Source organism: Sus scrofa, chromosome 7 (assembly GCF_000003025.6).
Source record: "Sus scrofa isolate TJ Tabasco breed Duroc chromosome 7, Sscrofa11.1, whole genome shotgun sequence".
Lineage (NCBI taxonomy): Eukaryota > Metazoa > Chordata > Mammalia > Artiodactyla > Suidae > Sus > Sus scrofa.
The window spans coordinates 39,104,889-39,169,476 of NC_010449.5; the positions used below are offsets into that span (position 1 = coordinate 39,104,889).

The 64,588-nt window shown below is 53.7% G+C and overlaps 3 protein-coding genes across 10 annotated transcripts in view; 2 read left to right on the forward strand and 1 right to left on the reverse strand.

The window, feature by feature from the left end:
• MRPL14 (mitochondrial ribosomal protein L14) lies at positions 20,161-33,448 on the reverse strand. 3 transcript variants are annotated; one of them, XM_001929564.5, is made up of 3 exons: positions 28,339-31,969; positions 22,862-22,953; positions 20,161-20,649 (listed from the first exon to the last, which is right to left on the reverse strand). In XM_001929564.5, exons 1-3 carry the CDS (start codon positions 28,405-28,407, stop codon positions 20,283-20,285), a joined length of 528 nt encoding a protein of 175 aa, XP_001929599.2. In that variant the 5' UTR covers positions 28,408-31,969; the 3' UTR covers positions 20,161-20,282. The 3 variants fall into 3 exon arrangements, with proteins under 3 accessions (XP_001929599.2, XP_001929596.1, XP_020954447.1); XM_001929561.5 differs by lacking the exon at positions 28,339-31,969 and adding an exon at positions 33,326-33,448 and having other exon boundaries at positions 20,167-20,649; XM_021098788.1 differs by lacking the exon at positions 28,339-31,969 and adding an exon at positions 33,229-33,365 and having other exon boundaries at positions 20,167-20,649.
• TMEM63B (transmembrane protein 63B) lies at positions 32,796-60,205 on the forward strand. Of its 6 annotated transcripts, none has more exons than XM_005666056.3 (24): positions 32,796-33,070; positions 39,646-39,828; positions 40,107-40,186; positions 40,452-40,490; positions 41,363-41,453; positions 43,119-43,156; positions 44,099-44,241; positions 44,335-44,386; positions 45,132-45,240; positions 46,240-46,310; positions 50,581-50,661; positions 51,126-51,249; positions 52,378-52,511; positions 52,590-52,727; positions 52,847-53,000; positions 54,626-54,732; positions 54,934-55,020; positions 55,222-55,287; positions 56,453-56,615; positions 57,269-57,374; positions 58,329-58,496; positions 58,728-58,843; positions 59,011-59,091; positions 59,416-60,205. In XM_005666056.3, the coding sequence occupies exons 2-24, from the start codon at positions 39,670-39,672 to the stop codon at positions 59,599-59,601; spliced, it is 2,493 nt and encodes an 830-aa protein (XP_005666113.1). In that variant the 5' UTR covers positions 32,796-33,070; positions 39,646-39,669; the 3' UTR covers positions 59,602-60,205. The 6 variants fall into 6 exon arrangements, with proteins under 6 accessions (XP_005666113.1, XP_020954445.1, XP_001929588.3 ...); XM_001929553.6 differs by lacking the exon at positions 32,796-33,070 and adding an exon at positions 33,532-33,668; XM_013977979.2 differs by lacking the exon at positions 32,796-33,070 and adding an exon at positions 33,541-33,668 and having other exon boundaries at positions 39,492-39,828.
• Positions 64,103-64,588, forward strand: part of CAPN11 (calpain 11) — a 22,944-nt gene continuing 22,458 nt past the window's right edge. Inside the window, exon 1 of the mRNA XM_021100038.1 lies at positions 64,103-64,118. Coding sequence (XP_020955697.1) covers positions 64,103-64,118 — 16 coding nt within the window. The remainder of the gene's footprint in view (positions 64,119-64,588) is intronic.

Sequence of the window (64,588 nt, forward strand, 5' to 3'; positions counted from 1 at the left end):
TCGCCATTCCTCACCCCAGCCCTGCAGTCAACCATGTGTGTTCTTGCAAAAGCTTGATCATGTACTTTCTAGTTTCCTACTTAGTAAACTGTATATATTCTCACTTTGTTCACTCAGCACCATGGTTTTGTTTCAGTTTGGGTTTTGTTTTGTTTTGCTTTTGGGGGCCAGCATGTGGAAGTTCCTGGGCCAGAGACCGAACCCGTGTCATGGCAGCAACCAGAGCCACTGCAGTGACAACATCAGATCCTTAACTTGCTGCACCAAAAGGGAACTCCAGCACCCTGTTTTTTGGTCTTTGTTTTGTTTTGTTTTGTTGCTTTTTATGGTTGCATCCGAGGCATATGGAGATTCCCAGGCTAGGGGTCAAACAGAGCTGTAGCCGATGGCCACAGCCACAGCCACACAGGATCTGAACCAAGTCTGTGACCTACACCACAGTTCATGGCAATGCCAGATCCTTAACCCACTGAGCGAGGCCAGGGATCAAACCTGCGTCCTCATGGATGCCAATCAGATTCATTTCTGCTGAGCTACAACAGGAACTCCTCTGTGTATTTTAAAAACTCGCCCATGTTGCTACGGTGGGCAGCCTCCACACGTATGTACCCACTCTCAGGGTGACAGGTACCCACGTCCCCTCCAAAGCCCCTCAACACTCCCGCCTGAGCGACCTTGTGCATGACCCTGTGGCCCTGCCAGAGAACCTAGGGAAGGGAATTGCCTGGTCACAGGATACGTGTTGACTTAATTTAGTGCAGCACCACCAGCCAGCTCTCTACTCACCCAGTTCTTGGAAGGTTCCTGGGAGAGGGCTCTCAGCCTCCTGGTACCACACAGCCTGGCATCCTCCCTGTGGGCTGGCCCGAGTCCCTTCCGCTTGGGCCTTAGGGCAGTCGAAGGGCTGCTGGTGGGTGGCTTCTGTCAAGAGCAGCCTGTGATCATAAGACCTCAGGGCCCGCTGTCTTCCCTGGGCCTGCTCTGCCCACTCCTCCCCAGCACTCACCAAGGCCAGCTGGCATTTTTCGCGGCCCCCACGTCTGTCTTCAGGGGTTTTCCTGGTGCCAAAGCCCATTTTTCCCTCTTCCTCCTCCCACAGAACATCCCCAGTTTTCTGCATTTTCCTGAATTCTCTCCTCAGCCCATCCTTCTGTGCTTCTTAGCCCTGTGCCTGTGGGCAAATTATTTAGACTCTCCAAGTATCCTTGTCTGTAATACGGAGACAAGGTATATCATTACTGATAAGGGGCACACAGATAGGATCCCTCCCAGCCACTGCACACATCCCTCTCTCTGACTCACTGCTGCTCTGCTTCCCACATATGCAAGTAGCTATAACTCCTCCTCCTCCAGGAAGTCATCTCTGATTGAACCAGCTGTGGTTCTGAAGCCCTCAACCCAGCTGTTACCTAGTAAGAGGTCAAATATTGGGGCAGGGGGTGGGGGCTGAAATTTGAAATATGATGGTAGCTATGGTTCATCGAGCACCTACAATGTGCTAAGAATCCTTTTTTTTCCGTCTTTTTTTCTTGAGCCGCTCCCGCAGCATATGGAGGTTCCCAGGCTAGGGGTCTAATCAGAGCTGTATCCACCAGCCTACACCAGAACCACAGCAACGCAGGATCCAAGCCACGTCTGCAACCTACGCCACAGCTCATGGCAACGCCAGATCCTTAGCCCACTGAGCAAGGTCAGGGATCAAACCCGCAACCTCATGGTTCCTAGTCAGATTCGTTAGCCACTGCACCACAACGGGAACTCCATGTGCTAAGAATTCTTTATCCTACTTTATCCTCACGAGGGCCCTGGAAGGCCAACACCATCTCCTTCAGAATCCCTTCCTCCTGCCCCTCATTCACCATATTCCCAGTGTGTGTTATGTTTGAAAAATAGGTTTTGTTTTTTTTTTTTTTTTTTTTTTTGCTTTTTAGGGCCACATCTGCAGCATATGAAAGTTCCCAGGCTAGGGGTCAAATCAGACCTGCAGCTGCTGGCCTACACCACAGCCACAGCCACATGGGGTCCAAGCCGTGTCGTCAGCCTACACTGCAGCTCACAGCAACGCTAGATCTTAACCCACCGAGTGAGGCCAGGGATCGAACTCGCTTCCTCATGATTACTAGTTAGGTTCGTTACCACTGAGCCACAATGGGAACTCCTAAAAATTAGCTTTAAGTACACACATAATACAGGGATATATTCTCCTTATAAAAATATCAAAGCACTGGAGACAAGGCTGTGTCACCTGGGACCAGGACCTGCTACCCTCCCCCAAGAGCCCCCCCAATTGGCAGCATCCTGAATTTCATTCAAGTCCCTTTCCCATGGGTTTCCATGCATTTTTCTACATGTGGGAAATAGGTAATATAGTTGAGTGTTTTGGTTTGGTTTTACATTAACGATGTGTGTACATATAGATCACTCTTCCACGTGCTTTTTCCCACTCGACAGTATGTCTTGAGCTGCATCTGTTGAGAGCCGTTACATCCTTTCTTGGAACTGTTGTGCGCTGTTTGACGGCAGGGATGGGTTTGGCTTCTGAACCGCCCACCAGAGACGGGCAGTGGCCAGCCAGGTTGTCCACAGTTCTCACAATTCAAAATGAGGCTGCAGGAGTTCCCATCGTGGTGCGGTGGAAACGAATCCAGCTAGTAACCATGAGGGTGTGGGTTTGATCCCTGGCCTCGCTCAGTGGGTTGAGGATCTGGTGTTGCCATGAGCTGTGGTGTAGGTTGCAGACTCGGCTCAGATCTGGTGTTGCTGTGGCTGTGGTGTAGACCGGCAGCTGTATCTCTGATTCGACCGCTATCCTGGGAACCTCCAAATGCCTCGGGTGCAGCCCTAAAAAAAACAAAACAAAACAAAAATACAAATAAAAAATGAGGCTGTAATGCCCATCCATGTACAGGCATCCTTGTGCTCCGTGACGTGTCTGGTGCAGTCACCACCTCTCATCTGTCCCACGGCTAATGACACATGTCATGGGAGTTCTCAACCTGGGAGCCACTGGAGGCCTCAGTAGGGGGGCCTGAAATCCTGCCCAGAGTTATCTGCATGTGTGGATCATCCTGGGGACAGTCACCTCAACCCTCACCGGTTTTCAGGTGTCCAAAGAGCCTGGTAAAAGCTAAGAAGTGCGTCCCACGCTACTTTTGTGATTTTACAAAGCACATGTGCTGTGCTCACAAGGACGGGGCGGGGGAGGGGGCATGAAGCCTCTTCCCTCCTAATGGTCTTGCCAACAAGGATTTTCCACCTAGTGCTGAAAAGTCCTCTAGAGCCAGATCTAGGCCAAAATGCTGGCTCCACTCCTCACGGTGGGCAACTAACAAATACTCAGCCTGTTTCCACTTTATGAAGAGAGGTGAGTGATGCCTGCTTCGTGGGGTTGCTGTGAAGAGAGAATAAAATCACCTGTGCCAGGAGTTCCCATTGTAACACAGTAGAAACTAATCTGACTAGTATCCATGAGGATATGAGTTCGATCCCTGGCCTTGCTTAGGGGCTTAAGGATCTGGCATTGCCGTGAGCTGTGGTGTAGGTCGCAGACGTGGCTCAGGTCTCGAGTTGCTGTGGCTGGGGTGTAGGCTGGCAGCTGTAGCTCCAGTCCTACCCCCAGCCTGGGAACTTCCATATGCTGCAGGTGTGGCCCTAAAAAGAAAAAAAAATCACCTGTGCCAAACGTCCAGCCCATCCCCGCCCCGCACCTCTATCCATCAGTCCCCACTGCCTTCCCCCAGCAGCATAGCAGAGACTAAACACCCCAGTGCCACCAGTCCTGGCCCAGTCACCTAGGCAGGTACTCTTCCAATCCCAGCCTCAGCTCCTGCATCTGTAGCACAGGGTAAGACCCAGTGAGACAGGCGGAAGCCACCTCCTGAGATACTGGGAGGATGAGCTGTAGGCACACGAAGCAATGAGAAGCAGGGCAGGTAGTGGTCCTCCAGGGCTTGCTGTTGCTCTGGCAACACCCACAGCATCTGAAGGGCACAGAGGCACCTGAATGATCACTGAGTGACCAGGGATGCAGAGGCCAGTGGACAGCACCAAATGGGTGTTTGCTCTCCCCATCGGATGATCTTTCAAAATCAGATGAACCCCTAAATCTGTCCTTCCTGGGATCTGAGCCCAGCCCTTTGTCAGGCAGGTTGTTGTTGTTGTTGTTGTTGTTGTTTGCTTTTTAGGGCCACACCCACAGCATATGGAGGTTCCCAGGCTAGGGGTCTAATAGGAGCTGTAGCTGCCAGCCTACACCACAGCCACAACACCACCAGATCTGAGCCGCATCTACAACCTACACCACAGCTCACAGCAATGCCAGATCCTTAACCCACTGAGTGAGACCAGGGATCAAACCCGTGTCCTCATGGATACTAGTCGAATTTGTTAACCCCTGAGCCATGATGGGAACTCCCTGTCAGGCAGTTTTGCTCCCCTCTCCTGTGGGAGGCCAGCTTCTGCAGGTCCAGGCATCACTGGAGGCTCTGAATGAATCGAACCATGCTCGTGGGTCTCCTTGTGCTGCTGACATCTTCTTACCAAACCCCCCGCCACAGCAAGATGAGAACCCAGGCCTCCCCAAGGAGTTGCTCGGGTCCTTGTGTCACCCTCCAGCTACAGCCCACCTCTCCCCTTGAAGAAGTCCTCTGCACTCCAGGTGACCGTCACTTAGCCCCGTCCCCTCCTCACCCTCTCGCAGGCTGCCTCTGACCCAGTTCTCCCCCAGCGACAGCCGGGCAGTCACTTCCACATCCCTCTGCAGACCTCACCGCTAAGGGCCTGGCCACATCTGACCAGAGCCACCACTTACTCCTCCAACCTCGCCTCCCCTGTCCCCTTCCTCCCTCCCTGGCTATTTCTTCAGGTCTGCTGCCCAGCCCGCATCCTCCTTCAGCTGCTGCTTAAGCACCAGGGCCCTGTCCCCAGTTTTGCCCTTGGCTCACTGCTCCTCCCTCCCTCTCTCCTCCTGACCTCAGGGCTTGAAGTACCAAGTACCAAGTACCTGGCCTCAGGGGTTGGAGTACCCAGTACCAAGTACCTGACCTCAGGGCTTGAAATCTTGATGCCTCAGAAAGCTCCCAGTCTCTTCTCTCCCCTGACCTTGCATGTGGTGCAGGCCACTGACCCCCATACACTTGCAACTCAGCAACCAGAGGAGAAGTCTCCCTTCCCTGGTGTTTAGGGAGTTAGGATTTGGTGCTTTTGCCACTGCAGCCCCAGATTCAGTTTCTGGTCTGGAAACTACTGAGATCCCACATCAAGCTGCCGCGAGAGAAAGACGGGGGGGAGGGGAGAGGGCAAGAACTCCCTTGTTCCTCCCCTCTCCCAGGATCCTGGACTTCCTGAGGTGCCCCACGAGCACCCACGAGCTGGAAGATTAGAAGGCACCCTCACCTCCTCCCACCTCCAGAGTGAGCAGGATCATGAGATCCTGCCCCCTCCCCCCTGGGGCAACCTGACAATTAGGTGGTCCAGCAGCTGTAAGACTCAAGGCGCAGGATGCTCCAATGCATCTAATTCAAGGATGTGGCTCAGAGGAAGGGCAGCTCTGAGGGCAAGGACAGGGCCCAGGAGGGGCGCAGGGCAGTGGAGGGGTGGCCAGCACCATGGCTGGAGTCACATACAGCCTGACCAGGGTGCTCTGCCCCCACAGGACCAGGAACACCATGGGCATCTCTCCCCAGCCCAGCCCAGGCCACCCCCAGTCACTCCTGAGCTGGCCAAGCATCTTCCCCCGTGTTGCCCCTCCCCTCCCCACCGGCCCTCCTTCACACAGTTCCTCTGACTACAAACATCCCAAATACCCTGGTTGTGCCAACCTGAATATCTGGACCCCTGCCCTGTCTCCCAGAGTGACTCTTCCCTAGGCCACGCTCCCCGAAATAAACACCTACCTCCCCCCAGATAGTTCTTCGCTGCCATCCTCCATCCCTGCCCTAGCATTCGCATCAGCTCTTGAACTTACAGGTTTCCTGCCCTCTGGCCAGCCCCTCATGCCCTCCCTTAGAGCGGTCCCTGCCCAGCACTGGGCCATCCAAGTAATGCACATCTGAGATGAGGCGCCCCCGGCTGCGCAAAGCAGGGCAGTGGCAGATCCCAGTCCCAGCTCCTGGCCGGGCCTGCCTGCCTCCTCACCCACCGCCACCCTCTAGGGCCCCCAAAATGCTGGCAGGTCCCTGTACACCCCGCTGGGTGTCATACCTTGGGCTTGGGCTGGGATGAAAGCTGTTTGTGCTTTTTTTTTTTTTAATTTTTTCTTTTTATGGCGGCATATGGAAGTTCCCAGGCTAGGGGTTGAATCAGAGCTATAGCTGCTGGCCTACGCCATAGCCACAGCAATGCGGGATCCAAACTGCATCTGCACCCTACACTGCAGCTCACAGCAAAGCTGGATCTTTAACCCACTGAGCAAGGCCAAGGATCAAATCCACATCCTCATGGATACTAGTCGGGTTCTTAACCCACTGAGCCATAACTGGAACTCTGGCACTCACGCTTCTGTCACTTGCCTCTGACCAACCTTCCAGCGCCCAGAGATTTCCTTTGGAAGACTCTTTGAATCTCCCAGACCAATGGCTTCATGGCACATGGGCATCCTGGCACTTACCACCCAATGAACCCATCCCACCAGCTTCTCCAGGGCAGGGACCATCCTTCACCCATCTGGGCACCTACATAAACTTTTGTAGCAGGCAGGGTGGTCTGAGCAGATACAGGTGGGCATCCAAGCTAAGATCATCTGAGGAGGGCTTGACAAAGAAAGGGATGATTTACAAAGGTGAGAGCCAGGGCAGTGGGTACCACTGTGCCCCAGGTCTGACACACCCAGGAGGGAGCTGCTGTGAGAAGCCATGACACATGCTCGAGGGATGTGGTCAGCCCTGCAGGGAGAGAACGCAGGGGCAGTGCCAAAGACCCCAAAACCTCTCTTCCCTCTGGTCTTTTGAGCTCTTGCTGGTGATCCCAACGGCAAAGCCCGGGTAGAAATCAGAGGGCAGGGGGCGGGTGCAGGTGCAATCATACAAGTTAGCCTCGCAGGCACAGAGCAATGTGGAAAGGGGCAAGACGGACTTTGAGAAGCAAGTTAGGGACAATCAATGCCAGCAGAGCAGAATTTCACCGATGAGATGTCTGAACAGGGCTCCAAAGGATGCCTGGCCACCACTCCAGGAGTAAAGGACATTCCAGGTCAAAGCCATACCCAGGCTAAGCTGTGGGCCCAGCATGGCCTGTGCTGATGGAAAGGCAGCGGTCCAGCAGACGGGGCTGGGGAAGCAAAGTGAGGCGTGGCCTCCAGATGGGACACACCCCACCTCACCCTAAAAGGATGGGCAGGTAAAGCCTGGCCTCTGCTGGGCTGCCTTGGCCTGGGTTTTCAGGGGGAGGACCCACCCTCTCCATCTGGGAACCAATTGGGGACTGGGGGCCGAGGGCTGCACAGTGTGACAGGGACCACGGGGAACCCACAGTTGGCTGGGTGCACAGCATGGGAGGCAGAGGCCTTGCCCTTAGCCAGTGTAGCTGCCCAGGCTTCGAGGGACAGGAAACTGCTGATAACAGGGCCGGGAGCGGGCCTCCAGCGGGAAGGGCTGCCCTTGGCTGGAGGGAGCTGACCTCAGAGGCAACTGGAAGTGACTGTGAGCTTCCTCAGTGCCCGGCCAGCTGGAGCTTCCGGAAGGTGGATTTTAATAGCTGAGGGAGGGCAGGTTACCAAGAAATATTTCCACCACAGTCGGTGCGGCAAAAGGAGCAGGAGCTGTGAGGTCACGTGGACTGACTTCAAACCCCAGCCGCCCCGATCACCTGTCCCCTAACTCCTCTCAGCCAGTTTCTCAGCCATCACTTAGGCACCATGACTGCAGTGTCCCCATGGTCCCCAGAGTGTGTGTAAAGTGCCTGAACCAAAACTGGCACAAAGTAGGCCCCCAGTCCATTGCTTTCTCAGCACAGTGGTTTCTCTTCCCTGCCCCAAGACCCCAGGCCTCCGGATGGGATTTTACACCGAGGGCCGCCTCCTCTGGGGGCGGCTGGGTGATCACAGCGACGGGGCAGCTGAGCGCCCAGCCTGGGCTGGGGCCCTGGATAGAGCAGAAGGACTGTTGTGCTACGGGAGCATGGGCGGCACTTTGTGAAAACTGGAAACAGACAGGGAAGAGCAGGACAAACCCAGAAGTGAGTCCAAAGTTGTGAGATTTGTAAGGCAGGAAGGTTGCCTGTGCCACTGCTAGGACAGTCATGGAGAATGAGCAGGGACAGGAGTTCTGGTTGTGGCTCAGCAGGTTAAGAACCCTACACAGTGTCTGTGAGGATAAGGGTTCAATCCCTGTCCTTGCTCAGTGGGTTAAGGATCCGGCGTTGCTGTGGCTGTGGTGTAGGCTGGCAGCTGCAGCTCCAATTCGACCCCCAGCCTGGGAACCTCCATATGCTGTGGGTGCAGCCCTAAGAAGCAAAATAAATAAATAAATAAAATAGGGAGTTCACTTCGTGGCTCATGTGAAACAAATCTGACTAGGATCCATGAGAACGCAGGTTCAATCCCTGGCCTCACGCAGCGGGTTAAGGATCCAGTGTTGCCGTGAGCTGTGGTGTAGGGCACAGAGACAGCTCGGACCTGGTGTTGCTGTGGCTGTGGGGTAAGCCAGCAGCTACAGCTCCGATTGGACCCCTAGACTGGGAGCCTCCATATGCTACAGGGGAAGCCCTAAAAAGCAATAGATAAATAAATATCTGGGAAAATTGACTCACCAAGGAGGTTCAACCTGTGGGCAACTCCATGAGCAGCTGACCAGGACTCCCAGCCCAGAGCTGCTCGCATGGTCCGAGCCCCTCCATGTGCACCCTGGGCCAGATGCCTCACTGCTCTGATGGCCTTGACTCTGCTGGTCTTTCTCCACCTTCCATAAGCTGCAGCTTTCTAGACTCACCACCTGCTCCTCCTCTGCGGCTCAAGTCAGGGTAATGGGCAGATAAACCGTGGGTTTCATGCCTATAATCCTGCACTGTTATTTAGGAACCAGGGCTTGAGGTGACTCCCAAGGGTCCTCTGTCCCTTACACACAGCAGGTCCCACCTAGTCTTCACCCAGGGTTTCTCACCCTTGGCACCATCACTACTTGGGGCCAGGTTGTAGGCGCTATGCTGCACACTGTTACATGTCTACCAATGTCCCTGGTCTTGTGTCACTAGACGCCACCCCCAGTTGTGACAACCAACTAGCCTCCAGACACTGCCTAATGCCTCCCCCCACCACCCTGTTGAAAACCAGTGCCTTATCCCTTGGACAGCTTTCTTTTTTCCTAAACATGGTGAAGATTAAAAAATGAGTCCACGGAGTTCCCATCATGGCTCAGCAGTTAACAAACCCAATAGCATCCATGAGGATGGGCGTTCGATCCCTGGCCTCGTTCAGTGGGTTAAAGGATCCAGAGTTGCCCTGGGCTGTAGAGTAAGTCAAGACGTGGCTTGGATCCCCTGTGGCTGTGGCTGTGGCTGTGGCTGGCAGCTGCAGCTCCAATTCAACCCCTGGCCTGGGAACCTCCATGTGCCACTGGTGTGGCCCTCAAAAGACAAAAAAAAAAAAAAAAAAGAGTCCAGGGAGTTCCTGTCGTGGCTCAGAGGAAACGAATCTGACTAGTATCCATGAGGACACAGGTTCGATCCCTGGCCCTGCACAAAGGGTTAAGGATCCAGCACCATGAGCTGTGGGATAGGTTACAGACATGGCTTGGATCCTGCATTGCTGTGGCTGTGGCTGTGGCCAGCAGCTGCAGCTTGGATTCTACCCCTAGCCTGGAAACTTCCATATGCTGCACCTGTGGCCCTAAAAAAAATGAGTCCATAAGTAAATTTGTTTATTCTGCATCCCTCTGGGTGGGGAGAGCAGAGGAAAAAAGATGGAGTAAGGTGGAAAAGCTTTGCCAAAAAGAAGCAACCTGCAGCCTGGGCACTGGTGAACACTGAAGCCAGTTTATGGGGGCATGTCATCACTTTCCGTCGCATGCATCTTTTCTCCTCTTACTCCCTTTCTTCTGTCATCTGCCTAAGCCTGAGGCCTGCTGACACTCTTCCAAGGACATCATTTAAAGCCAATGATCTTGAGCCAAGGATTGAGCTGTTCGAGTCCATCTTCCGCCTTCCATCTAGCCCACAAATACTCACCCGCCTGAAGGGACTGCTGTCCTCTGAGCCCTACGGAAATTACTCTCTAAGGGCTCCTTCTTCATTCCTGGCTAGTCCAGGTAAGAGATACCCAAGGTATGACCGGAAGCCACACCTCATCGTGGGTTTTCTCCAAGAAAGCACACATTGCCTCTTTGGACAGGAACGTGAACTCCAGCTTAACGGGGTTATCAGGTCAGACCTGGCACAGGGAGACAGCCTCTTAGCAAGAAACTGGTATCCACCCCATGTGTGTGAAGTCTACTGGGTAAGAATCCACATAGAGATATTCAACCCTGACCAGCTCTGGTCCTTAGAAATATACCATAAATGTCTTAATACTTGCCAACTCTTCTGCTAGACAACTGTACAGGCTCCTAAATTAAGAATCCAAATTTTATTATTTATTTACGTGTTTGTTTATTTATTTATTTTTCTTTTTATGGCCACACTTGTTGTATATGGAAGTTCCCAAGCTAGCAGTCAAATTGCAGCTGCTGCTGCCAGCCTACACCACAGCCACAGCAATGCCAGATCCGAGTCACATTGTGACCTACACTACAGCTTTCAACAATGCCGTGTCCTTAACCCACTGAGGCAGGCCAGGGACTGAACCTAGTTCTCATGGACCCTAGTGGAGTCTGTTACTGCTGAGCCACAACAGGAACTCTGAGAATCCGCATTTTAACATTTGAGCTCTCAATATTTTTTTGTACATCTTCTGGGCATGGGGAGAGGACCATGAACCAGACGGACACTGTTCCTGAGCCCATGGGGATTACCAATTACAAAGAAGTGTGAAGAGGAGGTCCTGTTGTGGCTTAACAGGTAAAGAACCTGACACAGTATCCGTGAGGATGTGGGTTCAATCCCCGGCTTTGCTCAGTGGGTTAAGGATCTGGCATTGCCGAAAGCTGTGGCATAGCTGTGTTGCTGTGGTTGTGGCGCAGGCTTGCAGGCTGCAGCTCTGATTCAACTCCTAGCCTGGGAACTTCCATATGCCATGGGTGAGGCCCTAAAAAGAGAAAAACCAAACAAAAACAAGTGGAGTGAAGAGTGCTATGCTGGGGGGGTACCAGGCATAGCAGGGGCCCTGCAGAGTAAGAATGCTCCCTGCTCCATTGCACACTTACTCAGTTTTCTATCCATAAAGTAGGAACTTCAGCCCTATCTATCACCCATCATTGCCACCAAGGCTGCAGGAAGCCTTAGAGATGGCATGACATGAGATCACAAATGTGGGAGCACCTGTATAGCAAAAGGGCCCTGCAGAGGTAGAGGTCTGCCTGCAGCAGTGCTCAGAGATGACACGGACCCCAGTAAGGAAATACCTTGCTATCCAGGAGGAGGAGAGGGCAGCGAGGTGGGCTCTGAAGCCCCTGGACCACAGCATCACAAATCTGCTTCCTCCTGACCCTATCACCGCTGCACACACAACCTCAAGAACTATGATGGATTAGGGCTCCCCTCCCAGCTCCTCAAAAGCAATGCTGCTTCCTACCTCCTGCCTCCTACCGCTACGGGCCGGGGGGGGTAGGGGGGAGCAGCCCCACTCCAATGTACCTTTCAGAAGGTTCATCATGTTTTTGTCTTTTTTGGCCATGCCCACAGCATGCAGAAATTCCCGGGCCAGGGATCTAACTGGCATCACAGCAGCGACCTGAGCCATAGCAGTGACAATGCCGGGTCCTTAACCCTTCGCAAAGAGGGAACGCCTGAAAGTTCATCATGTTTTTAAACTCAGTGGTGAAAGAAAGTGCTTGGTGATGCTGTGAGGTGAAAAGAACTGGACTGGGAAGCAGAAAACCCAAGATCTGATTGAATCTGCGACTTTCCTCTGTGAAATGTGGGGGCTCCGCGGCCCCCAAGTCTACACAGTCATAGTGAAAGAGTCAAACCACATGGGTGGGAGTTCACTCCAGTTTGATTTTGAAATGAACTCGAGCTCCGGGTGCATTAGTTGTGATGTGCCCTTGGGGACAGAGGGCCCCTCCACATTCCCGAAACAAAGCACAGAAAACAGGGTTACTCAGGAAGGACAAAGTCCTCCTCTCCTTTGAAAACTCACCACAAACTTGACTAGAAGTAACCTACTAGTTTGATATTGTCCATACACCTACTATGTGCCAAGTGTTGGGAACAGAGTTAAAAGAAACACTATAGCCACATTCCCATGGGATACAACCCTAGCCCCGGCCCAGGAGCCGGGAGGACAATGATAACAGACTCCTGAACTGTCCCGTACTGTCCTGTCCTGTCCCCTTTCCTGTCCCCTCCAGCCATGTGGTACCACAGGTCAGGGGGCCAGGGCCCTGGCCAGGGCCAACACGTTTCAAACACAGCTTTGGTTTTGTAACCAGAATTTTTTTTTTCTTTTTTAGGGCTGCACCTGAGGCATATGGAAGTTGCCAGGCTAGGGTTTGAATCAGAGCTGCAGCTGCTGGCCTACACCACAGCCACAGCAATGCCAGATCCAAGCCACATCTGAGACCTATGCCGCAACCTGTGGCAACCCCAGATCCTTAACCCACTGAGTAAGGCCAGGGATTAAAACTGCATCTTCATGGATACTAGTCAGGTTCTTAAGCCACTAAGCCATGACGGGAACTCCATCACCAGAATTTTTATTTATTTAATCTTTTTTTGTTTTTTGTCTTTTTGTCTTTTCTAGGGCCGTACCCATGGCATATGGAGGTTCCCAGGCTAGGGGTCTCATCGGAGCTGGCCTACACCACAGCCACAGCAAAGCAGGATCCAAGCCGCGTCTGCGAACTACACCACAGCTCGCGGCAACACTGGATCCTTGACCCACTGAGTGAGGCCAGGGATTGAACCCGAAACCCCATGGTTTCTAGTCAACTTGTTAACCACTGAGCCACGATGGGAACTCCCCTAGAATTTTTTTTTAAAGCAGTCATTCCTTTTACTTTTATCCCCAAAATTTTGAAAATGTCAAATCCTTAAAAGGTTGAAAAATTAGTATAATTGCCACAAACTCATTTAGATGCATTAATTGGTCATTTCTTGCAGATATCATGACACTTCATTCCCTAAGTACATCAACATCATACTTTTTAAAAATATAAAAATATAAATAAAGAGAATGGGTAAGACTAAAATTTTTATATATTACAAAAGGAAAAATACATATACATGGACTGTCTCTCTGCAAGTAGTTACCTACCAAAAAGCAATTTAATTAATTACCAAGGGGAGGCTATGAGACAGCAGATCTGCAGCAAACACAGTTCAAATAAATAGAGAACCACGTAAGCAATTGTTTTTTTAGGGCCGCACCTGAGGCACATGGAAGTTCCCAGGCTAGGGGTCAAATCAGAACTATAGCCACTAGCCCACACCACAGACACAGCAATGCCAGATCCGAACTGTAGCTGCGACCTACACCACAGCTCACAGCAACGCCAGATCTTTAACCCACTGAGCGAGGCCAGGGATTGAACCTGTGTCTTCATGGATACTAGTCAGATTTTTTTCCGCTGAGGCTGAGCCATGATGGGAACTCCATGTAAGTAATTCTTTTGTTTTTTTTTTCTATTTTTTTTTTTCATGTAAGTAATTCTTAATTGTTTGTCTCTTGTGGGGACCTGGCCTGGAGAAACAAAATCCACTTTCTTTTTGGTATTTTTGTATTTTTAGGGCCGCACCTGAAGCATATGGATGTTTCCGGGCTAGGGGTCTAATGGGAGCCGCAGCCACTGGCCTACGCCACAGCTCACAGCAACGCCAGATCCTTAAACTACTGAGCAAGGCCAGGGATTGAACCCAAAACCTCCTGGTTCCTAGTCGGATTCGTTTCCAAAATCCACATTTCAAGCAAGGGTTTCACTCTTCACTAGCAAAACTTTATTTATTTATTTATTTATTATTGTTAATTTTTTTTATGGCCACACCTGTGGCATATGGAAGTTCTCAGGAAGGGACTGAATCCAAACCATACGTGCAGCAACATCAGATCCTTTAACCCACTGTGCTGGGCTGGGGATCGAACCCTCGCCTCCGCAGCAATCTGAGCCACTGCAATCAGATTCTTAACCCGCAGCACCACAACGGGAACTCCCTGGCAAACTTTTAATCAGGTTGGCAGCAAACCAATGAGTTAATGCAACTGGTTAAGGACAATGCCAGTGAGGTACGTGAACAAAGGAAAGCACTGCTCCCCTCCCATGTGTGCCAGCTAGGAAGGGCACTGGGTCAGCCCGTGGGGACGGAGCAGCACCACCCACTCCTGGCCCAGGAAACTGTCAGAGCCCAGACACAGCATCCCTTGAAAAGGCCAGCACTGGGAGACACGGTCTTTCTCTGTGTCCAGCCCTCGGCAGATGGTGCCAATCAACAGGGAGCCCGGAGTGGGGAATGGGGAGCAGGGAGGATGGCTCTGATCCCACAACACATCACCAGTCTCGACTGACCAAGAGTTGCCTCTATTTCTCATGTGAACACTTGGACTAAAATCAACTGCCAATCACAGTTCCATAATATCCAAGGATATCAATTATTCAAAGGCTCTTATGAAATTCTCAAAATGAGTTTAAATTCACTTTAATTTAAAAAAAGAAAAAGCTTGTGGTATGTCTTACAAGCTAGCTTGTCATAATATCAAGCAAGTGACAACAGGTTATCACTGAACCTGGCTGGAAACCATTGGCTTTAAAAAATCATAAAGAAACTGGCTTGATGCTGAAAATTGAGAAGGAAACTCATTTTCACTTTGAGCCTAGGAAGCCCAACTGATTCAGAAAATTAATAATGTTTAGCAAAACACGTCAGCAAGTGTCCAAAAGACTGAGAGGAACTGACCTGCGATCCATCCATCCTCCAGATGGGGAAGGATAAAACGAAATCCTGAAACTTTTTGTTAAAGATTGAATTACAAAATTAGGGGAGGGAAAGAAATGCAGCTGCTGGGATAGATTTGAATTTCACTTAAGCATTTGATTCCAATATCAGGCAATTTTCGTCAAGAACAAGAATTCTCAGCAGCTGAGAAGGAACAAGAGCGAACATGAGACGAGGCCAAGGCAATGGGAGGATGGAGCAGGGAAGCTACGGAGGCTGTGCCCAGGCAGGGCTGTGCCCAGGCGAGGCGGGGCCAGGCGAGGCAGGGCCCAGGGTGAGGAGGGAACCCAGATGAGGTGGGGGCCCAGGCGTGGCAGGGATCCACCTCCTTGTTCTGATTGGGTGGAGGCAGGCCCTCTGTCCAAAGGGCCCCCTCGCTCTTTGGACAGAAGCAAAGCTGGGCTTGAGGTCTTCAGGGCCTGCCATCCAGGCAGTGAGATGGCCTCACCACCCCGATGGAGATGGTTGATTTCTGGCTATTTTTCCAGGAACGGTGATGCTGACAGGCTGAGCCCTGCACATTCTTTGGCCAGGTCCTCATCTACAGCCAAGGGCACACACTTCAAGGTGGCTGGAGCGAGGGCACAGTCAGAGCTGTGCCTGGCTCACCCATCAGTGGAGTCACAAGTCCCCACACAGCCAGCTCCCCAGCTCACCCAGAGGCACACAGCTGGTTAACAGCACAGGCCCAACTGGAAGCCAGGTCTCCCAGCCACAGCCCCGATGGATGGCTGTCCACGCTTCTCCAGCAGTTGGGCTGCAGAAGTCAACCCATGGGTGGAGCTGGATACTGCAGCAGACACTTGGACGAGGTCTCTGAGCCTAGAGAGATGAGGCTCTTTGACGTGTCAGGGGCAGCTTCTTAAGGGCACAGAAGGGAAAAAAACAAAAGCAAGTTTATACTCATCAGGAAACATAATCTGTGATTATAAATATTTCATGAGCAAAGAAAGCGGTACTGGCTGAAAGACTGGGGTGGGGAGGATGGACAGCAAATTAGGTTCCAGTTTGCAAAGTGATAGGGCAGCTGGGGAAGCAGCAGAGCTGAGGCTATTCTGGGCTGTGCTGCCAGGGCCTGCGTCACAGTCGGGGAGCGGGCTCTGGCCCCTGGAAACCACAGCCTCCCCGTGGTCAGCACAGGACACCTTGGGAGCAATGTTAAAGCCCATGGAGGACCCGAGGGGGGACAATGAGGACAGTCATTTGAATGACTGGGGCCAACCTCAACAGCAGGGCAGCGGGAGAGCGGCTGGAGCGAGGCAGCCCGGGCCCTGCACACCCGTGAAAGGATGGACGAGTGTCCTACTGACTAAGGGCAGGGGAAGAAGTGAGCCTGACTTCCAGAAAGCAAGTGCCCTTCAAAGCTAGAGGGCAGCTTTGGTCAAGCTGCCCCGGTCAGAGCAAAGACCATGCTCTGGGCAGGTGGTGCCAGGCTGAGAATGACAATCCTGCCCTTCCTTTCCCTCAGGCCAGGGGTCTCTTTCTCCTGCCACCTTGGGGAAGCAGCCCAGAAAGCAGAGCCTGCAGCTGGAGAGACTCCCCACTGGCAGGGCGGCCCGGTGCGGTGTGGGCAAGTCCTCCTCCGTGGCCAGGTTCAGCAGAGCAGGTCGGCTAGAGTCTGCAGCCCTTCCAGAGGGCTGCCAGCCCCTAAAGTCCCCGGAGGTACCTGAATCAGGCTTAGTCAGAGTGAGCCCTGGGGAGTGGTGCACGCCTCGGCCGGGAAGATGGAAAACGAAGAGGCTTGGCTTCCCAGCAGTCAAAGTGGAGCTGGGGAGGCTCCAAGCAAACCCACTGAATTCAGGAAAACCGGATTGTTATCCTCTAGACTCACAGCTAATCGGCTCAAGATGGCAAGGATGTGGCAACCACAAAAATAAGACCCCAGGATGTTGTGGTAAGACCCCCGAGCTGACGTCAAGGGGTCTGGCTTTGAGACCAGCTTGACCACCTACTAGACACAGGGCAGAAATCACATTACCTCTGAAATTCAGTGTCATCGTGTAAAACACAGGACCAGGGGCCGCCAAACCTATGGACTCTGAGGAACACCAAGAACGCACGTATACATAAATGCTTTCACAACAGGTCCGAAGTGCTATTCCAACTTAAGAGGGTCTGTACATCCACCTGCCTCCTTGACACCTCCTGCACATCTCAAAGGTGTCTCCATTCAGATGCCTGGCTGCTCTTCCTCCCTTAGGACACCAGACCAACCACCCAAGCATGGAAGCCAGAAACCTGGGGCCCTTCCCCTTCATCCTAACACATGACCAAACCCAGTCAACTGCACTGTTGAAGGCCTTTGCTCCCCTGCTTCACCACCACCCTAGGCCAACAGGTCTTTTTTGGGGGCATGTGGAACTTCCTGGGCCAGGGATTGAAGCCAAACCACATTAGTGACAACACTGGACCCTTAACCTGATGAGCCACTAGGGGACTCCCCAACAGGTCATCCTGCAAAGCCTACCCTCATCCACTCTAGATTCCCTCAGCCCCTCTCAATCAATCTAACAGTATCCCGACCCTACTTGCTAACTACCCTACAACAGGGCCCTGGTGCCCTTCAGGTTAAGGAAACCTTCCCGGCGGTTTCGAGGCTCTGCATGGCTGGCCCCCTGCTCCTCTACCAGCCCATCCCACACCATGCTCCCTCCTGCCACCCTGCTCCAGCTACACTGGCTTTTTCTCTGAGTCCTTGGGACTCACCCTATTCCCTTCTGCCACAGGGTTTTTGCACATGCTCTTCCCTCTTCCTGGAACATTCTATCCTTGTCTCTCACCAGCTAATGCCTGTCCATTTATTTTTCACTAAGGTATTAAGTACACACAGTGCACTAAAGTATACAGCTCAATAATTACATGTGACTCACACTCAGATCTAGATTTAAAACATTTCCAACACCCAGAAGGTTCCCTCGTGCCCTAAGTGGTCTATACTCCTCCCCACCGCAGGTAACCGCTATCCAGACTTCTAACACAAAGCCTATTCGTTCTTCACAAGGCAGCTGATGCAACCTCTTCTCAGAGAAGCTGCCTCCAGTCCCACAGAAAAAGTCTACACCTCCATCCCAGGCACTTCTTACACCTGGGGATCTGCATGTGCTGGAGTAGGTAGGTGATCTGTGTGGACCTGCCCAGGAGAGCAAGGATGCGTGTGTCGTCCCCCCCACCCCCACCCACCTCCGCTGGCGCCTGCAGAGCAAGGATGACAGAAAACAGCTGGTGCCGATCACATTCCTATCACTGGGCATTCATAGGCACTAACTCCTTTAATCCTCACATCAATCCTATCAATCATGGACCAGGAGTTCCCGTCGTGGCTCAGTGGTTAACGAATCCGACTAGGAATCATGAGGTTGCGGGTTCGATCCCTGGCCTCGCTCAGTGAGTTAAGGATCCAGCGATGCCGTGAGCTGTGGTGTAAGTTGCAGACTCGGCTTGGATCCCTTGTTGCTGTGGCTCTGGCGTAGGCCGGCGGCTACAGCTCCAATTAGACCCCTAGCCTGGGAACCTCCATATGCCACGGGACATGGCCCTAAAAAAGACCAAAAAAAAAAAAAGCACGGACCATTATCAAATCTCCACTTCACAGGTGAGGAAACAGAGGGACTGAGAGGTAAAACAACCAGCCTGAAGGCAGAAGGGTAAGTGGCAGAGTCAGGATTGGAACCCAGGCAGCCTGGCTTACAGAGGTGTGTTCTTAATTATCAGGCTACTCTGCCTCTCAGAGGCCCTGGAATATTTAATAAGCACTCAAGGGGAGGGAGTGGAATGGACTGGGAGTTTGGGGTTAGTAGATTCAAACTATTCCATTTAGAATGGATAAACAATGAGGTCCTGCTATATAGCACAGGGAACTCTATCCAATCACTTGTGACAGAACATGATGGAAGATGATATGAGAAAAAGAATGTATGTATCTATGTATGACTGGCTCACTTTGCTGTATAGCAGAAATTGACAGAACACTGTAAATCAACTATTCTTTAAGTTTTTTGTTTTTTGTTTTTTTAGGGCCATGCCCACGGCACATGGAGGTTCCCAGGGTAGGGGTCGAATCAGAGCTACAGCTGCCGGCCTACACCACAGCCACAGCAACTCGAGATCCGAGACACGTCTATGACCTGCACCACAGCTCACAGCACCGCCAGATCCTTAACCCACTGAGCAAGGCCAGGAATTGAACCCACAACCTCATGGTTCCTAGTCAAAATTGTTTCCCCTGAGTCACGATGGGAACTCCTATACTTTAATTTTCAAAAATAAAAAAAAAAAAAGTGCTCAAGATACTCTGAATGAATAAGTAAGCGACTTTAGAAATGAGTTGATGAGGAAGTTCCCGTCGTGGCGCAGTGGTTAACGAATCCAACTAGGAACCATGAGGTTGCGGGTTCGGTCCCTGGCCTTGCTCAGTGGGTTAACGATCCGGTGTTGCCGTGAACTGTGGTATAGGTTGCAGACGTGGCTCGGATCCCGCGTTGCTGTGGCTCTGGCGTAGGCCGGTGGCTACAGCTCCAATTCGACCCCTAGCCTGGGAACCTCCATATGCCGCGGGAGCGGCCCAAGAAATAGCAAAAAAAAAAAAAAGAAAAGAAATGAGTTGATGAGATTCCCTTTAGAGGAACTAAGGGAGCCCTCCCCCAAACCTCCCCAAAGAGGCCAACAAATAAATGGAAGGGAAACGCTGGATCCCCTGCTCAGGCCCACAATTAGTTTCCCTGCAAACACCAGGGCTGCTGCACTTCCCCAGCAGTCGAGGCAGGGTGTCTGCTGCAGGCACAGAGGAGCAGTAGGTGCCTAGCAGAGGGCGCTCCACTGTGGAGGAAGGATCCCTGCATGGGTTCTCAGAGCCTGCAGGCTGTGCTCCCCTGGAGGAAACGGTGCCCACGCAGCAACCCATCTGACGCCTGCAGCCCTCTGACACAAAGAGACGACACTTGGAAGGCAAATAAGCAAGCAGTTTGCCCGGTTAGAAAGTGAGATTCCACTGTACCTTTATAAATGGGCATTGGACTTGCACCTCAGCTATCCAGAGCCTGACAGCCGTGGGTGAGTTCACAGGCTGCTGTAGGCAAAGATCACCATCCCGTGCGGCATCTCTTAACTGCGTCAGCAGCACTTACCCCACACCCACACCCAGGAAGCTCAAACGTACAAGAAAATGTTTATTCCCCCACAGGACACTGTTCCCAGGGCTCCCTCTCAGCAGAGGCACAGTTCTCAGAATGGCTCCATCCACGAGCCCCTGGCTGGCACCCTGGCTCTGCTCACACAAAGTTCTGAGCAATGGCCAGCACCTTGGAAAACTCGCCTTCCCTCTGGCGCAGGCTGCTGGGGATGGGTGTCTTGATTCGGGTCCCCACAGGGTTCCCGTTGTCCTCGAGGAGGACCACGTTGTTGGAGTCGAACCTGGGGGTCATGCGGGGACCAGGCATGCGATGCCCCACGATGAGCGCCTTTTTCTTCTGCCCCCTGATGGCCAGCAGGATCCGGTCGCCCACCTTGCCCACCCCGGTCTTGTTATAGACGTGGATGCAGCGAGGGGGGCGATGGTAGGGGGTGGTCCCGAGGGCACTGTTGTCCACCACGCGCACCCGAGTCATCTTCTGAATCGCACTGAGGCTCCCAGTGGTGCTGGCGGAAGAGGAAAAAGGTCTGAGGTCTGCATCTCTGCTGGGCAGGGCCCAGAGGCCTCTGCCAGGCAAGGCTTGGAGCGAGCACAACAGCAACGCACTGAACAGAGCACGGCCCAGGCCTGACACAGCACTGTCTGGGAAGACGCCTCTGTGCCGGGGGCAGGGCCCTCACTTCTCCTGATAAAACTTTTTTTTTTTTTTTTTTTTTTTTTTGGTGCTTTCTAGGGCCACACCTGAGGCATATGGAGGTTCCCATGCTAAGGGTCAGATATAAATCAGAGCTATAGCTGCCAGCCACAGCCACAGCCATAGCCAAAGCCAGATCCAAGCCACGTCTGCAACCTACACCACAGCTCACAGCAACACTGGATCCTTAACCCACTGAGCGAGGCCAGGGATTGAGCCCTCATCCTCATGGATACTAGTCAGGTTCATTACCACTGTGCCACAATGGGAACTTCCTCCTGACAGCTCCTGCTGCCAGCTCAGGACCTCCATCTGGATGGGTTTTCAAGAGCACCAGATATTCTATCACAGCAAACTTCACAGCAGCCTAAATTTAAAGCCTTTAGTTCCCAAAAGGCCTCTGAGGATTAAGGGAATACCTTATGGGCCAGGCCTCACCCACTGCCTAGCCTGCCAAACCTGCTCCCCAAGAATGCACTGACTCCCGAATGTCCCATCTACATGTCGCTGGGAACCAGAAGACCCAAGTGAGTGTGTTTTCTAAGGGAGTCCCATGACACAAAGTGGCAGAAACTGGAAATAAGTCAAGGTAACTGTCTTTCAAACAATTCTCACCCTGTCGCTAGGACCTCAGTGCTGGCTGGCGTTCTCAGGGCGACCCGGGGTCCTCTCCTCTCACTCCACACGCCCACCCTGGGCAACGCTGTCTATTCCCACTGTTTCCAACTAATACATTCCAACTCCAGCCCCACTACTCTCCTGCCTTCCAGTCCCATGTTTCCACTCTAAACTCCTCATAACATGACCTACAGATGCTACAAACTCAGTAGGTTCCAAGGTGACCTCACTGCCACTGTCTTTCCCGCCAAGATAATGGCTTCTCCAGAAACTCCAGGGCCCAAGCCATCAAGCTCTCTCCATCAACATCCACTGGGTGCTCCTTGCCCCTGATCCCACCTCCTAAACACCCCTGGCCTTTCCCTCCACGCCCTGGACACTTCTCCACCCAGCAGCCCCTCACTCACACCAAGACTATGACATTAGTGTCCTAACCAATTCCCTGAACACCTCACTCTGCCCACCAGGGGCTCTTTTTAGAAGATAAAACAGAGGCCACTCCCCTGCTCAGGAATGTTCTATGGACCCTGCTGTCCACACTGTCAACAACCTGGCCCCAGTGGACCTGAGGTCCTCCACCTCCTGCCACTCACACATGAGCTCGAGCCCCAGGGAACAGCCCTGGAGTTCTCCGGGTGCACCCGGCCTCTCGGCCCTCCCTGGGGGCCTGGACAGGGCCTGCCCCCACTCCCCTTCCCACAAGGCGGCCTGCGTCTTCCTCTTCTCCTCCTCCTCCTCCAGGCTCAGGCCCTGTCTCAGGCCTTCCAAAGAACTGTACAAGCCTCTATTGTTACACTGGTCACATTTTCTTAGAGTTACTTGTTTCCAACGTTGCTCCCATGGCCAACTGTGAGAACTCTTCCAGGGCAGGAAGCAATTCTTATTCATCCCTCTGTGGACCAACCCCGGGCACAAGGCTCAGCAAACGCTTGCGGAATGAGTGCGCGAACGAGGCCAAAAGGCATGTTTGCCAACAGGAATGTAACTATGCTCTGCTCTCCACCCTGGCTTAGCATCTAACTGGGGAAGGGGGAGGGTCCGTCATGCTGGAGTTTTTGGTAGTAAATGGTTTTTTGTTTTTTTTTTTAAATAGATTCCACTTTTAAAAGAGAAGGTTTTGATGCACTGGGGGAATGACAGTGTCGAAAGACACCAGATTCCCTACCAGAGTCTAGTAGGGATGCGGGTTTCCTCTCCTCTCCCCATCCCTCCTCCAGTGCAACTCCCTCCTCACGCATCCCCTCACCTGGCCTGGCCAAACCCCAGCTCCGCCAATTCCTTCAGCTTTCCCCGACCCCACACCCACCTCCCTGAGCTTCCGCTCCCATTTTTGTCATCCAAATACCCAGCCATGACAGGAGGTTTGCTCAAAGACTCGGCTTTCAGAGCTTAATGAGAAAAGGTACCTGAAACAGCGCTGGCTGAGGGCTCTGCTCACTTGGGCGAAGGGGCCCCGGAGCCCGGTACAGAAAGCCATGCAATCCCGAGATGGTAAACCCTGCAGGGGAAGAGGAGGAAAGGATTTATTCCAAAGTCAATGTCCTCACTCAGAGCCAGTTGTTTTTGTTGTTGCTGTTTTGTTTTTTCCCCCAAAGGCTGTTGGGGACTTGTGTGGGAGATGGCACTTGGAGCACAAGATCATTAGTCACTAAATATAAATCTTAGTGGTTAAAAGATACGCAGATGATTAGATGGAGCTCCAGCAACAATTCTGCTGACTCATATTCTAACTGGGGTCAGAGAGCTGGGATGGCCCACAGCAGTTCTTGCTGTAGCTGACACTAGAGCACAGAAAATGCCTTCATCCTCACATCACTTCCACAGGAAGAAGGAAGGCATGAATCCTCGGGGACACACCCTGGCAGGGACCACTTCCCATGTCCTCCACACAGGAAAGCCTGCCCTCTGGTCCCTTGTTGACGCTGCCTGTGTGCCTCTTGAAACCAGAACTTTGGCTCCCTGCAAGAAAGCAGATTATCTGAGCCCCTGCCTAGCTTGCCTGTCACATCACCTTTCCCCCAAATGTAAAACCCAGAACACCTGGACAAGCTCAAGTTTAGCAACGTAGAGCCAAAGGATGCCCTTGCCAAATCACTGACCAAGGTCTCTATTTGTGTCGGTCTCCCAAATGACAACATAAAAACCACCTACCCCACAGTGCAGCTGAAAGCGGGGTTTGGGAGAGAAGCTGGAGATAAAAGAGCAAACACCGAGCCACCACTGGTGACTCTAGCTGGCAGAACCTTAAGCCCGTGGCTCCCCAGCACCAAAAAAGGTGGCAAGCTCCAGGTTCCTGCAACACTTGGGCATCAGTGAGGGGAATGGTAAAGGAAAACCTATAGCCAACTGGTCATTTTGGCTGCAAGATATGCCTGTTTTCCATCCAAATGTTTGGCCCCCAGAGGGCCTCATTTGAGAGTGCTGCTGAGAAAGCCCCTACCACTGCAGTATTTACACACGGCTTGGTCTTGCACAAGTTCCAAGCACCTTAGATAAGACTTTATTTAATAAGGGTGGGGTTAAGGCCACTATTTACTTTCAGAGAAACACCTAAGCCCTCCAGAAAATGCTTATTACCTACAATACAGCCTCAAGCCACAAGCTTAGTTCTCCAGTGTTTTCCTTTAAGACAACCCAGGAGGCATTGGCCAAAATGTAATTATGATCAGAAAATTAGACGCAGAAGAAGGCAGCCAACCTAAAGAACTATTAACATCTGACACGCAGAACCAGAGACTCTCTGATAAAGCCAGCTTTACCTTTGCAGCTCGGGGAGCCCCTGGGCAAGGAACTAGCGGCTTCGGCCTCCCCAACTGTAACACCTACTCACAGGGTGGTCGTGAGATACGCTGGAGCACAAGGCCCACACTCAATGCCTACCAGCCCGCTCCAGCATCATCTATCATATCATCATGGTCATCAATCACGTCCAGGTTTGAAGATGAGGAAACTAAGATACAGAGAAAGGGAAGGACTTGTATAAAGCCCCATATCTAGCTGAGGGCAGAAGCAGAAGTGGACCCAGCTTTGGTCCAAGGGTCTTCCCCGCACACCACACAGCCTCTCTCTGCTGTACAAAGCCCACTACACCCAAGGGCTCAGGGTGAGGAGCACTTTTGAAGTCATCTTGTCTTTTTCTGTTTTCTTTCTTTGTGAAAATGTATCGAGTAGTTATAACGCGTCAGGCACTAGGCTAAGTGCTTTACATTATCATCTCATTTTGGCCTCACACAAACTATGAAATGGGCACTATTATCAGCCTCATTTTATATGCCAGAAAATGAGGCCCAGAGAGGTTAGATAATTTGCCCAAGTCACACAGCTAGGAGTGACAAAGCTAAAATTTGAACCCTGGCTTCCTGAACCTATACTCTTTTTTTTTTTTCTCTCTTTTTTTAGGCCACACCTGTGGCATATGGAGGTTCCCAGGCTAGGGGTCAAATTGGAGCTGCAGCCACTGGCCTACACCACAGCCACAGCTATGCAGGATCCGAGCCACTGAAGCTCACGGCAACGCCGGATCCTTAACCCACTGAGTGAGGCCAGGGATCGAACCTGCATCCTCATGGATCCTAGTCGGATTCGTTAACTGCTGAGCCACGAAGGGAACGCCCCTGAACCCATGCTCTTTCTCAATGGAGTTAACATGGTAACTTTAATTTAAATACTACTATTTTTCCAACAGTTAGATCATCCTTGTTCCATCCGGAATATGATATCACATGCACATTTTACTCAGCCCCATCCCAAGGCTTGCTGAACCAACTAAAATACAGACAAACATCAGGTGAAAGTTATTCACTCTAATCCAATTTAAGTCTTGAAGACAATTGGTAGTGTAGGTGGCAAAGAGCTCCACACTCTGAGCAATAATGGAAAAGTGGTTTAAAAAAAAAAAAAAAAAAAAGTCACTCTGAAAAGCAGCCCTTCTGGTCCAATCTTAGCCAGGCCCTCCCAGCTGCGCCTGCAGGGCCTGCCCTCACTCCTGGGAGAAAAGAGGCTCCTTGGCTCCTCCACGGAGCCCTTAAGGTGAGCCCAGAGCCACCTGCCTTCCTGCATTCGTCACCTCCAAGCTCTCCAGGCTGCACCACTTCCTCCACAGCGCACAAGTGAGTCTGAAAACTGTAGGAGTGCCTGGGGGCTTCCCAGAACTTTCCTGATGCAAGTTTAACACACTCCACCATTCCAGGCACCTCCCTAAAATCTGTAGGGCAGTCTGTGCACAAACCCAAAGCGGGGGGGTGGGGGTGGGGGGCTCTCAGCACCTTGCTCATAAGCCTAAGTCCATCTCCGTCCAGCTAAGTCTGCCCCAGCTCCATCTCCTCTGGGAGGCTCTGTGCAAGACTGCAGCAGGTGCTGCCACCGCGCTGCACCCCGAGGACACTGGATGGCCTGTGCCAAAGGAATTCTCACTGCCCTGACTTTCACTAGCCAAACTCAGACATGGCATAAACTTAGATTTTTTTTCTTCTTCCTTTTTTTTTTTTTTTTTTTTTTTTTTGGTCTTTTGTCTTTTTAGGGCCGCACCCATGGCATATGGAGGGTCCCAGGCTAGGGGTCTAACAGGAGCTACAGCTGCCAGCCTACACCAGAGCCACAGCAATGCCAGATCCGAGCCACATCTGCAACCTACACCACAGCTCATGGCCACGCCGGATCCTTAACCCACTGAGCGAGTCCAGGGATCGAACCCACGTCCTCATGGATATTGGTTGGGTTCATAAGCCACTAAGCCACGATGGGAACTCCTTTTTCTTCTTTTTGAGATAGGGCTGATATCCCTCAACATTCTCATTCTTGCTACTCACTATTCCAAACTCAGAAACCAGAGATCTTGACAGCCTGGTGTCTGAACTCACTACAGGTGTTCAGGAATCATACTGACTCAGGATTCTTGGTACTGCCCTCAAATGCAGAGTAATACATTCCCGTCTCCAGGGAGCACCTCCATTTTCAAAAGAAAAGGCCCAATTCAAAGACTTTTCACTAGCTCTTTGTTGGCTCAGATACTGACCTCCTGACTCAAAAGACTTAAAGTCATCAAAGGGATGGCAGTAAGCATTCCTATGACCTTGAAAGCATTAAGAGAACCAAATATATTTGTATATTTGTAAACAAAAAAGCTATGGCCCCCTCCACTGCCACTCCAGCAAAAGATCCCAGCAGGCCCTGAGAGAGTAGGAGTGCAATCGCTATTTGCTGAATAAAATAAACGAGGGAACTGACAAAAAGCCAGATTCCCCCCAGCCACGGCCCCGCACAGGGCAATCCAAACACTGCAAAGTTCTCAGCTGAATATCGGGAACCAGCACATCACCTGCAAACACGCCTGTGGGGAACCATGGAGCTGGCCATGGGAGGCTCAGCCCAGGCTAAGTTTACTGCCCCTGGAACCATCTCCTGGGCCAAGGGTGCCCACTGTGGAGAAACACTTCATCCCACCAGGAAACAACCAGTTCAGAGCACGGAAGAGCAAGGGAGACAGCAATTTACTTTAAAGCACCTTTGATTGACCTTGGTGTTCGTTCCTAGGATAACTCCATCCTGTGGACACAGGCCCTGATTCACTTCAGATCCGTCTATACGTAACGCTTCATTTCACAAGCAGTGTTATTCTGAGTCGTGTGTTTGCAAAGGAAACTAACCTCGGTGATATTTCCTCCTCTCCGCTCGCTGAGAGGAGGCCAGGTATTTGGAAGACTCCGGTGCCAGAGGTGGCTTTTCAGGCCACTTCCTGGGCAGCACTGAGCCTTGCCCTCCAGGTCTGGAAGATGAATCACAACTTCCGGGGTGGGGGAGGGGTGCAGGGGGGAGGATGGGCCAGGCAAGAGAAGGAAGATAAGAGAGCCAGAGGGAGAGAGAGAAATCACTTAACACAATCATTTTCCACCCTGGTTTAAGGGTTCCTTGCAGCTGTGGAGGCCAGGGAGGACTGTACATCTCAGGGACACAGGTGAGTTTTTCACTTGGCACCACCTTATAGGTCCCCACTGGGAGTACATTGCTTGGTGATGGCAGGAACCATGCCTGCCCTGTCCGTGGCTGCATGTTCAGGACCTAGAACAGTGCCTGGCACACAGATGGAGCTCAGTGAGTATCTGTTCAAGGGATACAATTTTTGCAATTGCAATTCATCCTCCAGCTTCACAGAGGCTCTGTGCTGGTGGGTTGGTGGTCTTTCTTGTGCCCTTCACCCAGGCTCCCAGGGACTTGGGGGAGCTTCCTAGACACTGAGAGCTCATTTTTAGCTAATTTTATACACCAAGACTAAACTAGAAGAGCAGACAGAAAGAGCCTGATACTTTGTGGAAAGCTAGAAAGTACCATTACTTGAGCTTTAGGGGATCAGCAAAATGCTGTTGTACTTAGTATCAAAGATCCATTACATTTATACATTGTTTCTACCTGAACAACTTCCATCTTTAGGCCCCAGCACCTTACATACATTTCCAAGACCTTTCAAAAGGAACAGGTTCTAAAGGAGAGGCAAACAAGTATCACCAAGAGAAACGAAGTGCAAGGCCCAGCCACAGAAAGGACAAGCTGCCTAGTGGAAGGATGCGGATGTCCTTCGTAAAGCAGGAAAAAGCAGAGGCCTGGCAGCTTCAAGGAGTCAAAAAAAGGGAACTGCCTGGACCCTCTGCCCTGTCACGCCCAAGAACCCCTCCCAACTCCAAATATTCTGGACCCCAAAGTACTCTTATTTGTTGCTTAAACACACATTATTATCTTGTGGTAGAAGGATTCTCCTTCAGGAAGTTTTGAACCTCACACAAGTATTACATGTTACAATCCTCAAAGTACTTTCACACAGATCATTTTCTTGGTTGATTTCATCCCTAAGCACCCAATGGAAACACAAAGATTAACAACAAAGACCTACCCTTTCCGGCAGGCTTGATTCCAATAAGGATCTTGAACAGTTGTACAGGTTCAGCAGAGTAAGTGTCATTTTGCTAAGCACCTTGTAGACTTGTCCCAGGAAGGTTAGAAGGGTAGGAGGCTGTATCTCACGCCCTACACATTACCTACAGGGCTCAGATGCTGCTTTAACCACTAATGAACCTCACAGGAATAAACACACCCCACACAATGCAAGTACTCTTTCTCTTCCATCAAAGCTGTCACATAATCTTTTAAAATGCAGGAGTTAAAGAAGCTGTCTTTTCAACAGATGTCTGTACTATACCCAGCATAGCCTGGGACCAACGCTGAAGCTGACACTGATACACCTGCAAAGGTGTGAGTTTTCACAGTATTACTATCAATAAGCGAAGCATCCCTCAAAAGCATGATGGGCTTGTTCCTACCATGGCAACCAGTAAGGACCCCAGTTCTCAATTTGATTCACAAAGAAAAAAACATTTCCAGGGCTCTTCTCTCAGTTTATCTACATGTATCTATTTCTTTACTGTGTATTTGTTTGCTCAACCTTGTTACGGAAGTATTTAAAATCATGGTTCCTAAACATATCTGACAGTTCTCAATTATTCAAGTTGGTTTTTCAATGTGTAGATTTTATCTATTTTAGCTGTGCTCCTCCAGCCATCCCCACCTCACAGGTGTGCAAACACCTATAGCTCCCAGGAAAAGTTTGTAACATTCTTGGCAGGGTCAAACTCAGGAAAATCGCACAAGGCAAAGTTAAGTTCTACTTAATCTCATACCTATTTCTTTCCTATCAGTACCTCTACCAAGTCAGGCAAAGAGCCAGGTTTATGGAGCTGTCAGGTGGGCTTGGAGGGTGGGGGGGGAATGGATGAAAAGCCCAAAGAAAGTGTATCTCCTCCACCCCTCCCTCCCCTCCTCTCCTGCTAAGTCTGTGACACTGGAATCCAATTCTCCAGACCTCAGTGACTCTGTCAAGCAGGAGTCATTGGGAAGAGCAAAGAGGCGTGGAAATGAAGTGTTTTAGCTTCACTCACAAAAGGGATCATTCTCAAGTGGGGGAATGAAATTAACCAGTAGGACGCAGGTCTGTAGCACAAGCAGTCTGTTCTCCAGATCCTGACCAGGGAGAAGGGCTTCACCCCCTGATCCTCAGGGCAGCACTATGGGTGTCTCTTTAAGATCACTCAGTCCTGGGAGTTCCCATTGCAGCTCAGCGAGTTAGGAACTCGACACAGTGTCCATGAGGATGTGGGTTCAATCCCTGGCTCTGTTCAGTGGGTTAAGGATCTGGCATTGCTGTGAGCTGTGGTGCTGCAACCCTGATTCGACTCCTAGCCTGGGAACTTCCATCTGCGGCAGGTGCAGCCATAAAAAGGAAAAAAAAAAAAAAAAAAGATCACTCAGTCCTGAGAGTGTTTTTCAGTTTAAAGTAGACATGGAAAAGTGCTCCCTCTTTTCTAATGACAAAGATGAATTTTTTTAAGTTTTTGACAAGGAGGCTTTCCCACTCCAAGTTGTTTCACTGGTGAATAATAAATTGCCTGACACCTTTCTTAATAAGAGAGCATATTACCTGACCTAAAGCAACATTTCTGGGATCTGATCAGGGTCCTCTCTTACAAGCTGGTTGTCACAGTTAATACATATGCAAAGATCACACCAGGGTGAGCAACAACCCAGAACAAACCATCAGCCTCTGAAAAGGAAAGATCAATTGTAACCTGATTTTTGAGACCTTCCCAAGCCTCTGCATGGCCATATGAGCTATCCAAGTAACAAAAACAACAGGAAAATCTATCTTATATGGGTCCAGATGTCAAAACCCCCCCAAGACAGGAGTAGGGCAAGACATGCTTCAAAGGATTCTTGCATCATGTAAGATTCTAGATGCTGAGGAGAATATAAATAATTAAGTTCAAAAGTGCCCAACAGTCCCCCACCTGGGGGGTGGGGAAGACTCTTGGGGAGGTTTTTACCCTATTCATCAGAAGCAAGAGGAAAACATTTTGACCATGGTTCCTTCATGGATTCCACCATGCACTTATTTCTCATTTCAGGTTTTCTGAAATGTTTCTTCTTCCTGTTAATATGTTTTTGTTTTTGGTCTTTTTATGGCCATACATTCACTTGGCATATGGAGGTTCCCAGGCTAGGTGGTCGAATCAGAGCTGCAACTGCCAGCCTACGCCATAGCCACAGCAACATAGGATCCTTAACCCACTGAGCAAGGACAGGGATCGAACCCACATCCTCATGGATACTAGTCAGAGTCATTTCCACTGAGCCACCACGGGAACTCCTCCTGTTAATATGTTAATATGACCCTCATTGGGCACAGGCAGAAAGAGATCCAGAGTGCACCACATGCTGACATGTCTAGCTGTTAATATTTTTTAAGTAACAATACATGAGAAATGCCTTCTAGTGATCCTTAGAGCTCCCCAAACCAGGTAACTACAGACTCCATTTCCACTCCAGATAGCCATTACTAGTGCTACCTAGCAACGGATCACACCAGCTTTACAACCATAAAACCAACACACCACATAAAAAGTTTCATAGGACAGATACATCCAAGAAGCACTAAGGACAAAATGGACGATTCCAAACAAGGGGGGGAAAAAAACAAAACACAAAAAGAACAGATGCCTTTTCACCAAAACTGCTTGCTCCTACCCCAAACAGCTCCCAGAATCCAAACCTACAAAGCTTACTTCCATCAGGCAGTCTACTAAACACAGCTTAACCCCATCTCCCTTTCTGTCCTTCCTACGTAATCCAACCTACTTCCTACCCCAACAAAATGCTTCTTGTTCTTACTCCCATAAGTGAAGAGTGAACTGTCCTTCTTCTGGTGTAGTAACAACCTTCCTGAGAAAAAGAGACCCACTCCAGAGGCATACGGAGGTTCCCAGGCTAGGGGTCTAATCGGAGCTGTTGCTGTCGGCCTACACCAGAGCCACAGCAATGTGCCAGATCTGAGTCAGGTCTGCCACCTACACCACAGCTCATGGCAACACTGAATCCTTAACCCACTGAGCAAGGCCAGGGATCAAACCCTAAACCTCATGGTTTCTAGTCAGATTCATTTCCGCTGTGCCACGATGGGAACCCCCCACTCTGTTCTTTTCTGTATATTCCTAGTACTATAAACTGCATTCTCGTGAACAATTTCAAATGACTGAAAATGCAGGCTGAGGAAGGCAAGAGTGCAAACAGGAGAACACAGGAAACAGATGTGTTGTGTACCTCTCTGTGACACGCAGAAACACACTGTACAACACTTCCTAATAATACACACTCATGTGTGTGTATATGAGGAAGCAAGCATCCAGAAACACTATTTCATTCTTTTTTTTTTTTCTATTCTACATCACTTCTTTTCTTTTTCTGTCTCTTTTTTGGGGGGAGGGGTGCACCCGAGGTATATGGAGGTAACCAGGCTAGAGGTGGAGTTCAAGCTTCAGCTGCCAGCCTACACCACAGCCACAGCAACACAGGATCCAAGCCTCATCTGAGACCTACACCACAGCTCACCACAATGCCCAATCCCTTAACGAGGGAGGCCAGGGATCAATATTGCGTCCTCATTGATACCAGTCAGATTCGTTTCTACTGAGCCACAACAGGAACTCTTCACTTTTTTTCTTTTTTTTTTTTTTTTGTCTTTTTGCCATTTCTTGGGCCGCTCCCGCGGCATATAGAGGTTCCCAGGCTAGGGGTCCAATCAGAGCTGTAGCCACCAGCCTACGCCAGAGTCACAGCAATGCGGGATCCGAGCCACGTCTGCAACCTACACCACAGCTCACGGCAATGCTGGATCCTTAACCCACTGAGCAAGGGCAGGGATCGAACCCGCAACCTCATGGTTCCTAGTCGGATTCGTTAACCACTGCGCCACGACAGGAACTCCATTTCTTAAATGATAGCCACGATCCACCAAATGGACTTCCAATCAACCAACGGGATGCAGTTTGAATGAGGATTCAGTTTGAACTGCATCAAAACCTTACAGTTATATCCCACAAGCTACTAATGAACTCTTTTAAAAAAAAAACAGCAGACAGCAAAGACACTGACCAACCACAAGAACCAGACACACCAGGTAGGCAGTGCCCTTCCTCGGTCCAGCAGCCCAGACTGAAGCATCTCCCAACCTTCCCACTTTTCCCCAGCAGCCTAAGTCGCTCTTTTGTGAAACCCTTTATCAATTCAGTCCATTCAATCTCTTAGGGTGGCAAAGTTCAATTACTGCCCATCGTGTAAAGCACTATTTCTCTTCTGTCCCAGACTGTCTCTCTTCAAGCCTGAAGGGATAAGACCCTTCCAGGAACCCAAAATTGAACGAACAAGTTGGTACTCCGTGTGACTTTGTGATCTGTCCTGTGGGTAACATACAGGAGTATGCACACGCGCAGACACACCCACACCCACATCTCTCTCATCTTCCCAGTCTTAATCCCTGGCAGATGCAGCCTCTGGTGAAATGAGAAACCTGGGAACCCCCTGGGGCCGGGGGAGCCACTCATCGGCATGACAGTGAAAGCGGTGGACTCATTCTCCACAGTACAGAAGTGCCAGCAAACGAGTCACAAAGTCATCTCAGGGCCCGGGTTGGAAAAGGAAAGGGAGAAGTAGACAAACCCGAGGAGCTGCGCCAGAGTGACCGACCGAGGCCACCTCGCGTGGCCGGCCAGCACCCCGCCCCTTCCTCGGGAAAGTAGGTAAGCGGGGGCGCGGGGTCGCAGAGGCCACGGGAGCCCGGGCGACCTTGGGGAGTGGGAGGGCGGAGGGTCTGGGTTAGAGGCCTCCCTCCCCGTCGGGACCCTCCCACTGCCCCTCTGCCCCCAAAGGGCCCAAGATCCTCCCCTTCCTCACCCACCCAGGGGAGTCCGCCTCCCCTACTGCGGGGAGCAGAGAGAGAGGGGAAGCAGCAGAGTTAGGAGCGTGACGTCCCCTACCCGCCCCCCACTCCATACCGCCTTCGCCGCCCTGGAATATCCCGCTGCAGGCCCCACTGGCCCAGGGCCGCCTTCCCCCCCACGCGGCCTGTAGTCCTGCGCCTGCGCATCGGACCCAGCTGGGCGGGCGGCGATCTGAGAGTGCGCGCGCGCCTTGCGTGAGCTGGCGTGGGGGGTGGGACCTTCGTGGCCACGCCCCTCCTCCTCCCCCTCCCTCCTCCCGCTCCCCCTCCCCCAGACACAGCCGCGGCCGCCGCAGGAGCCCGGAGCTCGAGCCGCCCAGCGACTCCCCCTCCCCCTCCCCCAGCCCCGCCCCGCCCCAACCCGGGGCTCGGAGCTGGAGCCGAGTCTGCGCCTGGGGGTGAGTACGCGACCCTTCCCCGGCCCCCTCTCTTTTCTTTGAGGATCCCACCACCATCCAAAGAAAAACCCCGGACTCGGCTGCGCGTCCCCTCCCTTCAGCCTCCTGCGGGACCCAGAGGTGCCCGGGCCCGCGGGACCCAGTGGTGCCGGGCGCTGCCCCCAACCCCGCACCATCCTGAAGCAATAATATGAGTCCTCCACCCCCTACAGGGGGTCCAGAGGTACACCGCCTTGTGTCCCCACCCCTTGAGAGATCCGAGGGGTGGGACCCCTCTCCCCTGGCCCCCTAGCTCCTCTCTTCTCCCACCTGCCCGGTCCAGGTGCGCGTCCCCTCCGCGCCCCTCCGGGGTTCCAGCTGCGCCCCATCAGCCCGCCGCCGCTGTGGGGAATCTGCCGCCCCCGCCCCCGAGTTTTGGATTCCACTGTCGCCAAGTCCAATGCCCTCGGTGTCTTTTATCTTTTCTCCTGCTCCAGGGGCCGAGTACCCCCGAGGTCGGCCCGGGGTAGGGGTTTGGGCTCCGGCAAAGGCAGGGTTCGCGAGTGCTGGCATGAGGCCGGCCGCTGCCCCAGCCCGACTAGGGACTGGTTGGAGGACTGGGGAGGCGACTGGCCCCGGGAGCGTGTCCTCTCCTTGCGCCCCGCACAGTGCAGTTCATTCATGAGCTGCCCGGGCCTGCCTTGGAGGGTGCGGTGGGGAAAAGATTCGGACGCGGAACCGGAGTGGGGCAAAGGCCCTGTTGGGGGGAGGGGGTGTGCTTTGTCCCTCCTGGCCTTCTTGACTACCTAGAGAGGACAGTTCCAAAGCTTTGGCGCCTTGTTCCCCAGAAGAGAAGGACGCTTGGGAAGTGGCGATGAGAGGTCAGAGGGGCCGGCTGCCCTTGAGGCTCTGTGCTGCCACCTGCCTAGGTCCTCTGGGTGGAGGTCTGGCCACTCAGCGCTCCACTTCCCAGGAGGCGGGTGGGGGGCGTTCGGCCAGCCGGAGGGTCAGGACTCCTGTACCTAGGACCACTCTGGAGCCTCTCCCTGGGTCTGCAGCAGCCCGGGATGAGTGAGGCTATGCCCAGCCCCTCCTGAGGAGGGGTTCCCAGTCCTGCCTCCCAGGAACATGTGAGGAGGGGAGTGGCAGTGTCTGACAGGCTTCCATCGTGGGGGGTGGGTGCTAGCATCATGTCCCTCCTCCAGGGTACCAGAGGGTCTAGGCCCTGGCATGCCCCAGGTGGCACATGCTGGGGCCTGCTATTGGCTCACCCAACTGGGTCTTGGCCTATGGGTGGGTGCGTAGGGACGTGGCCAGGCAGAGGGCAGGTTGTGAGTAGCTAAGAACCCCCTTTTGGACATCCTACAAGTTCCCTCCAATTTTAACAGTCCTGGAGACCTGGGTTCAAATTCCAGCTCTGCCATTCTTTAGCTGTGTGACCTTGACGAGTTACTTAACCTGTCTGTTTCAATTAAAAAGTATGTTTACTACCACCTCCTTACAAGATTAATCAAACTAGATAGTACAGGTAGAGAGCCTGGCACCCTGCCTGGTAGTTGATCGATAACGAGTTCTCTTCTCTGAACTTCTGACCCATCCTGGCATGGCATTGCCCTCCCATGCCCCCACCTTCCAGCCTGCTACAGATGGATCCGTTTGTTTGAAGAGTTTGGAAACATTCCCTGCCATTCAGTGGCAGAGCCCCAAAAGCAGTATAAGCCCTTAAATCTAGACAAGAAGCCCATCCAGACTGAGGAGTTCTAGCATATTAAATTCTATGTATTCTTTTATTTTGATTTTTACTAGTTCTTCTCCCCTAAACCAACCCTTTATTCCACACTTTATTGATAACAGTAGCTAAATTTTTTTAGAATCCATTTGTGCCTTGAACTGTATTAAGAGCTTTACATAAGTCATCTTGTTTAATCCTCAGAACAACCACAGGACTGAATTATCATTCCCACTTACAGATGAAGGAAGCAAGGCCCAGGGTGGTGAAGTAGACAGAAGTAGACAGAAGCCAGATCGGTCTCATCCTAGAGCCTGTGCTTTTAGCCACCAGGCTTGGTTGCCTGTCCCTTGCACCTGCCTCAGAACCTGAAATCACAAACCCAGGGCCTGAGTGGAGGCTCTGGGAGCTAGAAGCAAGAGGGAAGGCAAACAGGTAGAAATAGGGTGTGGCATTTCTCTAGAGCTGTAACTAGAAACCTCAAACCCCCAACCCCTAGCTTCCTGGTAGAAGTGGCTCCTCTGCTGGCCGAGGCCACAAAGTGCTGTGATGAAAAGCATAAGCTTGAGTCAGGTCCATATCCAGATCTAGCACAGACTAGCTGTGTGACACTGGGCAAGTTATGTACCCTCTCTGTATCTCATGTCTCTAGGGTCGTGATGGGGAGTACACGAGGTAGCATCTGCAAAGCCCTTAGAACAGTGCTTGGCCCAAAGTATGAGTTAAATAGATATTTGATAAATGTGTTCTTTTCCTACTACCTTGGCCACCATGGCATATGAAAGTCCCCAGGCAACCTGGGATCCCTAACCCACTGTGGCACAGCAGGAACTCCTTTTTTGTACTACTTCTATCATTCGTGGATACATTTTACCCATCTCTCTGAATTTGGTAGGGGCGGAGCAGGGATGTTATTACCTCTTTGTTACAGATTGGAAGACTGAGGCCCAGGTTACATAGTAACAGAGCTAGCCTCCATCTTCATCTCCTCCCAGCAGACCACACTGCCTTCACAATCCCTAAATTAAATCTCCCCATTTAACTCTGTAAGAGAAAAACTTCTAGCTTCTAGCTTCTTCCCCGCCCCCACGATGCACACTTTTTTTTTTTTTTTTTTAGGGCCGCTCATGCAGCATATGGAGGTTTCCAGGCTAGGGGTCAAATCGGAGCTACAGCTGCCAGCCTATACCACAGCTCACGGCAATTCCAGATCCTTAACCCACTGAGTGAGGCCAGGGATCGAACCCGCAACCTCATGGTTCCTTGTTGGATTTGTTTCTGCTGCGCCATGACGGGAGCTCCCATGCACGCATTTCTTGATGATAAAATAACCTTCAGTTAGCTAGAAATAAAATCCTCCATCACTCTCTCTACATAACTTCCAGCTAAAGCCTCAGTGTCAGACTAGAGAAATTCTGGGATGCCACTGACTCGGGCAACCCTGTGGTGTGGATGAACTGGTCTCCCCTCCCAGCCTCCCCCAAACATTCTGCCTCAGTCTCTTCCCTCCTCTCAGCTGCTCTCAGTGGAGGCTTTGAGAGCAGCTGCCCTGGGTGAAATTCAGCCCAGCAACCCCGCCTCCACAATTAAGAGCTTGGAGTAACCCTGTCAGCAAGCTGAGCCACCAGCCCTGGCTCCACCCTTTCCTGCCCTGTGACCTCCATTGAGTGGCTTCTCCTCCCTGGGTCCATTTCCCTCGTCTGTAAAATGGGGAGTGTGACCTGCCTTCCTCATGGTGGAGGGGTGAGTGTTTTGCGACTGTAAGAGGGAGGCAGCAGATGGACGTGGTGTTTTCAGTTACTAAGCTTGTACCTGGACTCTAACCCACATTACCCAGTCCCCTTTGTAAGAGCTCCCCAGATGTCCCACGTTCCTTGGAGTGGAGAGGATAGAATGGGGGGCAGGAGGTTGCTGCTTCAGGGGTTTGTACCTATTACATTCTGGCCTGGTAGAGCCTTGGAGTTTCGGAGAGAAATAGGCAAGGAGTGGGTCTGGGCTGGGTTGATTTCTGGAGTGGACTAGAGTTGGGAGTTAAGAGAGGGGGACTAGTATAGAGGCCCCCCCCAATTAGCATAACCCCAAGATACCTATACCTACATTTAACCTCTCCTGGTGCACCTCGTGTTTACATCCCAAGGCTCCCGGACACACCCACATACCCACCCCCACTTCAAGATCAACAGCTCTCTTCATGTCCATGAACTGCCATGTAGTTACCTAGCTCCCACACCTCCACACACACACACACACACATCCACACAAGTTTACACACCTAAACACATACATGCTCACAGTACTCTGGGGTTCTCTAGCCAGAGAATATGTAATGAGCATTCACAAAACTTCCATGCTCTTCAGAGTCCAGTTCTAGACCCCTCAAAAAAGCAGCGACATCCCTGAAAAGTGTCACAACTCTAGAAACAAGTTGACCTAGGTTTGATTCCCTCGGTCCGTTTTATAAGCAATGTGACTTTGGAAAAGTTACTTAACTTCTCTGAGGCCCGTGCCCTTATCTTAAAATGGCAATGACATCTAACTCCCAAGTGTTGATGATTAAATGGAAAACGTGTGTATTCTTGAAATAGTGGGCGCTCCATAAATGGCACCTGCCACAATTACTAAGTTAATGAGGATTTTATTGTTGTTGTTGTTTAAGGCAACTCGGGCTGAAAAGGAAGAGGGAAGCGTAACATACAGGGCAGTTACTCCCTTAGCCTTTCTAACCCAGGCTTTTCAGAGACTCCCTGGGACTAAGGGACACACAAACAACCCCAGCTTCCCCTCCATCTGAGAGCTGGTGCCTCTTGCCCTGCAGTTGAAATATTAGAAAGAAGCAGGAGAAAATCAGGGATTGGTGGGCAGCAGAAACCAGCCCACCCAGGGAGCTGGGGGAGCTTGCTCGCTCTCAGAGTTGCAGTCACCCGATTGTTGTTCTCTTTCTTTGTCTGGTTTCCTTTCTTCCCCGGGGACCCCTGCCCCAAAGGCAGAGAGCTTCGGTGTTGTCAGCAGAAGGGGGCCCCCAGGGGCCCTCCAGTAGGATGAGGGTGGGGCACCAATGTCGCGGCCACACTTCTCCTCCGCCCCAGAAGCCTCCCCAGAGCCCTGCCCAAATGGGTCCCCAGGCACTTCCAGAACCCTGGCATCCAGACTGGTTGCTCCTTTTCTCCTCCTCCCCGCCAATTCACCTGGTCTGGTGAGGGCTGGACAGCCTAGCAATGGCAGGGAACCAGGCCGGTGGGCACTACCCTGGCTGCAGGGGGCTTGGGCGGGCTAAGAGGCCCCCGCCCACTCTCCCTTCCTTTGCCAATGGAAAAGCTTGCTGCAGGGCACGGCATTCCCAGCCTGCCTTGCTCCAGGGGCAGGAGCAGGGCACTATGGGAGTTGTAGTCCTCATCCCTCAGGTGCAAAGAAAATTGGAAAAAGGTGAAGAAGCTAGAGGGGAGAAAGCTGGAGCTGTTGCCACATCCGTGGAATGAGGGTAAACAAGTGTGACTGGGGCAGGCGAGGCAGGTCACGCAAACCCAGAAGCCCTGCATTTTAACCGACTTCCCACTCTGACTCCATCCCCAGATCCCCATTCTGAGGACAGGGGGACAACTCTAAAGCTGAACATCATATTTTGAAGCCAATTGTCCTGGGAAAGTGATTACCAGAATTGAAAACCGAGCAAATAATACCATGCCATTTTTCTAACAGGGGTAGAAAAGGTAACTGACTCATGACCCAGCCTCCCTGGCCTGGAGACCCCTTGGATCCTCAGACCTAAGACCCTCTGCATCTTCCCTCAGGCTCAGCTCTGCCTTCTGCAGCAGATAGACAGAGACAGAAAGTTTGTGTTTGTTGAGAGAGAGAGGGAGAACACAAGCGAGCAAGCCAACACGTGCGTGAGATTGTGGTGTGTGTGTGTGTGTGTGTGTGTGTGTGTGTGTGTGTTCATGGAGGTGGTAGGAGGTTAATGCTAGGGACTCACGGACAACTTCCAGCTTAGAAAAACCAGTCTCCCCAGTCCAGATCTGGGCCGAGTTCCCCAGACCCAGGGTGGGGTTGCAGCCCGTTGCAGTCCAAGAACCAGTGAAGGTAAATCCATGTGACTCAACCCACCCTCTGCTCTCCAGGCCCTTATCTCTAGAGGCCAGAGTTTCCACCCACCCAGGCATCCCAGTGATCTGCCGGCACTGTCCCCTCCCACACCCACCTTGCTGGAGCCATGAGCAGAACTGTGAGGGAGACAGGGACCAAGCCCAGCTGACTGCTCTGCCTTCTGCCCAGGAGGACCATGCGGCAGTAGCAGCCATGCTGCCCTTCCTGCTGGCCACACTGGGCACCACGGCCCTCAACAACAGCAACCCCAAGGACTACTGCTACAGTGCCCGCATCCGCAGCACCGTCCTGCAGGGCCTGCCATTTGGGGGCGTCCCCACTGTGCTGGCTCTGGACTTCATGTGCTTCCTTGTGAGTGCCCACACGCCACCCTCCACCCTTGGCACCCACACCATATACATAGCTGCCTAACACCTGCAGCTCCGACCACTTTCCCAGCTACCCCTGGCTCCCTGGGCTTCCCTGCAGGAGGGACTCCCCATCCCCCAGCCCTAGCCTAGCCTCCGACCACTCACCCCAGCCAGAATCATCCCCTTCTCCAACAAAAATCCTGCCCCTCCGCCCTGCCCTCCAGGCTAGTCCAGTAGGTGGGCAGCCTTTCCTCCTGCCAACTACCCCTCCTTCCTCAGGCACTGCTGTTCTTATTCTCTATCCTCCGGAAGGTGGCCTGGGACTATGGGCGGCTGGCCTTGGTGACAGATGCAGACAGGTAAGGCTCAGGGACCCCTATACACAGGCGCACACACACACACACACACACACACACACACACACACACACACGTCCACACTCATCAGGGATAGGAGGGGAGTCAGTGTGCTCTCATCCTCCTTGGTGGGGGGATGAGGAGGGACCACTCCCAGAGCAGGCATGGGGGCATGAGGGCCCACAGCTGGGCCCTTATCCCTTGCCAGTCCCCAGAGACACACACCCCCACCCCCACCCTGCTAACCCTGTCTGTTCTCTGTCCCCAGGCGCCGGCGGCAGGAGAGGGACCGAGTGGAACAGGAATAGTATGTGGGGCACCAGCCCCCTCATCCCACTAAACCAACTTTCCCTTTTCTTCTCTTTCATGCTTCTCTTCTCTTCCTGCCACGTTGCGGTTTCTCTTTTCAGTTTTCTCCTCTGCAGGCTCATGTTCGGATTAACGCAGGTGGTGTGCTTTGCAGAGCAGGGGGCTCCCCAGCTTGTCTCTGCCGCACTCCCCCATCCCTCCCTCCGGCTCCCTCCTGGGGCCTGGAGGCCTGGAGGCCCTGGTTAGCTGGGGCAGAGGAGCCTTCCTCCCAGAAACCCCCAGGACAGTCACGCTCTTGGTCGCAGAGACAAGATGGGGCGTCTCCAGTGGCTTCTTGCCCTCTAACAGCTAGTTCTTCCCATTGCAGGGTGCCCTGCTCACCCCTTCTGGAGGCCTGGGAGGGGGGCTGCCAGAGAAGCTGCCCTCTGTGCCCCATCGCCGTGTCTCTGTCATAGGACAGCTGGAGCTGTGGCAGCTGCTGGGGTCAGGGAAGAGGGAGGGTGGGGCTCTCAGGGTCCAGCCTGTCCTCCACCCCCACCACTGCCCAGTGCCTAGTGGTGGCTCTGTTCCCCCCACTCCCCACTGGACAGCTCCAGAACTGCAGGCCCTTCTGCCTCCGAGGGGTGCGCAGTCTCCCCACCCTTTGTCTGGAGCCCTTCATCAGTGCTCCCAGGTCCCTCTGGTCCCCTGAAGGGAAGGGGCGGGTTTAAGGAGGGAGGGAGAGGGCAGCCACTCCTCCTGGCTTCTGCCTCTGTGCTTCCTGTGCCTAGTCTGGAGCTCTGAAGGGGGACCCCCCCACACACACTTCACCCCGCTGCCCCGGGGCTCAGACTCACCAGGCTCTGTGATCTCTCATCTTCCCACTCCCAGTGTGGCCTCAGCTATGCACGGGGACAGTCATGACCGCTACGAACGTCTCACCTCTGTCTCCAGCTCCGTCGACTTTGACCAAAGAGACAATGTGAGTGCCTCCCCCACCCCACTAACTCCTCAGCACCCCCTCCTCCAGGGCAGGTGGGCTCAGCAGCCTCCAGCTTCCAGGGATACAGGCAGAGGCCTAAAGAGTGTGGCTTTCCCAGCAAGAGCAGTGCTTGTCCAAGAGCCAGAAGGTAACCCCCAGACCCAGAACCGCTGGCTCTGTCTCCCATGGCAGCTTTCAGATTAGCACAAATAGGGGAGTTCCTGGTGTGGCACAATGGAAATGAATCCGACTAGTATCCATGAGGATGCAGGTTTGATCCTTGGCCTCGATCAATGGGTCACAGATGCAGCGTTGCCATGAGTTGTGGTGTAGGCTGGAAGCTGCAGCTCCAATTCAGCCCCAAGCCTGGGCACTTCCATATGCACAGGTGTGGCCCTAAAATACAAAAAAAAAAAAAAAAAAAAAAAAAAAAACACACACACACACAAATTGAACACCCCTGATCTCCAGATGTCATGTGCCCTGTAGAGTTCTTTGCCCACCTCTACTGGTCAATCCCAAGGATCTCTTTTTCCTTAGACATGGTTCTAGAAGAGATAATAAGCCCTCCAGACCCGCCTAGCAGAACACACAGAATCCATTTTGCTGCTTGGAGGTTTCAGGCTGGTGCCCCAGGCTGCATGGGGCCCACTGACCTCCTTGTAGAAGGGAGCTGAGGGCAGGACCCCTGTAGATGAGGCACATGTACTTGGCGATGCAGAGCAGACCCCAGACCCTTTTCACATCAGATCCAATACTCTGGTGTTACGTGCCTGGCCCCCTGTCATTCTGCCAGGGTGAGAGCCCTGGTCAGGACTCTAATCCTCAGGCCCTAGGGTGGCCCGGGTCAGTCCAGCTGAGGCTGGGGGCCCTGAGCGCAGCAGCTCCTGTGGCCACCATAGCGGAAGCAGTCTGCCAGCTTCCTGAGTTGGACTCATACTGGTAAGTGGCAAAGCAAAGGTACTACCCTAAGTGGTCCCCAGACTCAGGTGATGCTGGCAACAGGTAGCCCAGTCCTGCATCTTGGCTGGAGGGCACCTCTCTCTCCCATCCCATGTTATACCTCACCTTCTCCCTATAGGAGGTTGGGGGAGGGTCTCTCTGCCCAACTCTCCCCTGAATAGCCCTACTCTGCCCAGAGAGGGGTGGTCTCTGTCTGAAGAGAAGCCTAGGGGCTTGAGAGCAGGAGTCCCTGGGTTGATCACCCTGGGGTGTTCTACAAGGTAGGTGGCAGGACCTCAGGGATCGTGGCCCACCCCTCTGCCCTTGGCAGCCCCATCACAAACTCTGGTTAGCCACAGGTCCCAAGGTCCCTTCCTAGAACTGCAAGCCTCTGCTTCCCCGCCCCCGGCCCACACAACTGCAGGGCTCTCCCAGTTCTGCTGGCCTCTCGGATGTTTGTGGGGATCGGCACTCTGGGCATAGGAATCCGCAGATGACCCCCTTTGGCCTTGGTCCTGTTTCTTCTCCAAGGGCTGGCACCTTTCCTCTCTCCCTCTCTGGGGACGAGCTAGTTTCTGTGAGGGGCTGTGGGAGCTGTGACAAGGTGAGCCCCAGCACAGAGGCGGTTGTGGCGGGCCTGAGTGGTGGGGAGGCTTGAGAGGAAGGGAAGCTTGGGTTGGTGGGATGGGGATTCTGGCTGATGACCCTCTGTCCCCTCCCCAGGGTTTCTGTTCCTGGCTGACAGCCATCTTCAGGATAAAGTAAGTGAACCGTCTCCAGGCTCTAAAGAAAGAGAGAAACAGAGAGAAACTTCAGAGCTGTCATCTTCCTACAAAGTCCAGAGGCCAGAAGCTTTGAGGGCCTTAGTGCTCCTAGCCAGCCCGGCACCCTGCTCCCTACTCCAGGGAACCAGGCCCCTGCCTGCCCCCCACCCCCAGTCAGTCTCACTATACACCCCCCTCCACAGTCTCCTGTGCGATCCCCTGCCTGGGGGGCCCTCTCTGCCCTCAGCTCTCACCACCCCTGCCGCCCCAGGAGAGCAGGGGCTGGCGCTGCCACCCCAGAGCCTCCATGCAGCCAGCGGGTAGGGGGCAAGAGGCAGGCTGGGAGCAGCCAGCCAGCAGCAGGCAGGAGCCAGTATCCGGCAGGCAGAAGTCAGGAGATGGAGCCAGAGTGCCGCAGGCAGGCAGTGAACCCTGAGGGAGGCAGGAAGCCGGACAGGTCAGCACCGCCCGGCCCGGGCCCCTCTCCAAGTCTGACAGCCTGGCCAGCACCCCTAAGGCGCCACTGCTTCCCTGACCACCCACCTCCTCCCGCCTCTGCCTCTTCTGCCACCACTGTCATCCTCCCGTCCCAGATGCTCCTCTTCTTTTCCTTCTCCCCTGTCCTCCCTGGTCCTCTTCTCTGCAGTCTTCCTTCTTTTCCCTCTTTGTCCCTTTCTTTCTCTTTCTTCCCCCATCCCTCTCCTCCTCTCTCTATTTTCCCTTTCCCTCCCCTTCTCCCTGCATCCTTCCTTTTTCTCCTTCCCCTTCCCTCTCCCTCGCTCCTCCTTCCTCTCCCAGAAAATTGGGGGACCCAGAGCCCCCCTTTGCAACCCTATCCTGCTGCCAGACCAGCGGGGCTAGGGTGGATGTGGGCTGGGGATGGGCGAGGGCAGGTGAGCCTGGTCCTCACCACATCCCTCTGTCCCCTGGTGCCTGCAGGGACGACGAGATCCGGGACAAATGTGGGGGCGACGCTGTGCACTACCTGTCCTTCCAGAGGCACATCATCGGGCTGCTGGTGGTCGTGGGCGTCCTCTCCGTCGGCATCGTGCTGCCCGTCAACTTCTCAGGGGACCTGCTGGGTCAGTGAGGGCCAGGACAGGCGCGGCGGGGCGGGGCAGGAGGGCACATAGCCTGACCCTGCTGTCGTCCTCTTCTTCCCCCGCCCCCCCCAGAGAACAATGCCTACAGCTTCGGGAGAACCACCATTGCCAACTTGAAATCAGGGTAAGATTGGGAAGCTGGTCAGTGAGGCCTGGGTCTGTGGCCAGAGTCTGGGCCGTAACTGGGAGGGAGGAGAAGGGGAGTGTTCCCAGGAGAGGTGCTGAGGCTGCAGAGATGACCTTGGGACCCTGATGGCTGTAGGGCCGTGAGGGCCTGAGACAGAGACAGGGACGACCAGATCAAAAAGAGGGGCGTGCCGCTTCAGGCCAGGGAGGCCTGGCTGGTGGCAGTTGGAGGGCAGTGTAGCCAGTGGGAAGGGCATGAGGAGGTAACCTCTTGGGAACATTTCAGTTGGAATGGAGCAGGCTTGGGGTCTAGAGGATGTGAGGTGTGGGGGCCCACCCTGCAGGGGGTGGGGGGGGACAGAAGACCAGTGACACTAGAGGGACCCTGTACCAGGGTTTAATTAACACCAGGAGGTTGGAGTTCCCATCATGGCTCAGTGGTTAACAAACCCGACTAGTATCCACGAGGACATAGGTTCGATCCCTGGCATCGCTCAGTGGATTAAAGATCCAGCATTGCCGAGAGCTGTGGTATAGGTTGCAGACACGGCTCAGATCCCACATTGCTGTGGCTGTGGTGTAGGCTGGTGGCTACAGCTCTCATTCGCCCCCTAGCCTGGGAACCTCCATGTGCTGCGGGTGTGGCCCTAAGACACAAAAAACAAACCAAAAAACCCACCAGAATGTTGGAGTGTCAGAGTGTTCTCGCCCTGGTGGCTCCACGCACCCCTCTGCCCTTCCAGGAACAACCTTCTATGGCTGCACACCTCCTTCGCCTTCCTGTACCTGCTGCTCACGGTCTACAGCATGCGCAGACACACCTCCAAGATGCGCTACAAGGAGGACGACCTGGTGCGTGGAGCGAGCCGGCCCCGCCCACCCAAAGCCCCGCCCCTTCCAGGCCCCTCCTAACCTGCCGGAGTCCTCAGGGGTGACCGCTCTGGGGTTAGGCCAGCTGGCTTTGAACCCTGGCTCAGCAGCTCAAGAGCCCTCATGGTGCCAGTTTAGTTACCCCCACGAGCCTCAGTTTCCTCATCTGTGAAACGAGAGAATGGAGTGGGGGGAGCGGTGAGGTGTGGTCCAGCGTGGAAGGCACTGGGGCAGGAAACAGTTGTGGTTGATATTATGGGAGTATTAGTCCCTCCCCTTCTATTTGGGTTTGTTTTTTTTTTAAGTTTTTATTGAAATATAGTTGATGTGCTAGTTTCGGGTGATTCCGTTTTTTCTATATATATATATATATATATATTCTTTTTTAGATCTTTTTCCATTATAGGTTATTACAAGATAATTGAATATAGTTCTGTGTGCCGTGTAGTTGGACCTTGTTGGTTATCTGTTTTACATATAGTAGTGTATATGTTTTAATCCGAAACTCCTCATTTATTCCTCTCCCTACTTCCCCTTTGGTGACCATAAGTTTGTTTTCTCTGTGAGTTTATTCCTGTTTTGTAAATAAGTTTCCTTTGTATCATTTTTTTTTTTAGATTCCTTGTATAAACGAGGTCATATAGTCCCTCTCCTTCTGTATTCATTCTTCAAACCAGTACTGAACTGTCCATTCCATGCCAGCCACTGTGCTGGGGCCATATGGCCAGAGGAGCTGAGAGTAGCACCCCCCCACCCCCCAACCCCGCCCCTAATCTACCCTCCAGGGAGCAAGGAGCCAGGGGGCTTTCATTTTGCTCACTGCCTGATTTCTATTAGAAACACTCCCCCAGCTTTCCCTGGGCCTGGCTTATTCCAAGGCCCCCTCCCACCCCTGTCTGCTCCTCTCTGCTCACCCCATTCCCCACCCCTCCTTGCATTCTCTGAGCCACAGAAAGGTAAACCTACCCCTTCTCGCCACAGGTGAAGAGGACTCTCTTCATCAATGGAATCTCCAAATACGCAGAGTCAGAGAAGATCAAGAAGCATTTTGAGTGAGTAGCTCCCCCACCCCAACCCCAGGATCCATGAGCCCCCTCTTGGCCTTGCAGCTCCAAAAGCATCCTTACATGCCTCTCTCTAGCATCTGGGGCTGCCGTGTGGGCTGCAGGTTAGGCTAAGGAGGAATTCTCTGACTCCAAGGCAATCTAGCCCTTGGGCTGAACTTACAGGCCCCTAAGAGAACAGGAGACACACTTGGAAAGGAGCCCCCTGGGTCTCTCCTGGACTTGAACCAGGTCATGGATTGTGGCCCCAAGGTCCACAGGCCCTTGAGGTGTGTGGCTGTCTCAGAATCATGCGTGCGATTCCAGAGCTCGTGTGCAGACTGGCAGGGAGAAGCGCCTCGGCTTTGACTGGATTCTCAGGGAGCCTAGGAGGGCCTGGGCTGTGGGTTGTCCGAGGTACTTTTGAGCTGGAAGTGTGTCTTGTGAGCAGGATATGCACTTCATGGGCCAGAGCAATCTGTGTACAGGATTAGGGAGCCTATCGTGCATCCATCTGTCCACTCAGCAAACGATCTCAGGTACTGTTGAGCCTAAGCCATGGTGGTGGCCTGGGGACTATAAAAATGAGAAAAGGACCATCAGGCTTGCAGGGGTTTGCAGTGTGGAAGCCAACTCCAGGAGCCAGTCCCCGGTCTGCTCAGGGATTGATCTGAGGTCACAATTAGGAACTGGAAGAGTTCCCACTGTGGCTGGTGGGTTAAAGACCTGATATCTCTAAAGATGTGGGTTTGATCCCTGGCCTCTCTCAGTGGGTTAAGGCTTGGGTCACAGATGCAACTCAGATCCATTGTTGCTGTGGCTGTGACATAGGCCTTAGCTGCAGCTCCAGTTCAGTCCCTAGCCTGGGAACTTCTGTATGCCACAAGTGCAGCCATAAAAAGAAAAAAGAAAAGAAAAAGAATTAGGAGCTGGGGGGTTCCAGTTGTGGCACAGCAGAAACGAATCCTGCTAGGAACTATGAGGTTGCGGGTTCGATCCCCGGCCTCCTTCAGTGGGTTAAGGATCTGGCATTGCCATGAGCTGTGGTGTAGGTCACAGACACGTCTCGGTCTGTGGCTGTGGGCTGTGGCTATGGCTGGCAGCTGTAGCTCCAATTCGACTCCTAGCCTGGGAACCTCCATGTGCTGTGGGTGCAGACCTAAAATCCTAAAAAAAAAAAAAAATTAGAAACTGGCCAGTGGTCCTGATTAGCAACATTGGTGGTGTGTATCAGGATTCTGTCTGTAGGCAAGATCAGGATTTAGTGAGATCAGTGGACCTGGATCAGAGGTCACTTGTTGTTCTGGATCAGGATGGGATTGGGGTCAGAGTCCAGGCTCCCATGTTACGGAGAATGACTGGCTCATGGGTAAATACTCTTTCATTCAATGTGCATTTATTGTCACCTTGTGTGCACCAGGCATAAATGAACTAGAAACAGGCCCCGCCCTCATACAGTTTATACAACAGCAGCCACAATTAGATCCTCAATCACTGATCAGTATGAGAGAACGATTTGGGGTCCCATCTGGGGTTCAAGCTGTGCTCAGCATTAGGGGGCAGTCTGGGTCAGGATTAAGGACAGCATGTGCTCTGAATTAGGTGACATCTTAATGTTACCGTCCAAGCAGAATCAGCTGGCAGCTTGTCCAGGCAAGTGCTTTCTTGACGGTGTCTTTTGAATACCTGCTATGTGCCTGCACAGGAGCAGGAGCCTGGGGATGTGGCAGGATACAAAGAAAAAGCCCCTGCCCTCTTCTCCTTCCATCCTCATGGGGCGAGGCAGATGACAAGGACTTGAGGTAGTAATAGACACAGTGTCATGTAGGGGTAGGTGCTAGGAAGAGAACCAGCATGGAGAGGGACAGAGTGAGAGGGGTCAGGGAGGGTTGCTATGTCCAACGGAGTGGGCAGGGGGCGTTCTGAGAGGGTGACATTAGAGCGGAGCCCCCAGCACAGTGAGCGAGCGAACCGTGGAGATGAGCGTCCACTGATTCAGCAGATGTGTGTTATACACTTACTGTGTACTTCATGCCAGGGAGACAGAGAGCCAGGCCCCATCAGTGTCTGAGGAGCTCACAATCCAGGTTGTCTGTTTCAAGGATCAGGCTGTGGTTTCGTTTACAACACAGTCTGATTAAGGAGTTCCCGCTGTGGCTCATTGGGTTAAGAACCTGACATAGTGTCCGTGAGGAATGCGAGTTCGATCCCTGGCCTTGCTTAGTGGGTTAAGGATCCGGCATTGCCAGGAGTTGTGGTCACAGATGTGGCTTGGATCCGGTGTTGCTGTGGCTGTGGTGTAGGCCAGCAGCTGTAGCTCCAATTTGACCCCCGGCCTGGGAACTTCCATATGCTGCAGGTGCAGCCCTAAAAAAGCAATAAATAGGAGTTCCCGTCGTGGCGCAGTGGTTAATGAATCCGACTAGGAACCATGAGGTTGCGGGTTCGGTCCCTGCCCTTGCTCAGTGGGTTAACGGTCCGGCGTTGCCGTGAGCTGTGGTGTAGGTTGCAGACGCGGCTCGGATCCTGCGTTGCTGTGCCTCTGGCGTAGGCCGGTGGCTACAGCTCCGATTCCACCCCTAGCCTGGGAACCTCCATATGCCGCGGGAGCGGCCCAAGAAATAGCAACAACAACAACAACAACAACAAAAGACAAAAAGACAATAGGCCAAAAAAAAAAAAAAAAAGCAATAAATAAATAAATAAATAAATAAAATTATTCATTGGGTTAAGGATCCAGCATTGTCACTGCTGTGGCACAGGTTCAATCCCTCGCCCGGGAACTTCCAGGGCGCCGCAGCCAAAAGAAAAAAACAATTAACAGTCAAAACAACCATTCATTCGTTGAACCACTCATTCAGGACAGCATAGTGGGTGCTTATTGAGCACCTACTATGTGCGGGCTCTTGGCCCAGGCCTGGGTACATGGTGCTGAGCAGGAGCCTGTGTCCTCGTGGACCTGGCTCCCCGTCAGTATCGGGCAGGGTCTGGGGTCCAGGTCTGGGACTTTCTGGATTGGCAGACTGACCCAGCAGAATCGAGGGATATCTGCACAAAATCAGGGAACCTGTGTGATGGGGATTAGGGGATTAGAGATTAGTAAGGTGAAACTGAGGGCTCAGCCTGACACAGGGGAGAAGGCCCTTCCAAAGAGGAGCGCTAAAATGGTTTGAGCAACCAACAGTGTCAGAAGAGAAGTCTGGAACTTCCTGAGAAGTGTTTTTCAATATTCCCATCCCAGATTTAAGTTTGCAAATTTTCATGAGTTTGCATGGTCCGTCTTGTTTCTTTAGCACCATATCTTATGCATCTCTAACACTTGGTGTGTCCTTCATTAAAAATTCAAAAAAAAAAAAAAAAAAGCCGACAGAGCTCAGTCTAGATGAGGCCTTAGGATCAAGGAGCAGTGTGTGATCAGGGTGAGAAAGAACACGCTCCCCCATTCAGCCTGCAAGCATCCCTCGAGCCCGCCAGTTACCGAGAGTCCATCTGGTCAGTCTCACATCAAGGTGGGGTCAGTCTTGGGTCTGGGTAATGGGTCAGGTTAAAGGATCCGTCTCCAGCCAGAGGTAGAGGTCAGTTTCAGGTCAGGTTTCAGGATCAACCTCTGGTTGGTCTTGGGCCAAAGATCATTCCGTAGACCAGGGTTGTGGGTTGGTTGGGGTCAGCTGATGGTCACAGCCAAGTGTTGGACTGTGACCAAGTCTTCTGGGAACCAGGTTAAGAGACCAACTATGGCTGGAAACAGCTTCTCTCAACTTAAAGTTTACAGCCCCAGACAAGTGTCAGACCGTAGCCATGACAATGTCCCCAGCGCCACCCCCCCCACTCAGATAAACATGAGGAGGAATTTTAAAGTTTTATTTTTTATTTATTTATTTTTTTTGTCTTTTCTAGGGCCGCACCTGTGGCATACGGAGGTTCCCAGGCTAGGAGTCGAATTGGAGCTGTTGCTACCGGCCTACACCAGAGCCAAAGCAACGCCATATCCGAGTTGCATCTGCGACCCACACCACAGCTCACAGCAACGCCAGATCCTTAACCCACTGAGTGAGGCCAGGGATTGAACCAGCAACCTCATGGTTCCTAGTTGGGATTGTCAACTGCTGAGCCATGAAGAGAACTCCTAAAGTTTTATTTTTAGGGAACCGCTGTTTTTGCAGACTCAGAAAAAGGGAGCTTGAATAGGGGCTGTGTATCTTGAAGGTGATGCGGTCACAGAAAGTGGGGGGCAGGGGGGCAGGGTCACTGCAGAAGATGACGGTGAACTGTGTTTCAGGGAGGCCTACCCCAACTGCACGGTTCTTGAAGCCCGCCCGTGTTACAACGTGGCCCGCCTTATGTTCCTCGATGCAGAGAGGTAATGGGGCTATGGGGGGGGGCAACACCTCAGGGCACCCGTCCACTGTGGAGGGCATCCACGCAGGAGCCTGGCTGCCCTTCCCATGTTTCCCAGGACATTTGATTTCAGTTTAACCCCTGGAGGGCTAGTGAGTCAAGCTCTAGAAAGAGCAAGGCCTAGAGGTTAGAGTTTGTTTCAAGAGGACAGGGACCCACTGTCCCCACTCCATTTGAGGACATACTCTTCCTTGGCCACAGTGTGAGAAATTTAGGCCGGACTGTAGGAAGAACTTCTTGCCCTCAAGGGATGGTGGGGAGATCCTGGACTGGGGACGTGTCTGGACTATGCATCCTTAACAAACCCTAGAGCAAGCTGGCCCCTGTCCTTGGGGAGGGGGCTCCATGACCCCAGAGCTGGGCCACTAACCCACCCTCCAGCCAACCGAGCTGGGCAGTGGGTGACCAGACACCCGGGTCCCACAGGAAGAAGGCTGAGCGGGGAAAGCTCTACTTCACAAACCTCCAAAGCAAGGACAACGTCCCCACCATGATCAACCCCAAGCCCTGCGGCCACCTCTGCTGCTGCGTGGTGCGAGGCTGCGAGCAGGTACGTGGTGTCCTCTGCTCAGAACTCTGGGCCCCCAGGCTCCTGACAGGTGAGGGGAGAGTTGGAAGGTCACAGGGAGACAGGTCACAGCAGAGATGGATGCACCCCATGGCGGGGCCTGTCCCACAATGCCAGGAACACACACACACACACACATGCAGGTCTTACACATAAACACCCCAAAGTGAAGAGACTCCCAGAGGAAGCAAAGTTGGGGCGGGGACTCAGCAGGGAGCAGCCCCTCCCTCAGCAAGTCCCTATCTGTTCCTACATCCTTCTTTTTTTTTGTCTTTTTCTAGGGCCACACCTGTGGCATATGGAGGTTCCCAGGCTAAGTGTCTAATTGGAGCTGTAGCCACCAGCTACACCAGAGCCACAGCAACACGGGATCCGAGCCGTGTCTGCAACCTACACCACAGCTCACAGCAATGCCAGATCCTTAAGCCACTGAGCAAGGCCAGGGATCGAACGCAACCTCGTGGTTCCTAGTCAGATTCGTTAACCACTGAGCCACGATGGGAACTCCTGTTCCTACATCCTTGAAGCCCTAGTCCCGCTGTAGGGTCTGTCACCTGTCCCTACAGTGACCACGTTCTCAAACCCCACCTCAGAAGAGGGCCGCCAAGAGCACAGCTTGTCGTGTTTACTAGTCCTGTGGACTTGGGCAAGTTTCTGAACCACTCTGTGCCTCAGTTTTGAGGCCATATTACGGATGAGGCTACTTGTACCTACCTCTCAGGGTGGTTGTGAAGAAAAGTGAGCTTAAAGCAGAGCCTGGGGAGTTCCCGTCACGGCTCAGTGGGTTACAACCCCAACTAGTATCTATGAGGACGCAGGTTCAATCTCTGGCCTCACTCAGTGGGTTAAGGATCCGGCGTTGCCATGAGCTGTGGTGTAGGTCACAGACGCAGCTCGGATCCTGTGTTGTTGTGGCTGTGGTGTAGGCTGGCAGCTGTAGCTCCGATTCCACCCCTAGCCTGGGAACTTCCATATGCCGTGGGCGTGGCCATAAAAAATAAGAATAATAATAAAGCAGTGCCTGGGCCGCTGTGGGCTCCAGGCGGTGCCCTCTGGCAGCTGTGGCCACCAGCAGCTCTGACCAGGACCATGCCTGGCCCGTCCTGGCAGGTAGAGGCCATTGAGTACTACACAAAGCTGGAGCAGAAGCTGAAGGAGGACTATAAGCGGGAGAAGGAGAAAGTGAACGAGAAGCCTCTCGGCATGGCCTTCGTCACCTTCCACAATGAGACCATCACCGCCATGTGAGCCCTGTCCCCCAGTCCCACCCCCAGGGACCAGCTGGGGCTCCAGGCCCCAGGTAACCATGCCCCCCTCCCCAGCATCCTGAAGGACTTCAACGTGTGTAAGTGCCAGGGCTGCACCTGCCGCGGGGAGCCCCGCTCCTCCTCCTGCAGCGAGTCTCTGCACATCTCCAACTGGACCGTGTCCTATGCCCCCGACCCCCAGAACATCTACTGGTGAGCAGAGCAGGGTGGCAGGGTGGCTCTGTGGGGGCCCTGGGTGGGGGAGGAGAAGCAGGGCCCAGCAGCGCCGGGGGAAGGTCAGGCCCCAGGGTGACACCTCCTCCCCTTCCCAGGGAGCACCTCTCCATCCGTGGCTTCATCTGGTGGCTGCGGTGCCTGGTCATCAACGTGGTTCTCTTCATCCTCCTCTTCTTCCTCACCACCCCGGCCATCATCATCACCACCATGGACAAGTTCAATGTCACCAAGCCTGTGGAGTACCTCAACGTGAGGCCTACACCCCACCCCTCCACGTGGTATCCCAAGATGCAGATACTGGGCCCCGAGTCCCTCCTCAGGGAAAACCAGACACCCACCTGCCCTGTCTTGCCCCTGTTCTGCTTTTCCAGCCCAGCTCCACTAAGAAGGTCCCACAGGACCATGGGCTGCAAACCCCTCTGGGCACCTGCCCTGGGCTCCCTGCCCCCTTCCCCCAGGAGAGGCCTCCCTTGGGTTTACACACACCCCGAGGGGCTCCCAGAGGAGAGAGAGAGCCTGGGACCAGTCCTAACTGCCCCTGTGACCTCAGACAAGGGCCTTCTCCAAATCCCTCAGTCTGTCCAACCAGAGTAAAAGTTCAGACTAGATCCTTGGCTTCCAAACTTGGATTCTGATGCCCTTTATCAGAAGAAAGTTTAGGAGTTCCTGTCGTGGCGCAGTGGTTAACGAATCTGACTAGGAACCATAAGGTTGCGGGTTCGATCCCTGGCCTTGCTCAGTGGGTTAAGGATCCGGCATTGCTGTGAGCTGTGGTGTAGGTCACAGGCGCGGCTTGGATCCTGCGTTGCTGTGGCTCTGGTGTAGGCCGGCGGCTACAGCTCCGATTGGACCCCTAGCCTGGGAACCTCCATATGCCGCAGAAGTGACCCTAGAAATGGCTAAAAGAAAAAGAAAAAAAAAAAAAACGGAAGTTTACATGAAACTCAATGTGGAAGAGTGAGGTCGCTCAGATGGCAGAAGTGGGGTGGCCACTTCTGCTGGTGTCCCCTCACCCCTCCTGCCAACCACACAGCAAACCTCCTTGGAACCTCAGATTTTATGGGAAGGCACTTGGAAAATCACTGAGTGATAATAGCAGAATAGATAAGGCCCAGACTGCCTTCAGATCCTACCCCACTGCTTACTAGCTGGATAATTCACTGACTCTCATTTTGCCTCAGTTTACTCATCTGTAAAACGGGGTGATATCACTATTGTAGGAATTACTGCAGGAAAAGTACATGATCAGGAGTTCTCCTGTGGCACAGTCGGTTAAGGATCTGGCATTGTCACTGCTGCAGTTTGTCACTGCTGTGGTGCGAGTTCAGTCCCTGGCCTGGGAATGTCCACATGCCATAGGCTCAGCCAAAAAAAAAAAAAAACGTACATGCTGAGTGCTTGGCACATAGTAGGTATTCAGAAATGCTAACAAGCGTAGTTCCTATTGTGACTCAGTGGTAAACAAACCTGACTAGTATCCATGATAATTCAGGTTCGATCCCTGGCCTCACTCAGTGGGTTAAGGATCTGGCATCGCCATGAGCTGTGGTGTAGGTCACAGATGCGGCTCGGATCCCGTGTTGCTGTGGCTCTGGCGTAGGTCGGCAGCTGCAGCTCCGATTCGACCCCTAGCCTGGGAACGTCCATACACTGCGGGTGTGGCCCTAAAAAGACAAAAAAAGAAAGAAATGCTAACTGCTACTCTTATTCACCATGGGATCATACGTATGGCCCTGGCCCTCCAGATGTCCCGGACTTCTGACCTGTGGCCTTGGGACCTGGGACACAGGCTCAGGGGTCGGGGGGGCAGTAAGCAATGCAAGCTGAGCCTGCCAGACTGCCACTGCCTGACGCAGCCCCGGTGCCCTCTGCAGAACCCCATCATCACCCAGTTCTTCCCCACTCTGCTGCTGTGGTGCTTCTCGGCCCTGCTCCCCACCATCGTCTACTACTCTGCCTTCTTTGAAGCCCACTGGACACGGTGAGACACCCCCCACCCCCACCCCACACACGGCCCTTCATGGTAGCACCCCAGGGTGTGCACCCTCTGCCCCTCAGGCTCCCTGTCCTGGGCAGTCCCAGAGCTGGCAGAGGAACCCCACCCCCAGACCCCATACAGGCTGGGGGAGCAGGCGTGGGCGGCCAGCTCACCCGACCTCTGGCTGTGTGTCCCCTGCCCCAGCTCCGGCGAGAACAGGACCACGATGCACAAGTGCTACACCTTCCTCATCTTCATGGTACTGCTCCTGCCCTCGCTGGGACTGAGCAGGTGGGTTTCCGAGGGAGGGATGGGAGCTGGGGGGTGGGGTGGGAGGGAGATGGGAAGCAATTCGGGCTCCCTCCTTCCCTGCAGAGGCAGGGGTCCCATGCCTGGGGGGCACATCCCCAGAGCTCGTGAATGGAGCTCCCCCTCTCCTGGTATTCTGGGCCATTCCAGCCCCCCACACCTCCCGTCTCCTCTCCTCTCCAGCCTGGACCTCTTCTTCCGCTGGCTTTTTGACAAGAAATTCTTGGCCGAGGCAGCTATTCGGTTTGAGTGAGTGACCAGGGTCCCCAGGGAAGGAGACCAGATGGCGAGCATGGGGTACCCTCCATGGGGGGTGCAGCAGAGCTCCCACCCCTGTAGTGGGGGGGGCCTTACATCCAGGTTGGGTGGGGCCATCCCTAAGGCCGCCCCTGTGGGCTGTGTCTGGTGTATACATGGGATGTTCCGGGGTCTGTGTTGGGAACCTCTCCAGGTTCTGAGGTCACCCTCCAGGTGTATTGAGGGCTTTGGGGCACTTGGGGGCTTGTATCCCAGTGCTAACCGTGGGAGCCCCGAACTTCACTGGGGGAGAGGTCTGCTGTGGGATCTTGGTCACGCTGCAGGGTGACGTGGGCAGTCCTGGAGGCATCCCTGAAGGTCTCTGGAGTCCACACCCCTGAGCTTCGACAGAAGGCTCTTGGGCTCACAGCTGAGTGCCTGTAGGGGACTCTGGGCTCACACTCTGGGGTGTTCCTGGGCACAGGTTCTGGGAACACCTCTGAGGTCTTGGACTATTACCCAGAGGTGTGACTGTGCGGTTTTGCATGGGACACCTTCCCTGGGAAGCCCTGTGGGGGGTTTGGGTGGGCACATACGGTGGCTGTGGGCACAGGCTCCAGGGGGTCTTGCTCTATCTGTAGTAATCTTGGGCTAACTCGTGGGGTGTCATAAGTAGTGACAAAGATCCCTGGGCTCCTCCCTCTGAAGATCTCTGGAGGAGGGTCTCTGGAGCTTGAATTGGGGGTGTCTGAGGCTCATACTCTGGGTTAAGTTAAGGTCTAAGGCAGGGTGCCTTCTGGGTATTCCTGGGGCTCATACTCTTGGGTCTCGGTGAGGGGCGCTGGCTGGCTATGGAGATCCCTGGCAGTCATGCCCGGAATGCTCGTACCCTTAGGGGTCTCCAGCACTCTCTCCAGGGTCCTTAGGGGCACAGGTTCTAGGGGTGCCCCTGGGTGCACTCACACTGAGGGGGGGTGTCAGGGATTAACTTTGGAGCCATCTGTAGAACTCCAGTGTGGCCTCTGGGGTTCACACTCAAGGGGCACTAGGATGCAGGAGCTTTGAGAGCTGAGCTGGAGGGTCCATGTGGAAGAAGGCATCGTTGGGGGCGCTGGCAATGGGCAAGGGGCCACCTGGTCCCCCAAGGGTGCAGAGCTGGAGCACCTGGTGCCCGCAGGTGCGTGTTCCTGCCAGACAACGGCGCCTTCTTCGTCAACTACGTCATTGCCTCCGCTTTTATCGGCAACGCCATGGACCTGCTGCGCATCCCGGGCCTGCTCATGTACATGATCCGGCTCTGCCTGGCGCGCTCGGCCGCAGAGAGGCGCAACGTGAAGCGGGTACGGCCGCCCGGGGGCAGCCGCGGCCCGCACAGCGCTCCCTGGTGGGATCAACGAGAAACAGCGGCAGCCGTGCTAGAGTGGGGAGGGGCGGGGCACAGAGGTGCTGGGTCTTGGGAAGTTGAGGTCCGTGGCCCTGGGTTGTCTCCTTCCCATCTGGGGCCTCAGGTTTCCCATGTGTACAGCAGTGGGTCAACATAGCTAATCCTGAAGGCCCCTGCCAGTTCAGAGTCTGTGATGGGGTTGGGGGAGGTCTGGGTCTAGACTTAGGGCTCCTCTGCCCTAACCCCACAGGAGGGCTCTGGACATTCCCTTCCTGGGCCCACCCACCTGCCAGGCCTTGACCTCTCCAAGGCCCCTCCCTAGGCCCTGCCATTGTACCCACCCTGACCTCTGTCTCAGCACAGCCCCTCTCTCCATCGGCTTTGCCCTGTGCTCCCCTACCCTGGACAGTGGGTTCCTCCTCCCCGTGGCTTCTTTCCTGGCCCCTTCCCTGCCCTACCCTGAACAGTGGGTTCTTTTTCCCATGGCTTCTTTCGTGGCCCCAGGGTTCCTGGCCCCCCTTCCTCTTCCCACCTGCCCTGAGCCCCTCCAGCCCGCCCCACCCCACCCCTCCCCTCCCTGAGCCACCCTCGTGCCCATCTCCCCCCCAGCATCAGGCCTACGAGTTCCAGTTTGGCGCAGCCTACGCCTGGATGATGTGCGTCTTCACGGTGGTCATGACCTACAGTATCACCTGCCCCATCATCGTGCCCTTCGGTAGGCACCGCCGCGCCGGGACCTGGGCCCTGCTCGGGGGGACCCAGGACCTCTCCCACTCCACTTTAGCGAGGCAGGCCACTGAGTGGACAGGGCCCCGGCTGGGAGACCGGCCCCTCGGGCCTCCCACCTGGTCCCTGGTTCAGTCTGGGGCCCAGCCTGCGGGGAGGAGGGAAAAAGCCATCCCAGCTCAGGCTGGACTCAGCTGGCGTGCTGGGCTCCGCACGGCCACACTCGCTCACAGCCCGTGCCTTCACTCACGCGCGTGGCCTTGGACACGCATCACAGACCCCCTGAGGTGTCTGCACACACACTCCTACACAGCCCTGCACATTCAGGAAAGAGCTTTGGATGCCAGGGTGGGCTTTCATGGACATATCCCGCGTTAACTGAACTGTGTGACCCGGGCAAGTCCCTCTTCTTTTTGAGGAACGTTAACAGCTTCTCGTCATCATCTCCATTACAACCTCCACCCGCGGTCTCTCCCTTCCCGCCTCCAATATTCCTAACCCTTCACCACCCTCCCTGGTTTTCAGAGGCTCCAAACTCCCAAACCAACTGCCTCATCCCCCTTTGAAATGTCCCATTCCCTTGGCCTCCAGGAAAATAGAACTTACCACCTAATATATACTCATCTGTTTCGGGGCAGGGAGAGGAAAAATGATACAGGTTTTAAGAGGATGCTTGCTGAGCCAAACAGATGGATCTGGACTAGTAGCATTCCCAGTGAGGGGCTGCAGAGTGAAGGGCTTGAGGCGGAGGAAGCTGAGGTTCTGTGGTCCTGCAAGGGGCGCGGGGCGAGGGGCTCAGGGCTTTATCCTCTCCTGGGACTGGGGCAGAGGAAGGGGAGGCCAGCCCTTGGGCAACCTCAGAAGGCCCAGGACAACCCGTGACAGACACGCAGAGGTCCGGCCACGCCAGTTCCAAGGTCAGGGCCCATGTGGCTTCCCCCAGGGCTCATGTACATGCTGCTGAAGCACCTGGTAGACAGGTACAATCTCTACTACGCCTACCTGCCGGCCAAGCTGGACAAGAAGATCCACTCGGGGGCCGTGAACCAGGTGGTGGCCGCGCCCATCCTCTGCCTCTTCTGGCTGCTCTTCTTCTCCACCATGCGCACCGGTGAGGGCCACCCCCACCTTGGGGACCCAGCGGGGGCAGGGATGGGGGCAGGGGTGCAGAGGAGACTCCCACCCATGTCCGGGAGGCCACGAGGGCCGGGGGTCACAGGCAAGGGGCCTGGGAGCGGCCACAGCACATGGGAGCGCGGGTCTGTATTCAGAAGGGCACAGAAGCCCCTGGGAAGGGGGTCCAGAGGAGGAGCAGCAGCCCATTCTCTGCCCCCCGCACCAGGGTTTCTGGCCCCCACGTCCATGTTCACATTTGTGGTCCTGGTCATCACCATTGTCATCTGTCTCTGCCACGTCTGCTTCGGACACTTCAAATACCTCAGTGCCCACAACTACAAGGTGTGGGGCCGGGGGGCAGGGGGGTGGCTCGGGGGGGGCGGGGAGGGGGGCAGGGGAGTGGTTGGGAGCAGAGGGTTGGGCAGCAGAGGTGCCAAGAGGGAGCCAAAGGTATGGGCATCCCCCGCCCCCGTCCCCCATGACCCCTGACTCACTCCGGGCCCCTCAAGATCGAGCACACGGAGACAGACACCGTGGACCCCAGGAGCAACGGACGCCCCCCCAGTTCTGCCGCTGTCCCCAAATCTGCGGTGAGTACCCTGCTCCGTGGCCAAGGAGGGCTCACAGCTTTATCTGAGACATTTACCCGGAGGCAGTTGTCCGATTTTGTGCTCCTGCCCTGGACGCCTGGCCAGGGTCCTCCGGCAGAGACCCAGCCCCAAAGCTGGAGGACCCGTTAGTGGTGCAGAAGAGGAAGCCTGTTCCAGACCCCGGGGGTGGCGGGGAGCAGGGGCAGGAAGAGGTCCAGCCTCTCGGGGTGGGGGCCCATCCACCTCTCCCCAGGGAAAGGGTCACTGCCCCTTCCCCCACAGGCCCTGAGAGTCCCCAGCACCCACACCCCTCTCTCCCTTCAGAAATACATCGCTCAGGTGCTGCAGGACTCAGAAGTGGACGGGGATGGGGGTCCTGGGAGCTCGGGGGACGAGCCCCCGTCATCCTCGTCCCAGGACGAGGAGTTGCTGATGCCGCCTGACGGCCTCACGGACACAGACTTCCAGTCCTGTGAGGACAGCCTCATAGAGAATGAGATTCACCAGTAAGGGGAGGGAGGGCCCTGGCGGCCTCGACCTGCCCCCACCCGCCCCGCCCCCCACGGACACTAAAAAAAAAAAAACGCTAATAATTTATTAGATCTAAAGCCCTTTCCTCCCCCATCCCCTGCTTTCATTAAGGTATTTAAACCTGGGGACTTCACCGCTCTCCCCCACCACGGAGGGAGGGAGGGAACCCCCCCAACCTCAGTGAGAAGAGCCCCGAGCCGGCCCCGGGGCAAAGAGGGGTGTGGACAGGGTTCCCCCAGATCAGTGTCCCCCTAGGCTAGTAGTGTGATCAGGAAAGGGTTAATGAGAGCCAAGAGGGGTGCCTGGTGCCATGGCCGGAGACCTGGGCAGGGGGCCGGCAGATCAAGAGCTGCCCCCCCAGTTCTTGCCTCCCCCCAAGACCCCCAGGGATCTGGCACTCCAGGGGAGTGGAGCCTCCAGCCCCTACGGGGTTGCATGAGAGGGAAGGGGTGCTGAGCGGGAGGAAGAGCCAGGGGGGTGACCTGGGGGTGGGGGGTGGGCATGGCTGACACTGGAAAATGGGTTTTTGCACTGTTTTTTGTTTTTTGTTTTTTTTTCCTTTAAAATAAAAATGAAAAGAAAAGCCTGGAGGCAGGTGTCTGATTTTGTGCTCCTGCCCTGGACGCATGGCCAGGGTCCAGCCACTCTTCTCTTGCCCAGAGAACCTGTGGCGTCAGAGTCCCCACCTGCCCCGAGCAAAAGACTTCTTTCCTGGAGCCTCACTTTCTCACCACTGGAGAGGAGAGAGCAGCAGGAGGGGCCTGCCCCATCCAAGTGTCACCCTCTCCCCCTGCATCCCTGTCACCTCTGCCTCTGACCCCTACCCCAGGAAATGGTAAGACCACTCAGACTGAGGGACAGGGACACAGGCCTATACTCGGAACCCCCAAGACCCACACAAATGCGACAGAGACGCGGGAGAAAAGCCAGGCAAAGTCCCAAGTTCCGCATTGGTCCAAGAAGGCTTCCTGGAGGAGGAATAACCCAGGACAGCCGCTTCCAGAAAGGGCTGGAGGGAGAGAGGCAAGAAAATGGGGCCACGGAGATGGACCAAATACGGTTATTATTGTTTGTTATCATTGTGGGGGTTTTTTTTAATCATTTATTTATATTTTTTTTCTACTGTACAGCATGGTGACCCAGTTACACATACATGTATACATTCTTTTTTCTCACATTACATGTTCCTTCATAAGTGACTAGATGGCGTTCCCAGTGCCACACAGCAGGATCCCATTGCTAATCCATCCCAAAGGCAATATTCTGCATCTATTTACCCCAAGCCCCAGTCCCTCCCACTCCCTCTCCTTCCCCGTTGGCAATGTCATTGTTGATGCAATTTATCCAGTGGTTCTTATGTGCGGGTAATTACCATAAGTGACTTCTAAGCTTTAAAGCACTGACTCGGAGTTCTCATCGTGGCACAGTGGTTAACGAATCCGACTAGGAACCATGCCCTTGCTCAGTGGGTTAACGATCCAGTGTTGCCGTGAGCTGTAGTGTAGGTCACAGGTGCGGCTTGGATCCCTCGTTGCTGTGGCTCTGGCGTCGGCTAGCAGCTACAGCTCCGATTAGACCCCTAGCCTGGGAACTTCCATATGCCGCGGGAGCGGCCCTAGGAAAGGCAAAAAGACAAAAAAAAAAAAAAAAAGCACTGACTCCTGGGAGTTCCCCTTGTGGCTCAGCGGAAACAAATCTGACTGGTATCCATGAGGACGCGGGTTCAATCCCTGGCCTCGATCAGCGGGTTAAGGATCCCACATTGCTGTGAGCTGTGGTGTAGATTGCAGACGCAGTTCGGATCCAGCGTTCCCATGGCTGTGGTGTAGGCCAGCAGCTGTAGCTCCAATTTGACTCCTAGCCTGGGGCCCTCCGTATGCCATGGGTGCGGCCCCAAAAAAGCAAAAAATAAATGAAGCACTGACTCCTCAGAGAGCTTTCTGTGAGGCCAGGCATGGCTTTGCTGTGAGGGTTATGAGATAATGTTCAGGTGCTCGCTTGGCCCCGTGCCCAGCACATAGTAAACACCCAATAAATGTCAACTATAAAGAATACTGTGCTCGTTAATAGTACCTACAAAGCAGGTGTGGTTTTCCTCTTGTTATGGGTGAGGACACAGCTCAGGGAGGGTGTGGGCTTTGCCCGAGGATCTTGGGAAGGTTCTGAGCATCTCCCCTCACCGGCTCCCAGCTTGTCTGTCCTGACCCCAGGAGTGCCTGAGACCCTCCAGTTCAAATCCGCCCCATCCTCTAAGGTCCAACTCAAATTCACCTTCTCTAAGAAATATGCCATGGAGTTCCCATCGAGGCTCGATGGTTAACAAATCCAACTAGGAACCGTGAGGTTGCAGGTTCGATCCCTGACCTTGCTCAGTGGGTTAAGGATCCGGCATTGCCATGAGCTGTGGTGTAGGTCGCAGTTGCAGCTTGGATCCTTCATTGCTGTGGCTGTGGTGTAGGCCAGTGGCTACAGCTCCGATTAGACCCCTAGCCTGGGAACCTCCATATGCTGCAGGTGTGGCCCTGGAAAAAGACAAAAAAAAAAAGACAAAGAAAAAAAGGAAAGAAATATTCCATGACCATTCTAGCCCACCCTCCAGAGGCCTACCAATCCACGTGGTCACATACAGTGTAGACAGCATACACAGCATGTACAGCAGGAGGCAGTCTACCTGGACACCAGTCCTGGTTCTGCTGCTCACTTGGTGCACGTCCCCAGGGGAGCCTCTTCTCCCCTCAGGACATGTTTCCGCATCAGTAAAATCAGGGGGCATGAGCAGGTGACCCCTAAGGCCCTAGAGCATCCTGCCCACCTGCCTCCCACCGTCCATCAGGAGGACCCAAGAAAGAAAGAGAGTGGGGGAACTCCCAGAGGGAGGGGAGACCTCAGAGGAGGCAGAGAAGGAGGAAGAGAAGAGACAGGTACTCAGGTACCAAAAAGGCTGCAGACTGTCAACATGAATTGGCCAACAGTCCGGACAGCAAACAGGGAAAAGCCTGATAAAGGCTGCCTGGGTGTCCTGGATGTCAGATCCATAGTCTTGTGAAATGTGGACTCTCGGGGGGGGGGGGGTCCCAAAGTCCAGGGGCTGGAGGAGGAGTGGCCGAGCCAAGGGCCCCGGAGAGCAGAGAGCCCACTGGCTGGTGGGCAGAAATTGGCTGAGTTTCCGGCAGGGAGCTCGCACAGCAGTCCCCTGAGGCCGCAAACAGCAGTCGCACACTTGATCCCTCCATCTAACTGTCCAGAGGACCTACTGTGCACCAGTGACACAGTGGGGAGCAGGGCTGCCTCCTGGGCACCCGCAGCTGAGCGGACAAGCTGCACCCGCAGCTGAATGGACAAGAGTTGGGAGCACTCACTCGGTCCAGCGCTGTTTTTAGCACTTTCTACACGTGAACTACATACAGGCAGACCTCAGCCATGTGGGTTCCCTTCCAGGCCACCACAATAAAGTGAATATTGCAATAAATCATGTGATTTGGAGGTGGGGTTCCAGTGCACATGAAAAGTTTACGATGTCCTCTATTAAGTGTGCAATACCACGGTCTTTAAAAAATGTATATACTGGAGTTCCCATCATGGCACAGTGGTTAAAAAATCCGACTAGGAACCATGAGGTTGCGGGTTCGATCCCTGGCCTTGCTCAGTGGGTTAAGGATCCGGCGTTGCCATGAGCTGTGGTGTAGGTCTCAGATGTGGCTTGGATCCCGTGTTCCTATGGCTGTGGTGTAGGCCAGCAGCTGTAGCTCCCATTCGACTCCTAGCCTGGAAACTTCCATATGCTGTGGGTGTGGCCCTAAAAAGCAAAAAAAAAAAGGAGAGGGGTTCCCACTGTGGTGCAGTGGGTTAAGAATGCAATTGCAGTGGCTCAAGTTGCTGCAGAGGCACAGGTTTAATCCCCAGCCTGGCACAGTGGGTTGAAAGGACCAGCATTGCCACAGCTGAGGCGTTCGGTCACAGCTGCAGTTTGAATTCAGCCCAGGGAACTTCCATATGCCTTGGGCACGACCGTAAACATTTAAAAACAATACTACTAAAAATAAGAAGGGGAGAGAGACACACAGAGGAGGCCATGTGAAGACACAGAGATGCACAGGGATTGCCTGTTGGTGGCTTCTGGAAACTTATCAAGATAAGAGGTCCGTTGGGGTGTCAGCTCCTTCCTGGAAGCCTCGGGGAGAAGGAGAGGGACTCAGACTCATCCTGATTGGATGATGTGGTGAGGACAGCCAGCCTGGTAGTGGCCTCCGGGGTGGGGGTGCTGGGTCACCCTGTCCCCGTAGGAAGATGGCCCTTGGACTTGTGGGTGGGGACGGGGCTGGAAAGGGGCCAAGTTAGGGAGAGCGCCAGCCTGAGGGACCCAAGTGGGAAAGGGCAGCGGTTAACCTGCCGCTGTAATTGGAGAGTTCCGGGTGAGGGTGGTGTCCTCCAGCCCCTCCCCCAGCATCTTCAACTGTCAAGCACTGTGCCAGCCAACAGCATGCTGCCCTCCCCAGGTAGGCGCTGATGGGGTTTGTCCTACTGCTGTGCCTGGCAGACCTGGGCCTCCCCCCAGGGAAAGGGCTGTGTCCCCCTCTGTCACACTGGATGCTCCCAAGGCACGGGAACTGGGCCTCTCCCGCAGCCAACTCGGGAAAGAACAGGCGGTGGCTGGTCAGACCTTTGGGAGCCCAACCTCCTTGTTTCCACCGAGTGTTGGCGATGAGGAGAGGAGGGGGGCAGCCACCCCGATGTCCCAGTCTGGGCACCAGGCTTGTGGGACAGAACCTCCAGGGGCCATTAAGAGAAATAAGGGGGGAGTTCCCGTCGTGGCGCAGTGGTTAATGAATCTAACTAGGAACCATGAGGTTGCGGGTTCGGTCCCCGCGCTTGCTCAGTGGGTTAACGATCCGGCGTTTCCATGAGCTGTGGTGTAGGTTGCAGACGCGGCTCGGATCCCGCGTTGCTGTGGTTCTGGCGTAGGGCG

Excerpts from the sequence above, each read along its gene's own strand:
- TMEM63B (XM_005666056.3), top strand. The coding sequence starts at position 39,670 with ATGCTGCCCTTCCTGCTGGCCACACTGGGCACCACGGCCCTCAACAAC. Across the intron at positions 53,001-54,625 it reads AGCCTGTGGAGTACCTCAAC|AACCCCATCATCACCCAGTT; the intron begins GTGAGGCCTACA and ends TGCCCTCTGCAG. Across the intron at positions 58,844-59,010 it reads TCAGTGCCCACAACTACAAG|ATCGAGCACACGGAGACAGA; the intron begins GTGTGGGGCCGG and ends GGGCCCCTCAAG.
- MRPL14 (XM_001929564.5), bottom strand. The coding sequence starts at position 28,407 with ATGACACTTACTCTGCTGAACCTGTACAACTGTTCAAGATCCTTATTG. Across the intron at positions 22,954-28,338 it reads AATCAAGCCTGCCGGAAAGG|GGTTTACCATCTCGGGATTG; the intron begins GTAGGTCTTTGT and ends CTTCCCCTGCAG. Across the intron at positions 20,650-22,861 it reads CTCAGCCAGCGCTGTTTCAG|CACCACTGGGAGCCTCAGTG; the intron begins GTACCTTTTCTC and ends CTCTTCCGCCAG.